Here is a 64,601-nt window from a genome sequence, read left to right on the forward strand (position 1 = left end):
TAAAAATCTCGTGGTTTTTAAAATAATTAATTATAGGCTCCAACAAGGCATTCTCATATACTTGAATTTTATAGGAAAATGCTGACTTTGTCTTGTAACAATAATTTTTGATGGTGATTTTTAATAAACCATAAAGTTGTTTTTACTTGATGGTAATCTAGAAACACCATTGTGTTTAAAAATAGCACACCTCATAATTAATGAACCATTTGTTAAGTTAGTATTGGTCATATGGACAGGTTTAGTGTTTTGTAGCTATATCATTCTAAGAGATCCTCTTTGATACATGGCAAATGGGTTCATGTCACTTACGGGTCAAACGAAGTTTATCATATCCCATGCATCATATACTACTTACCGGATGATAAGGGGAATTATCGCCTTTCATGCTGATAAGGGGAATTATCGCCTTTCATGCATGTTATGCTACTACGCGTAGGTATTAGTATGTTGTATGCATTTATGTTGGGAAATCGAAGGTGAATGAAGTTTCCGACGTTGAAAGGGTGAAAGTCATAATATGTGGGTTGGTTTTATGACCTTTTATGGTCTATTATTAGTGTACCCTCATTACACCCTTTAATTCTGTCTTCATGTTATGCATAATGAACTTTTGCTCAAAAGAGTAACATAAGGCACATGTATATCCCTGCTCCTCAATAATAATAAACATATGAAGAAAACACATAAAACCTTGACAGTACAACTATAACTTACTATGAGAAACCAAAACAAGTATAAACAAAACATATATTAAAGGAACCATGTCAAATACGGTTCTCAACGAGCTTTGTGACGTCATTTGCCGTTCCTTCTCCTCTCCAACTTATGGAAATTAGCCAATTTGATTTCTTAATCTACTATTTGATTTGTGTTGTTGATTATAGTTTGTTTGATGTTTATGTGTTAAATATTTCTACAAATCTGGGTAGTGTTGTCAATTCAGTTGACGAGTATTCTTAGAGACGCGAACAAAAGTTTATATTTTTAATTGAAGCATTCTTGAATAGAGATGAAGCAATGTCCAACCCAAAGTATAGATGTCAATGTAAGAATCCTTATGTATCTTTTGTACACTCATACTTGTAAACCTCAAATGTAGCGAAAATTAATTAATTTTATGTTGTTTTGCGCATTCTTATTTCAAGGAAATGATCAAGCCAAACACCTTCAGATATGACCATGATTCAACTTTTTGGGTAAAGGGTTACCCCGGTGAAATTTTATATCAACCAACAAATAAAACAAGGTGTGCTGTGACATCAACACACACTACTAGTCTTGGCATACCAAGGCTAGAATACAAGCATAAACAAACCAAAACCCAACAAACGTCACAACCAAGCCAAAACCATGATTCAACTTAAAACTATATTTTATATGTTTGAGGGTATGAAGTTGTCTTTTTTTTTTTTTTTTTTTTTTTGTTATGAGGGTATATTTTTTTTCTACTAGGATACGTTAATTTGTTACTTATGAAGAAACCAACTGATGTTTGTTATAGATATTTATATATATTTATAATGTAGCAATTTGTTGTTATATAGCATCTATATATCATTTGTTACTTTGTCTTTTTTTTACTTATATGATATGTTTCTTTGGTTCCCACATGGGCCTTTTTAAGATTATTAATGTGATGTAGAAACTATCTTTTGTTTTAAAATATTGTCTAGATAAACAGAAGTAAAATTAGATGGGCTAGAGTAGTTATTTTTGTTTTAAAGTGTATTGATATGTCCATATTTTTTAATTGATTGGTGTTCTGTCGACTATGGGCCTAGTAGCTAAATCACAGAAGGTTTTTTACAGGATCTCACAGGTAGTATCTTTTCAAAGATCTTTTTTTATTAATCATCTTTGTTAGTTCTTTGAAAGATGCACATTTGAAGGCATTTTGTTAAAAAGTGGCAAAATTGTGCTCTTCTTGCTATGGCATTTTGTTCACTTAATCCTTAGTGTTTTATACATTGTCTGGAAGATCTTTCATGCAATTGAAAGCTACCTTATAACCAATGTTAAGTGAAAACTTACACGAATCTACGTTTAGATGGGGTCAAATATCTAAGAATTGTTGGAGACAATGATGTGTTTTGCAGCACCATGCCCATGTATATGGCCGCAGCTTAAGTAGCGTGGGAAGGGGCGGCCGACCCCCCGAACTTTTCGATCAGTACTGGAGAATATATAGTTTTCGTATAGAAATTTTTGGGTATATACGTTTTCGACCCTGCGATTTTGTAGAAATTTTTAGGTTTGATAACTTTTGCCCCCCGATCGGAAATCTAAAGCTTCGCCACTACCCATGTAAACACTCACGTATGAATTATAAGCTTTTTAACATGTATTAGCCAAAAGGTGTAGGCATTTGACAATGACCCAAAATTCGACATTGGAATCAAAGTTACAAGCTGCAAACACGAGTGATCATATGCACGACCTCTTGACCGTTTGGTTTTGGCAATGAGAATTCAAGGTGAATTCAAATTTTAGATATTTTAGTTCTCTTTTCTTTATAGAACAAGAAAACACATACATCGAGTCAAGCTTCAATCAAGATAACTAGTCAAGCTTCAACCAACATAACTAACATTTCTTTTAATAATAGGTTTGGAAAAATTCAACATAGAAAACCATGATGATGAAAAGAAGTCTAAACACAACTCTTTTATGAAGCTTTGGCAGCTGATGACGGGGTAGCTCAAGACAAAATAAAATGACTAAAATACTTGAGTACTCAAAGGGTTAAAGGGTTCGAAGGTTGAAAAATCGATGAGGTGAAGTAAAGCAGTGTGAGAACAGTAAATAGTCACATCCTCGAAATCACTTCACCAACCCACCAGCCGCAAAAGCAATGCAGGTCTGCAGAGCACACTCTATTATCCAGGGGTCAAAAGGCTTTAACCCCCGAAAGGGTAAGCCCCGCACTGCAAGCAGGGTCACTAGTCAAATGCATTCCTCTTTGGGAGATGCCTTCTCCTATATATGCGACACTTCATTTACTTCCGGAGACATTCCAAGCCAGCCTTGATTTCCCGAAATCTCTGGCCATACATCATCAGTACTTACTTCTTGCAAGATACTTTCTTTCACTTCCAACACACACATTCTGTTTGCTCCTTCATCCAAATCTGAACATGTTTCAGAAGAGGACCCATAACAAACAACAAGAATAAACTAGTGAACCTCCTTCCACGTCTTGCAAACGTGGGGGGACCCCACGACCTGCGTTAGGCAAGGTTGAACCTTTCAACCCTTTTTCCTAACCAGCCTAGCTACTATCCTTGGTCTATTATTTGTTGCATCAACAAGTTGGCGCCCATCGTGGGGCTACGCCACTATTTTTCTCCGAAAGACCTAGTAGTGTAGCTCCATTCTCCTGAAATCGCCATGTCAGAAAGTGGATCTCCCGGAGAAGTGAATCAAGTTCCTAATACTTCTACTCCAGGTGCTAGTCAAGCCCATGCAACTACACCTGCTTCTTTCTCGACACCGGGCGGTACTCCTGAGTTCCTAACTTTCAGTACACCTACTCCGTCAAGATCAGGGGTCCCTTTCCCTAATGTTGGTGTCACTAGTGCCCCGTCGCATGTCGAACTTACCCCGGAAGAGGTCGCCAACAATTTTCTTGAGTTAAGGTCTCTCCTCAACCAGTATGTGAGCAAAGAAAGGGACAAGGGGGTGAGGATCCGTCTGGACTATGATGAACCTGAGCCAACATTGTCTCCTGGACCTCCTATTCCTCCTTTTATATCTAGGGATGAGGCAGGTCCCAGTAATCCCCCAAATCCTAACCCATACCTGTCGGCAAGGCCAAACCCTACAGCATACCCACTTTTCTCGTCTCAACCTGCCAAAGCGGTGCCTCACTAGGCCATGAGCTGACCCTTGACCAGCTCCTACAGTCCCTAGTAACAAGTCTGCCACCTTCAACGACAACTTCATGGGAACAAGCCTTGTCGGTACTCCCTTTAGCACGAAGCGCCGTTATGAGCACTCCCTTGGGAGTTAACTGTTCTGTTGCACCCGGAAGCCTTCAAGGCTTTAACCTCATGCCTCAGATGATGGCCAGCTTCCCGTGGCAACACTTCATTAATCAAGTGCTAGCCACTCAAGGGAACAACAATGGTAACAACAATATGGGTACAAGGGTTGAAGAAGAGGTTTGGCCAAGCCTTATAAACCAAGTAACCTTTCATGCTTTTCACAGCAGATAGCTGATTATGACTTCCAGACAAAAATCAAGATGCCAACCCACATCAGAACATATGATGGGACGGAAGATCCTGAAGACCATCTTCAGATCTTTACCGGTGCCGCAAGAATCGAGAAATGGTCAAACGCTGAATGTTGCTTGATGTTCATGCAAACCCTTGTGGGATCAGCAAGAATCTGGTTCAATGACTTACCTGCTCGAAGTGTTCGAAGCTTTGACGATCTCAGCAAGGGGTTCTTAGCCAATTTCTCCCAACAAAGGCAGTATATCAAAGATGCTACAGTGATCTTTCAGATCAAGCAAAGAGATGATGAAAGCCTTTGAGAGTTCATAGAGAGGTACAAGAAGGAAGGTATAACCTATGTGGGAGCAGATGAAAAAATGAGGGTGGCTGGTTTCATGAACGCCATTACATCCAAATACCTCACAAGGGATTTCAACAAATCTCTCCCCAAGACTTTGGAAGAAGCTCTTGAAAGGGCTGAAGCCCACATTCGAGGGGAGGAGGCAGTAGATATCAAAGAACAAAGAAAAAGAGGAAACAGCTGGCGAGGTAGCAGCCCAGCCAGAAAGAGAGGAAACTTTAACTCCTATGACAGACGCCAAAAGGGTTCAGACCATCGAAGGTCCGAAGGTCGCAACCCTCCTAGCAGAGAAAAGGGGATGAGTTTCACACCTCTCACCAAAACTCCTCAAGAGATCCTAGCAACAGAAGAAGTCAAGCAAAACTTTCGGCCTCCTAAGCCTCTCCCCAAAAGCAGAAAAAATGAGAACTCCACACAATATTGTGAATTCCATGAAGAAAAGGGCCACCACACCAATGATTGCTTCCAACTTAAGAAAAGAATTGAAGAAGCTGTCAAGTCCGGAGAACTTGCTCACTTGGTGAAAGGAGTAAGGGACAAAATGACTGAAGCAAAAGGCAAGGAAGTCAATATGGTAGATTTTGATGGAAGGGTTCCACAAAAGAGACCTCGGTTGGAAGCTTGGGAGCTTCAGTGTGTTTGTTTTCCCCCGACGGAGAAAGACCCTCTTTCAAATCCTCTCGTAGTAGAGGCAACGGTGGGAACATTACAAATAAGTAGGGCATACATAGACACTGGGGCAACTACTGAAATTATGTTCGATAAATTCTTCAACCGCTTGAGTAATGAAGAACGTTCAAGGCTTCAACCCTCTGGAACCTCCATAAAAGGTATTGCCGATATACCCCTTAAGCCTTTAGGGCAACTGACGCTTAATGTTCGTTTCAGCGAAGGTCAAAAAGAAAGAACTCAACCACTTACCTTTGTGGTTATCAATATTCCCTCAAACTATGATGTGATCATTGGGAGGCCAGGACAGTGTGTGTTTTACATGGCTGTGTCCATCGGCCATGGCACTTTCAAATTTCCCACCGAAAGTGGAATAGCAACCCTTCAACCTTCCCAGGAAGCCTACATGGTTGAAGGTGAAAATTCCAAAAGTGAAGAAGACAAGCAAAGGCTAATCATAAATCCTAAGTACCCTGAGCAAAGAATAAGGGTCAATCCAAGCCTCTCACAAGAAACCCTCTCATATCTCGAAAAGTTGATAACACACTACAGCGATGTCTTCGCCTGGTGTCCAGAGGATATGACAGGAATTCCTTGGAACATTTCCGAGCACGAATTAAGAATACCACCGGATGTCAAGCCCGTGGTTCAAAAGAAAAGAAGTTTGGCACCAGAAAGAAGTTTGGCTGCATGCCAGGAGGTTGAGAAGCTTGTGTCAGCCGGCATTCTCCGAGAGGTCAAGTACCAATCATGGGTTGCAAACCCAGTTATGGTCAAGAAGCCAGACAACTCTTGGAGGATGTGCATAGATTTCAAGGATCTCAATAAAGCTTGTCCCAATTATTGCTATCCATTACCAGAGATTGATCTCAAGGTTGACTCCCTTACCGGCTATCCTTTCAAATGCTTTCTAGATGCTTACAAAGGGTATCATCAAATACTCATGAAAGAAGAAGATGAGGAAAAGACGGCATTCCACACCGATAAGGGAATCTTTTGTTACCAAAAGATGCATTTTGGCCTCAAGAACGCCGGAGCAACCTACCAACGTCTAGTGGACAAAGCCTTTGCAAGCTAAATCGGTAAAAACATGGAAGCATATGTTGATGACTTGGTGATCAAAAGCAAGACGGAATATCAAATGCTCGATGACATCCAAGAAACTTTCAAGAACCTAAGAAAGGTTAACATGAAGCTCAACCCTGAAAAATGTTCATTTGGGTTTGAGGAAGGCAAGTTCTTGGGCCATATTGTTGGAAAACAAAGCATCAAGGCTAACCCAAATAAGGTGAAAGCTGTTCTTGAAGCCAAACCACCAAAGACCAAGAAGGAGGTTGAAAGCTTGAATGGGAAGCTTACTGCCTTGAAGCGTTTTACCTCAAAGTTAGCGGAAAGGTCCCTCCCCTTTTTCAAAACGCTCAAAGGTTGCACTGATAATGAGGATTTCAAATGGACTGAAGAGGCTGATGAAGCCTTTAACCAAATGAAGCAGCACCTAGCTTCCCTACCCGACATGGCAGCTCCAGAAACGGGCGAATTGATTTCAGTCTACCTCTTAGTTGTTGAAGAAGCAATAAGAGCGGTCCTCACCATTGAACGAGAAAAAATCCAGGTACCCGTTTATTTCTTCAGCAAAACCCTAAAATTGGTTGAAACCAAATATCCTCCCCTGGAAAAACTTGCCCTAGCCCTAATTCAAACAGCTAGAAGGCTTCGAAGGTATTTCCAAGCACACCCTATACAAGTGGTCACGGACCAACCTATCAGGAGTGTGCTTGAAAAACCAGAAAACTCAGGACGATTAGCCAAATGGGCCATAGAACTAGGTGAGCATAACATCACCTATATCCCTAGAAAGGCCATCAAGGCCCAAGTCTTGGTTGATTTCATTATAGAAGTCCCTATGCAAACCGTCTCTGAAGTGAACACTGCAACCTCTAAACCCTCTGACCTTTAAGCCTGGAAGCTCTTCACTGACGGGGCTTCGAGCATTGAAGGACAGGGGCTGGACTCATTTTGATTAACCCAGAAGAGTTAGAATTCACGTATGCTCTCCGTTTTGACTTTCAGACCACCAATAACGAGACTGAATACGAGGCACTGATCGCCGGTTTAAGGCTGGCCAAAGAAATGAAGGTCCAGAAGCTTGAAGTGTTCACTGATTCATTACTGGTCTCCAGTCAAGTAAACGATAGCTACGTTGCCAAAGAGCCCAACATGGGAAGATACAAAGAAAAATCCAAAGAATTAATGAACACCTTCCAAATGTGTACAATCAAGCAGATTCCAAGGTCCCTAAACAAGAAGGCAGATGCCTTAAGCAAGCTTGCTTCTCTTACTTTCGCTCACCTAACAAAGAAGGTGTTAGTAGAAGTGTTAAAAGCTCCATCAATTGATGAGTTGGAAATTCAAGACGTAGTCACTGATGAAGATCCAAATTGGATAACTCCAATCAAGAAGTTCCTTAAAAATGGTGAACTACCCAATGATCAAGTAGAAGCTGAAAGGGTTAAAATCAAGGCAAGGCAGTACATACTACAAGAAGAAACTCTTTACAAAAAGGGTTACCTTGCTCCCTTGCTAAGATGTGTTGGTCCTGAGCAAAGTCAGTATTTGATCAAAGAATTTTACGAAGGCATATGCGGAGCCCATTTTGGAGTGAGGTCGGTGGTTGCAAAACTCATGAACCTTGGGTATTTCTGGCCCTCAATGCATCGTGACACCGCCGAGCAATTAAGAAAATGTGATGCTTGTCAGATTCATGCACCAATCCCAAAAAGTCCTAAGCATGACCTTGTCCCAATAACCTCGGCATGGCCATTCCATAAATGGGGAATGGACATTGTTGGTCCATTTCCCCCAAGCAAAGGAGGAGTAAAATTCTTGTTGGTAGCAGTAGATTATTTTACAAAGTGGCCCGAGGTTAAACCACTTGCAAAGATTACAGGCAAACAGGTCATCGACTTTGTTTGGGAAAACATTATTTGCCGCTATGGATTGCCGGGGGTACTCGTCACCGATAATGGGAAGCAATTTGCTGAGAAGCCTTTCAGTAGTTGGTGTAAAGGGTACAGGATCAATCAAGTCTTCAACTCAGTGGCTTACCCGCAATCAAATGGTCAGGTCGAAAGGACAAATCGAAGCATAGTGGAAGGTATCAAAACAAGATTGGGAAGGTACGAAAGCAAATGGCTTGACGAATTGCCTAGTGTTCTATGTGCCATAAGAACAACTGAAAAAACAAGTCATAGGAGAACACCCTATAGCTTGGTATTCAGATCCGAGGCTGTGATCCCAGCCGAGGTAGGAGTTGTAACACAACGAGTTTTCAACATGGATCCCGAAACAAACCAAAAAGAGACCATGTTGAACTTACAAATCCTTGAAGAAGCGCGAGATCAAGCCGCAATCCAAGAAGCCAAGTACAAGCAACGAATGGAAGCCTATTACAACAAGAAAGTCAAGAATGACCGTTTCAAGCCAGGGGACCTGGTCCTTAGAAACAATGAAGCTAGTAAGAAAGAAAATCAGGGAAAGCTTGGCCCAAAATGGGAGGGTCCATACACCATCCTTGAAGCACACAAGGGTGGATCTTACAAGCTAGCTGACCCAGAAGGTAAAAGGCTTCCAAGGCACTGGAATGGAAAAACCTTGAAAAGGTTTCATGTGTAAACGGGAAAGATTGGTTTGTATTTTGCAATGTTGCATTTCAAGAGTTGAACTATGAAAACCTTTTGGAAAAAAAAATCTCTTGAATGAATGAAGTTGTTTTATCAAATTTGTCTTTCTATCCTAAGAACAGGTTGAGAACCTAGCAAGAAACTCCATGGCAAGGGCCATGTAAGGGGTTGAGCTCCCAGGCCACATCGCTCAATAGGTTTAAGGGTTGAATGGACCTATATAAGGGGTGAGTTCCTAGATCAATACAACTCCATGAGACTTATTAGCAATAACAAAAAGTCTCATAGACAGGTTTGGACAGCCTACACCAAATGTTCCTTAAGCCTTAAAATCAACAAACAGGCTTACAAAAACAAGAAAATAAATAGGATAGGTGCTATGCCTTCTTGTTAAAAATACCAAGGCTAAGTGATTGCAGCACTGAACCCTTTAAGGTATAAAAAACATAAGGACAACGCAAACTCAACAAAGACAAAGTCATAAAAATAATGTAGCCTGAACAAAAATCCTAAGAAACACAGACAAAATCAAACCAAAACACCATGAAGTCTTCAAGACTTCAAACCCTCGAGATAACAGCTCAAAACCTCAAAGGCTTTAATCTATAGATAGCCAAAAGGGTTAAAGGCTTAAAAGCTTACAACCAACTAAGCTGCCTTAACAAAATATGCACAGGTATAAGAACATAACACAAAAGAAAAAAAAAGTTAAGCATAATATCATAACCAAGAAAGCCCTGAAGGACTTTCAACCATTCAAAAGCAAGTTAAATCAAGCCCTAGTGACTTGAAAGTTAAAGATATTGTTCAAATGGCCACACAGGCCTAACACAATCAACAGGAACCTTAAGGGTTCCTGACGACGGGGGTAGCCCAAGGATAAACAAAATGATTAATATGCAAAGAGCTTAAAAGGTTGAAAGGTTCATCGGATGAAAAGCTGTAAAATGAGAAAATCGAGAAACAGTAATCAGTCATCAGTCATGTCTAGAAACTCGTCCCACCAACTCATGCTCACCAACTCACAAAGTCAGAGCAGGTCTGCACAAGCACACTCTATTAACCAGGGGTCCAAAGCCTTCAACCCCAAAAGGGGAAACCCTCCATTTGCAAACAGGTTTAGCTAGTATAGTTTATGCTATTTCAGGAGATGTCTTCCACTATAAGAAGACAGCTCATGTACACTTCTAAGACATTCCGAAAAGGCAGAGATTCCTTAATCTCTAGTCATTCAAAGAGTTCTTTGTCACTTCCAAGAAACTCTTCATTACTTCCATTCTATTTGCTTTCTTTTCTGGATTCGAGCTGGCCTCGGAGAAAGAACCTCAAAGCAAATAACAAGAACATACTAGTGAACCTCCTTCCACGTTTTGCAAACGTGGAGGGACCCCGCGACCTGCGTTAGGCAAAACTGAACCCTTCAGCCCTTTTGCCTAACCAGCTTAGCTACCATCCTTGGTCCCGTGTTTGTTGCATCAACAAGTTGGCGCCCACCGTGGGGCTACGCCGCTGTTTCTCCTCAAAAGAGACCTGGTACGTGTAGCTCCTTTCATTCAAAACCACCATGTCAGAAAGTGGATCCCCGGGAGTGGTAAACCAGATCCCTAACACCTCTACCCCGGGAAGTGGTCAAGCTCACACAACAATAACAACGCCTTTTTCAACTCCGGGGAGTACACCCGAGTTTCTTACCTTTAACACACCAACCCCATCCAGATCTGGAGCCCCGTCTCCCAACGTTGGTGTGTCAGACACTCCGGCACGTGTTGAACTTACCCCCGAGGGGGTCGCTAATAACTTCCTTGAGCTAAGATCACTTCTTAACCAACATGTGAACAGAGAAAGGGAAAAGGGGGTAAGGATTCGTCTAGATTACGACGAACCTGAGCCAACGTTGTCTCCTGGGCCACCTCTACCACCCTTCGTTACAAGAGGTGAGGCCGGTCCCAGCAACCCTTCAAACCTTCACCCTTATCTGTCCACTGTGACAAACCCCACTGTTCATCCTATTCTCTCTTCCCAACCAACTGTTAGTGGTACTCCTCTGGGACACGAGTTAACGCTCGACCAACTCCTACAATCCCCGGTGACCAGTTGTCCCACTTCTCTAACTACTACATGGGAGCAAGCCCTGTCCGTGCTCCCTTTAGCACGAAGTGCTGTTGCCAGCACCCCTCTTGGGGTAAGTTGCTCAGTTGGTCCGGGAAGTCTTCAAGGTTTCAATTTCATACCCAACATGATGTCTCAGATGATGGCCAACTTCCCCTGGCAACACTTTATCAATCAAGTGCTTGCCACCCAGGGAAACCATGGCAATAACAACAACGTAAGTACGAGACCTGAAGAAGACCTGGCTAAACCTTACAAGCCAAGTAACCTTTCATGCTTTTCTAGACAGATAGCTGATTATGATTTTCAGTCTAAAATCAAAATGCCAGCTCACATCAGAACGTATGATGGGACTGAAGATCCCGAAGATCATCTTCAGATCTTCACTGGAGCTGCTCGAATAGAAAAATGGACGAATGCTGAACGCTGTCTGATGTTCATGCAGACTCTTGTTGGGTCCGCTAGAATCTGGTTCAACGACCTACCTGCTCAAAGCATTCGAAGCTTCAACGATCTCAGCAGAGGTTTTCTGGCAAACTTCTCCCAACAAAGGAGGTACGTTAAAGACGCAACGGTGATCTTTCAGATAAAACAACGCGATGATGAAAGCCTACGGGCATTCATTGAACGATACAAGAAAGAAGGGCTAACCTATGTGGGGGCTGATGAGAAAATGAGGGTTGCCGGTTTTATGAACGCCATAACCTCCAAGTATCTCACACGAGATTTCAACAAATCTCTGCCCAAAACCTTGGAAGAAGCCCTTGAAAGAGCCGAGGCTCACATTCGGGGAGAGGAAGCTGTGGATATCAAAGAACAAAGAAAAAGGGGTCCTGGCTGGCGGAGCAGTAGCCCAGCCAGAAAGAGAGGAAACTTTAACTCTTACGACAGACGCTCAAAGGGTTCAGACCCTCGAAGGGTTGAAGGGCGAAACCCTTCAAGCAGAGATAAAGGAATGAGTTTCACTCCCCTCACCAAAACCCCTCAAGAAATCCTGGCAACGGAAGAAGTCAAGCAAAACTTTAGACCTCCCAGACCTCTTCCCAAGAGTCGAAAAAATGAGAACTCCACTCAGTTCTGTGAATTCCATGAAGAAAAGGGACATCACACCAATGACTGCTTCCAACTGAAAAAGAGAATTGAAGAGGCTGTTAAGTCAGGAGAACTCGCCCATTTGGTAAAAGGGGTTCGAGACAAGATGGCTGAAGGCAAAGGGAAGGAAGTAAACATGGTGTATTCTGATGAAAAGGCCCCTTACAAGAAGCGACGGTTGGAAGATTGGGAGCTTCAGTGTGTCTGCTTCCCCCCGACAAGGAAGGACCCACTTCCTGGTCCCCTTGTGGTTGAAGCCACCATAGGCACTTTACAAACGTGTAAAGCATACATAGACACGGGGGCAGCCACTGAAATTATGTTTGAGAAATTTTTCAACCAGTTAAGTGATGAGGAACGTTCAAGGCTTCAACCCTCCGGGACCTCCATAAAAGGTATCGCCGATGTAACCCTGAAGCCTTTGGGGCAAATAACCCTTGATGTTTGTCTTAAGGAGGGATCAAAGGAAAGAACCCGATCACTAACCTTCGTGGTTATCAACATCCCTTCCAACTATGACGTAATCATAGGGAGGCCCGGACAATGTGCATTCTACATGGCAGTGTCTGTTGGCCATGGCACTGTCAAATTTCCCACTGAAAGAGGAATTGCAACCCTTCAACCCTCTCAGGAAGCTTATCTAATCGAAGGGGAAAGTTCGAACGGTGAGAAAGACAAGCAAGGGTTAGTCATCAACCCTAAATACCCCGAGCAACGAATAAGGGTCAACCCCAACCTTTCTCAAGAGACCCTTTCATACCTTGAAAAACTGCTGAAACATCACAGCGATGTATTCGCCTGGTCTCCCGAAGATATGACTGGGATCCCTCGAAGCATTGCTGAACACGAGTTAAGGATACCACCCAATGTAAAGCCGGTGGTTCAAAAGAAAAGAAGCTTGGCACCCGAGAGAAGCCTGGCAGCTTGCCAGGAGGTCGAAAAACTTGTATCAGCTGGCATCCTCCGAGAGGTCAAGTACCAATCATGGATTGCAAATCCTGTTATGGTCAGAAAACCCGACAACTCTTGGAGAATGTGCATAGATTTTAAAGATCTTAACAAGGCTTGTCCCAAGGATTGCTACCCGCTCCCGGAAATCGATCTCAAGGTTGATTCTCTCACAGGGTATCCGTTTAAATGTTTTCTCGATGCATACAAAGGTTATCACCAAATCCTCATGAAGAAGGAGGATGAAGAAAAGACAGCCTTCCACACCGACAAGGGCATTTTTTGTTACCAAAAGATGCCTTTTGGCCTCAAGAATGCGGGTGCCACCTACCAACGACTCGTCGACAAGGCCTTTGAAAGCCAAATTGGTAGAAACATGGAGGCATATGTCGATGACCTGGTGATCAAAAGCAAAACGGAATACCAAATGCTTGACGATATCCAAGAAACCTTCAAAAACCTTAGAAAGATCAACATGAAGCTTAACCCGGAAAAATGCTCGTTTGGGTTTGATGAAGGAAAATTCCTGGGCCACATCGTTGGAAAGCAAAGTATCAAAGCCAACCCTAACAAGGTAAAGGCTGTCCTTGAAGCTAAACCACCAAGAACCAAGAAGGAGGTTGAAAGCTTGAACGGGAAGCTTGCAGCCTTGAAGCGTTTTACCTCAAAACTGGCCGAAAGATCTCTACCATTCTACAAAACGCTCAAGAACTGCTCAGATAAAAAAAGATTTCAGATGGACCGATGAAGCTGAAGAAGCTTTCAATCAAATGAAGCAGCACTTAGCTTCCCTACCTGATATCGCAGCACCAGAAACCGGGGAGCTCATATCGGTGTACCTTTCAGTTGCCGACGAAGCCATCAGTGCAGTTCTCACTATTGAAAGAGACAAGGCTCAGGTACCCGTTTATTTTTTCAGCAAGACTCTAAAACTAGCTGAAACAAAATATCCTCCCCTTGAAAAACTCGCTCTAGCCCTGGTCCAAACAGCCAGAAGGCTTAGAAGATACTTCCAAGCACATCCTATACAAGTGGTCACTGACCAACCTGTCAAGAATGTGCTTGAAAAACCTGAGAACTCATGAAGGTTGGCAAAATGGGCAGTGGAACTAGGTGAACATAACATCACCTACGTCCCACGAAAAGCCATCAAAGCCCAGGTCTTGGCTGATTTCCTAGTCGAAGTCCCAAGCCAAACAATTGAAGAAGTGAACACCACAACCGCCGAACCCTCCAACCCTGAAGCCTGGAAATTATTCACTGACGGGGCTTCAAGCGTTGAAGGGTCAGGAGCTGGTTTAGTCTTAATCAACCCTGAGGGGCTGGAATTCACATATGCTCTCCGTTTTAATTTTCAGACCACCAACAACGAGGCTGAATACGAAGCACTGATCGCCGGTCTACGGCTGGCCAAAGAAATGAAAGTCAAAAAGCTTGAAGTGTTCACTGATTCACTACTAGTATAAAGCCAAGTTAATGACAGCTATGTCGCCAAGGAGCCAAACATGAGAAAATACAAAGAAAATCTAAGGAGTTAATGAACACCTTCCAGGCATGCAACATCAAACAGATTCCGAGATCCCAAAACAAAAAGGCCGATGCCTTGAGCAAATTGGCATCTCTCACATTCGCCCACCTCACAAAAAAGGTGTTGGTTGAAGTGTTGAAGGCCCGGTCGATTGATGAATTGGAAGTACAAGATGTGGTCACCGAGGAAGATCCAAATTGGATGACTCCTATCAAAAATTCCTTCAAAACAATGAACTGCCTAATGATCAAACGGAAGCTGAAAGGGTAAAGATCAAAGCAAGACAATATGTGTTGCAAGGAGAAACTCTCTATAAAAAAGGTTACCTTGCACCATTGCTAAGGTGTGTAGGCCCTGAACAAAGCAAGTATTTGGTTAAGGAAGTGCATGAAGGAATATGCGGAGCTCATTTTGGAGCTAGGTCGGTGGTTGCAAAGCTCATGAACTTGGGATATTTCTGGCCTTCAATGCATCGTGACACCATCGAGCAACTGAAGAAATGTGATGCCTGTCAAATCCACTCCCCAATACCAAAAAGTCCCAAACATGACTTGGTCCCCATAACCTCAGCATGGCCATTCCATAAATGGGGAATGGACATTGTTGGACCATTCCCTCCAAGCAAAGGGGGAGTAAAATTCCTGTTGGTAGCAATTGACTACTTCAGCAAATGGCCAGAGGTCAAACCCCTTGCCAAGATCACAGGAAAGCAAATCATAGACTTTGTTTGGGAGAATATCATATGCCGCTATGGGCTGCCAGGGGTAATTGTCACCGATAATGGGAAACAATTCGCGGAGAAACCCTTCAGCCTTTGGTGCAAGGAGTACAGGATCAACCAAATCTTCAGCTCAGTGGCTTACCCGCAGTCAAACGGTCAGGTTGAAAGGACCAACAGAAGCATAGTGGAAGGCATCAAAACAAGATTGGGGAGATATGAAAGTAATTGGCTGGAAGAATTGCCTAGCGTTCTATGGGCAATCAGAACAACAGAAAAAGCAAGTCATAAAAAGACACCTTACAGCTTGGTATTTGGATCCGAAGCTGTAATCCCCGCTGAAATAGGAGTTGTAACCCAACGAATCGTCAACATGGATCCCGAGGTAAACACACAAGAGACCATGTTGAACTTACAACTCCTAGAGGAGGCCCGGGATCAAGCAGCAATACAAGAAGCCAAATACAAGCAAAGGATGGAAAGCTACTACAACAAGAAGGTCAAGAACGAACGATTCAGGCCAGGGGATCTAGTCCTCAGAAACAACGAAGCAAGCAAAAAAGAAAGTCAAGGGAAACTAGGCCCGAAATGGGAAGGTCCATACACCATCCTCGAAGCACACAAAGGAGGGTCCTATAAGCTGGGAGATCTAGAAGGCAAAAGGCTCCCAAGGCACTGGAACGGAAAAACCTTAAGAAAATTCTATGTTTAGAAAGTTTGGTTTGTAGCAAAACAAAAACCTTTTGTAAAAGCAGATGTTGCTTGAATGAATGAAGTTACTTTATCAAACTTGTCTTTCTATCCTAATATCAGGTTGAGAACCTAGCAAAAAACTCCATGGCAAGGGCCATGTAAGGGGATGAGCTCCCAGGCCATATCGCTCAATAGGTTCAATGGTTGAATGGACCTATATAAGGGGTGAGTTCCTAGATCAATACAACTCCATGAGACTTATCAAAGAAAAACAACAATGTCTCATAGACAGGTTTGAACAGCCTATACCAATCGTTCCTTAAGTCTAAAAAATGTACTCAATAAATAGACTTACGAAATCAAACAAATTACAACGAAATAAAGAAAAGGATAGATACTACGTCTTGATGATAAACACTAAGGTAAAGTGACTGCAGCACTGAACCCTTTAAAGTGTAAAAAACATAAAGACAAAGTAAACAAAGACAAGACAAGAAAATAAAAACAAGGGACAAAAGATAAACGAACTTATCAACTAAACATGCAAACCAAACCAAAAGCTACCCAAATTTCAAGCCAACAGAAAACAAGCTTGAAAGGTTAAAGGCTTCAACCCACTAACAACTACACAAAAAGCCTGAAGGGTTGAAACCTCACAAGGCAAACCAAGCAAATGGAGCAAACAAAAATAACACCAATAACAACCATCATGTCATAGTTAGGAAGGCCATAAAAGACCTTCAGAAGATAGTCAAAGCAAGCCCTAGTGACTTGCAAATAAAACTAGTGTTCAATGGCCATACAGGCCTAACCAACCACAGGAACCTTAAGGGTTCCCAAAAACCTAACATTGTTTAAAACATTACAGACATTAAAGTGTTTGCTAAGAAAGCTACGAATAAATATCAGTTAACAGAAGGCTTGGAACCTTCAGCCTTAGACTTCTTGGCTTTCTTAGTCTTCTTCATCTTAGCACCTTCTTCACAACCAACCGCAGAGGTCTCTAAACCAGCATCCTTTGAAGCCTCAGGCAAACTCGAGAGGGTATCATCACTATCCCCAGAGTATGACCTTTTCCTTGACAAGGAACCCAAAACCTCAGCACAAACTTTCTCATTCAACCCCTCGGGCTTCAATTCCTGTAAAACAGACAAAGGCTTACCAAAGCAAGATGATACCTCATGAATAAAGGGGTAAGTTAGCCTTTCCATCTGCTCAACAGAAGCCTTGAAGATATCAGAGGCCTCGGGGCGAAACATGGGTGACTTCTCCAAGGGTTGTCCAGACTCATGAAGTTTGTAGCCAGCAGTAAGGCCTTGATGCTTCCCCAAGTTCAAAAGCTTGGTGTAAACATCACCAAGGGCAGAGTTAAATTCCTTGGAATGCAAAAGATAAGTCACAACCTGCTGGAAACCATGCTCGATCAACCATTGATTGTCCGCAGTCACTTGACCAAATGAAGCTTTCAACCCTTCCTTTTCTTCACGAAAAGCCTGCTGCTGGACAGCTAAGGCCTCTCGATCAGCCTTCAACTTCAACAAGTTAGCTTCAAAGCTCTTCCTCAGGTCACCCATTTCAATATCATGCATCTTCTTCAAACCATCAACCTCCTTCTTCCACGCTGCTTCCTTCTCTGCAAACCCAGCTATTTCCTTCTTCATTGATGCTAGGGAGGATTTCATCTTATCCTTCTTCTTCGAGAAATCCTCATACTCCCGCATCCTTTGGCGAAACCGAGTAATCCCTTGGGGAAGCATGGCAGCAAGGTTACAGGTGGTTAAAACCATGCGAGATAACATAAAGTCATCGTCCATCTCAGCAATGGTTTCACGAACAGAGGGAGGAGCAAGATGACTAAGAGCATCCTCACAAACGACAGCATCCTTAAAGGTATCATCATTCTTCACTTGCCAAGCAGGCACATAAACACCTTCAGGGTCCAACCCTCCAGCGTCCCTGCTTGAAGATTCTTGAACAGGAATAACCTTCTTACCTCGAACCTTCTTGCCATGAACAACCAACTCCTTATCTTGTTCAACACCCGCTTCAACCTGATCCTCCAAAACCTCAATATCATCAGTCAAATCCACTGGCTCAGTGGAAATGGATTGAGGTCCAGCTTTCAGCAAACGACGAGAAGATCGGCGACTTGAAGACTTGGGGGCAGTAGACTTGGTAAAACCCTTAACATTGGCAACATTAACATAACCCGTGCCCTCAAACCTTTGCTCGGAAGTCCTAACAACAACATTCTCACCCGGAACAGACGGGGCATCCTCAAACACAACGTCGGACGTGTCGTCACTCTTGATGAAGTCCAAAGCAGACATAACTGGTAAAAACAAAACAAAAGAAAATAAGGCATAAGCAGAGTAAAATAAGAAAAGGCATAAGGGAAAAAATGCATACCAACGCCATTTCTCATTAACACCGGATCCCGATCGGCTTTTCCCCAAATATTACTAACCCCTAAAAGCACTAACAAATGTTCGGGAAAGGGACGAACCCTCGAAGGGCACCCCCGAATGGCTGAAAGAAAAGCATCGTTCAACTCTGACTCAGAAGGCTCCGGATCATTGAGAACAGCATCCGGACGCCTCCACACCATTTTGAAAGGAATGATAGAATCAGAAACCCAGAAAAATTGATCCTTCCAGGACCCAAGCGTTGTAACCATGGATGAAATAAGACAAGTATCAACCTTTGATGTCTCAAAGGTGAACCAATCACCATTTTTGGCTAAACGAAAAAATCTCCGAAAAAGCAACAAAGAAGGATCATACCCAAGAGCACGACACAACATTTCAAAGTGCAAAACCCTAGACATCCCCTTCGGATGAACTTGCCCAAAAGACACACGATAATATTCAAGCAAGTTCAAAACGAAAAACGAAAAAGGGTAATGAAGATTAGACCACTGAAAGTGACGACAATACAAAGCAATCAAACCAGGATTTGGTTTGTCAACAGAGACATCGCAAGAAGGGGCAGTTGGATTAAATTTCTTATCAATACCATATTCAAGACAAAACAGGTCTACTTCCTCTTGTGTCATTCGAGAGAATGACCTTGCTAAATCCTTAAGGGCACCCATGATTGAACAAAGTAAAAACGAAAATGGAGAAGAGAAACTAACCTGAGGAAGGAAACTGTGATTGATTGTAAGTAAAATGAAGAAATTTTACAACTTTAAAATAAATATGAGAGTAAAGTAGGGGTAATAAAGGTAAATAAATAATCCCTGCAAAACCGCCGCCTGACACATGTCAATCAAATCAACTGTCAAATCGTTTCAAATTCAAAATTCAAAAAAGTAACTGCCTCAAACCTTTCAAGCCTCCAAGCAACGAACCCTTGAAGCCTTCAAAAGACATGCATAAAAGTCAGAAGTCTTTGAGCATACTACCCCAAAAACCTCTGACTTGGGGGGCTGACGACGGGGGTAGCCCAAGGATAAACAAAATGATTAATATGCAAAGAGCTTAAAAGGTTGAAAGGTTCATCGGATGAAAAGCTGTAAAATGAGGAAATCGAGAAACAGTAATCAGTCATCAGTCATGTCTAGAAACTCGTCCCACCAACTCATGCTCACCAACTCACAAAGTCAGAGCAGGTCTGCACAAGCACACTCTATTAACCAGGGGTCCAAAGCCTTCAACCCCAAAAGGGGAAACCCTCCATTTGCAAACAGGTTTAGCTAGTATAGTTTATGCTATTTCAGGAGATGTCTTCCACTATAAGAAGACAGCTCATGTACACTTCTAAGACATTCCGAAAAGGCAGAGATTCCTTAATCTCTAGTCATTCAAAGAGTTCTTTGTCACTTCCAAGCAACTCTTCATTACTTCCATTCTATTTGCTTTCTTTTCTGGATTCGAGCTGGCCTCGGAGAAAGAACCTCAAAGCAAATAACAAGAACATACTAGTGAACCTCCTTCCACGTTTTGCAAACGTGGAGGGACCCCGCGACCTGCGTTAGGCAAAACTGAACCCTTCAGCCCTTTTGCCTAACCAGCTTAGCTACCATCCTTGGTCCCGTGTTTGTTGCATCAACAGTTCCTAAAAGCCTAATATTGTTTAAAGATAACATCACAAACCATAAAATTGTTTTTAAAGTGCTAAGAAAGCTACGAATATCCATTAAGCATCGGCAGAAGGCTTGGAGACCCCGGAACCTTTGCCCTTAGCTTTCTTTGCTTTCTTCAGCTTCTTTGCCTTTGCACCACCATCACCACCCACTACTAAAGCCTCCAAGCTTGCATCCTTCGAAGCATCGGGTTCGCCTGAAGGGGTTTCATCACTGTCCCCAGAATAGGACCTCTTCCTCGAAACAGAATCCAAGACTTCAGAACATACTTTTTCATTAAGGCCTTCGGGTTTCAAATCCTGCAAAACAGTCAGAGGCTTACCAAAACAAGCAGAAACTTGATGGATATAAGGATAAGTCAGCATCTCCATCTGTTCAACGGAACCCTTGAAAACATTAGAAGCCTCAGGACGAAATTAGGGAGACTTCTCCAAAGGTTGTCCAGACTCATGAAGCTTGTACCCGGCAATGAGGCCCTGATGTTTCCCCAAGTTAAGTAATTTTGTGTAAACTTCGCCAAGTGCGGAATTAAACTCCTTGGAGTGGAGAAGGTAGGTAACAACCTGTTGAAAACCTTGCTCAATCAACCACTGATTATCACTGGTGGTTCGAGCAACTGCAGCCTTCAAACCTTCCCTCTCCGCATCAAAAGCCCTCTGTTGAACAAACAAAGCTTCCCTGTTTGCCTTCAGCTTCTCTCGATCAGCCTCAAAGCTCTTCTTAAAATCACTCATCTCAATCTCATGCTGCTTAGACAAATCATCAACCTTCTTCGACCATGCTTCTTCCTTCTCAGCAAAACAAGTTATCTCCTTCTTCATCGCGGCAATCGAAGCTTTCATTTTATCCTTTTTCTTGGAAGCTTCTTCATATTCTTGTATCCCTTTAGCAAAACGAGTAACACCTTCAGCCAAAAAGGCAGAAAGGTTGCAAGAACTGAGCATCATCCTAGAAATAAGATGATCAGCTTCCATCTCAGATATGGCGCTTCGAACGCCGGGAGGAGCAAAATGAGCAAGAGCTTCAGCACAAACAACGGGATCTTTAAAATTATCACCAGCCTTAACCCCCCAGTTGGGCACATAAATGTCTTGACCCTCTGAACCTTCGAAGCTCTCAACGCTTTTGACCGACGAACCTTGAATAGCAGGAGTGGCACCTTTCTTGATCAATTTCTTCTTCTTGCTCGAAACAATCAACTCCTTCTCCTTACCCTTGTCAACATCCATAGCTTGATCCGTTGATACCTCAATATCATCACTAACATCAATAGGCTCTGAACCAGAAGGCTGCTCAACACCTTTCAGATGGCGTTGAGAGCGACGAGTGGAACCTTTGGAAGCAGTTGCCTTGGTAAAGCCTTTGACATTCGAAACATTCACATATCCGGAACCCTCAAACCTATAATCAGAACCCTTACAACCACATTCTCACCGGGAGTAGCAGCAACATCATTAAAGCCAACATCAGAGGTATCATCACTTTTAATGAAATCAAGAGCAGACATAACTGCAACACAAATAAAAAAGCACATAAGCAAACAACGAAAAAAGGAGTAAAAAGAGCAAGCAAAGAATAAACGCATACCCTTCCCATCTCTAATAAGCACCGGATCCCGGTTGGCCTTTTCCCACAGTTTACTTATACCCAACAACACCAACAAATGCTCAGGAAAGGGGCGAAGCCTCGAAGGGCACTCTCTAAGAGTTTCTAAAAAACGAGTGTTTATGTCAGAAGCAACAGGTTCCGGTTCATTCAGAACGGCATCTGGGTGTCTCCAAACAAGTTTGAAAGGAACAATCTCCTGCGACACCCAGAAAAACCGGTCCTTCCAGACCCCAAGTGTAGAAACCATGGAGGAAATTAAACAAGTATCAACTTGACTGGTCTCAAAGGTGAACCAATCACCATTCTTAGCAAGCCGGAAGAAGCGACGGAAAGACAACAGAGATGGGTCATACCCGGTGGGCCGACACAAAATTTCAAAATGTAAAACCCTAGCCATACCTAGGGGTGAATCTGACCAAAAGATACTCGGTAATACTCCAGAATATTCAAAACAAAGTTGGAAAAAGGGTAGCAAAGATTGGAGAACTCAAAATGTCGACAATATAAGGCAATCATACCAGAAGGATATTCATTGATAGATTTATCACAGGCCGGGGCAACCGGTCTATACTTCGTCCCTATACCCCATTCCATACAAAACAAATCGACTTCCTCTTGGGTCAGTCGAGAAAAGGATTTTGCCATATCCTTACAAGCACCCATGATATGAACAAATTAACAAGAAAATAAGCAAAGCAAACTGACCTGATATGAAAAAAGGGGAAAAACTTGAGAGAAAAGGGAGCAAGTGATAATCTTCTAATACAAATATGTAAACAAATGAGATAAAAGATAATTATTAAAGGGCGGAATTAATAACCGCCGCCTGAGAAACTGCCACGGGTCTTGTCAACTGTCTCGTCAAAAGTTTGAAATTCAAAAACACCAACCATTTCCAACCTTCAAACCTTTGAACCTATGAAGCCCTTGGACAGTAAAATACACGTATAAAAGTCAGACGTCTTTGAAGCAATTCCCCCAAAACCTCTGACTTGGGGAGCTGATGACGGGGGTAGCTCAAGACAAAATAAAATGACTAAAATACTTGAGTACTCAAAGGGTTAAAGGGTTCGAAGGTTGAAAAATCGATGAGGTGAAGTAAAGCAGTGTGAGAACAGTAAATAGTCACATCCTCGAAATCACTTCACCAACCCACCAGCCGCAAAAGCAATGCAGGTCTGCAGAGCACACTCTATTATCCAGGGGTCAAAAGGCTTTAACCCCCGAAAGGGTAAGCCCCTCACTGCAAGCAGGGTCACTAGTCAAATGCATTCCTCTTTGGGAGATACCTTCTCCTATATATGCGACAATTCATTTACTTCCGGAGACATTCCAGGCCAGCCTTGATTTCCCGAAATCTCTGGCCATACATCATCAGTACTTGCTTCTTGCAAGATACTTTCTTTCACTTCCAACACACACATTCTGTTTGCTCCTTCATCCAAATCTGAACACGTTTCAGAAGAGGACCTATAGCAAACAACAAGAACAAACTAGTGAACCTCCTTCCACGTCTTGCAAACGTGGGGGGACCCCACGACCTGCGTTAGGCAAGGTTGAACCTTTCAACCCTTTTGCCTAACCAGCCTAGCTACTATCCTTGGTCTATTATTTATTGCATCAACAGCAGCCATTGTTGCGGTTTGTTGTTAAAATAGTGATAGCGGAGTCCTTTTTATCAGAAGATTTGCCCAAAGTAAACGCTTTTTATAGTTGTGAATAAAATTCAGTGTTGAGCGTTGATGTTATAATTATGTAATTACTATCACTTGGTGTAGGCATTGTGCTATGATGGCACAAAGCAACAGTAAAGCTGTTGCAAGAAACAATAGATAAGAACAAAGTTGAACTTGTAATATAAAAAAATGAATGCATTCAATGCAGTTATAAGTAGGGCTGTAAACGAATCGAACGTTCAGCGAACAGTTTGTGAAACGTTCGGCGGGAAGTTCGTTTATGTTCGTTCGATAAGCTTAATGAACGAACACGAACAAATGTCTCATTCGTTCATCTGCGTTCGTGAACGTTCGGTAATATGTTCGTTTATGTTCGTTCGTGTTTGGTCTTTTATGTTTATTTTTCTAAAAGTTTTTTAGTGTTTTATTAATTTTTTACTTTCTCCCATAAGTATTATGTCCCTCTCTTTTTGTTTACCTTTCCCACCTTTTTTTTACTTTCCCGCCTAATTCCTACACTTCAGTACACTAATTATATTAAAAAATTAGTAAAAACTAATAACCCATGTGGCCTTAACGGTGTCTTTTTTTAATTTTCAAAATTAATGTTCATTTGTGTCTGTTTGCGTTCGTGGTTAGTGTTCACGAATTGTTCGCGAACAAACAAAATTCCTTAACGAACGAACACGAACACAAACTTCTATTCGTCATGTGTTCGCGAACAGTTCACGAACATCCAAATTTCCTTAACGAACGAACACGAACATAGCCTTGTTCGTGTTCGTTCGGTTCGTTTACAGCCCTAGCTATAAGAATAAAGATAGTGAATGAGATGTAGTGATGTTTTTATTAAACTTTTTAAATTTTGTAGATAAGGTGATAAATGGTGGATTGAATGTGAATGCTCTAAGGCACCGGGCCAACAATGGTGGAAATTTTTACCCGTCGGTTAGGTTATGTTTGAACCCCAATGGGTTAATTTGGATAGAATAAGAAAATAACTAATATATAATGGAACACATGGGTTATTCAAAATGGACAAAATATGCATATTTTGATGCAGTTATGTAGTCAAATTAGTTTTTTCCTCGTCTGCGTTGCGGGGCAATAAGCCGAATATTTCTCTCTCATAATATGTATGTCTGTGTTTCGGTTACTTGTACATACTACTCATAACACGATCCCAAAATAAATTACATCGAGTCAACCAATTAAAACAAAAACACTACCATACTTTTACTAAAAAAAAACTAAAACAATGGAAAGACTATAATTTTAAACTGAGAGCAAAATTGTAATTTTTCAGGACAAATGAGCATGTACCAGGCATGCCTGGACGAATAAAAATTACACCTATGCCCGCCTGCGTTGCAGGGCGTTAAATCAAATATTTCTTAGTTTCATAACATACTACTTATAACACGATCTAAAAAAATACATCGAGACAAACAATTAAACGAAAACAGTACCATAGTTTTGCTAAAAAAATAAAACAATAACAGGTCTGTAATTTTGAGCTGGAGGTAAAATACTAATTTGCCAGGACCAATGAGCGAGTGTTAGACAACTGCTTGACACAATAAAAGTTACATTGAGTCAACCAAGCAAAATAAAACAGTACTATAGTTTTGTAAAAAAAAAGGTAAAACGATGGCAAGATCATAATTTTTAACTGGGGGAGAAATCGTAATTTTTGAAATGAGAGCAAAATCATAATTTTGAACAAAGGGCAAAATCGTAAAAATATGTTGAACTGGAGGCGAAATCATAATTTTAAACTGAGGGCAAAATCATAATTTTGAGCTATGGGGGAAAACATAATTTTATTTTGAATTGTGGGCAAAAACGTAATTTTGAGTTAGGGGCAAAATCGTAATTTTGAGCTAGGGGCAAAAACATATTTTTATTTTGAAGGGGCATCAAAAGCGTAATTTTAGACGGAGGGTGAAACCGTAAATTTAAACTGGGAGTAGAATTAGAAATGAGTTTTTAAACTGAGGGCAAAAGCGTAAATTTTAAGCCAGGGCAAAAAGATAATTTTATGTTAAATTAGGGGCAAAAACGTGATTCTAAACAAATGACGAAACCGTAATTTTAAGCTGAAAATAAAATTAAATTAAAAATGGATTGGTCCAATAGGGGAAATGTCAGGCCAGCTGTCTGGCACTATTCTCCTAACTTAGAAATGTATATGTAGTAAATTAGCACATTACTTGCTCAAAAGTCGTTGTGGATCCCACTTGATAGAGATACATACGTTTTAAAAGTGAGGTTTCAGGTTTAAATTCGTGCAAGAAAATAATTTGGATTATTGGCAGAGCTGGACCTATAGTATAAATAACTTAGGCTTGGGCCTAAAGCCTCTAAAAAATTAGGACCTCCACTTAAAAGAAAATTAATATGCTAACTATTAATAGCAGTGCAAATTATTGTTTTAGATTTGTTTGATTCCCTATACAAGCAAACCACTTTGTGTTATAGCTGTGTTAGATTTTTGCTTAGTTCCAAACACGGATGAAGGAATATCGTTTATAATAATCAAAGAAGGAAAAAAGACGCCAAATTTTCATTTCGCCTTATGCCTTCAAAAAAAATTGGAACGACTCCGATTATTGACGCAAAGTACATACGAGTAACCTTTGTCGATTAAAACAAACTTACTCAAAATGGACAAACATGTTTTTCAAGTCAACCAAGCGGACCCAACCCGTTTCACATGTACCAAAAAGATTATTTTTAATCCAAGCACGTATAAACCCGCCCATTTTACTACCACTACTAAAATTGGACAAATAACTTTGTTCGTAGCCTTAGCTTTAGATGTTCTTTTATAAATTCTCGAACCTCTGACAGACATAACATCCATGCATGTGTTCTTTCTCTACTCCCCTTAGCCATAAAGTCATCTTTTCCCTTTTTCTTATTTTTTATTTTCCGACATTGAACCTCACCGTTTCATGGGGTGCTAAGTGGTGTCCTCCCTCCCTAATACCTAATACATAGTTCCGTCTATTGACCCTAGAGCTTCAACCATAGCATAGCAGTACGCGAGTACCACTACTGAAATTTGACAAATGACTTTGCTCAATGGATGCAAAAACTTTGTTCGTAGCCTTAGCTTTAGTGGTAGTACCATTTTACTACCACTACTAAAATTGGACAAATAACTTTGTTCGTAGCCTTAGCTTTAGATGTTCTTTTATAAATTCTCGAACCTCTGACAGACATAACATCCATGCATGTGTTCTTTCTCTACTCCCCTTAGCCATAAAGTCATCTTTTCCCTTTTTCTTATTTTTTATTTTCCGACATTGAACCTCACCGTTTCATGGGGTGCTAAGTGGTGTCCTCCCTCCCTAATACCTAATACATAGTTCCGTCTATTGACCCTAGAGCTTCAACCATAGCATAGCAGTACGCGAGTACCACTACTGAAATTTGACAAATGACTTTGCTCAATGGATGCAAAAATCCTGACTAATCTACGATTAGTCACCGATTAATCACTAATCAAAGGTTTTATCGATCAATGGCCGATTATTCGCTAAGCGGTCAATGGCGGTCATATTGTGGACAAATTTGGGCCAAACGTCGGCCAAATTTCGACCAAACTTTAAAAATTCCTTTCAATTACTTAAATAATGGGTCAATGAGGGGTTAAAACATGCATACTTTAATTAAAAACTATATATAAATATGTGTGTGTATATAACTAAAAGTTACATATAAAAATCTCAATCCAATTAATCCATATTAATCCCGATTAATCGCTAGTCGGTACACTACCACTCAACTAGCGCCTAACGATTCTTACAACACTGCTTTGTATATAGTATCGTATTTATGGGGGAGATCCGAAGGATACACTAGCATAATGTGGTCCATTTGTGGTGTTCATTACAATGTTCATAGAGTTACATGTTTATAGTTAATTATTTAAATATATTTTATTGTGTTCTCATATTAATGCAAAGAGAAAAAATACTTATGTTGTCATATTGACATTATAATGCTCCACCACCAAACGAGTATAAAAGTAGTTTTGAAGGATTGAAATAAAATATAATCTATACTATATTATAATGCATGAGGAAAGGGCATTTTAAGATACCTAAAAAATAAGAACTTTTTCCCCCTTTATTTATAGAAAGACCCCTAAAATGATGGTACTTTGGTCTTTTAAACACTATTTATTTTTTAGCCCCTAAACTTATTACACTTAAATCCTTAAGCTTTTAACAAAATTATAGATAATTAGTTACAATTCATCCCTCCACAACAAGCTTATAATTTTTTTACTTATTCATGGCATATCTTATAAACTATATTGTTTAAAAAAAATCCAAAGATAGCATGACGACCTACACATTTTTGTCGACGTTTCAGTAGTTGTCTTGTTCAATGTCGACGCACGGATTAAAAGGTACAAGTTGATAATGCTTTAGTGTACAAGTGATTAAACAACTTTTTAGTAGTTTATTCAAATATAACAATAATTCCTAATTTAAAGGGTGAGAAAGCACACCAACCCAAAGCTTGTTGAAATATGAAGCGAAGCGGCAACAATTTTAGGCGGCCCATATCTTTTCAGTTCAAATTTCGAATTCCAACACTCATCCCCAAATACCATTATCCCGCTTATTCCCTTCATTTGCGTAGGCCAGGAAGAACCAGAGAGAGAGGGAGACGGGAATGGGAGTCTTGAGAGAAGAGTTCCGGCGACAACAAGATGTAACGAGGTTGAACAATGACGGTAATAACTCCAGTTCCTTCCTTCCCTTCTCTCTATATCTCTGTGCTTCCTCTCTCTTTCTAGGGTTCGATTTGACGACAATGACTATGATTAATCATCACAGAAGTCCTGAACCCGGATGTATTCATTGGATTTCACCCGGATGTATTCATTGGATTTCACTTACGTTTGTGTGTGTGTTTAAGATGGATTTTCGTTTTTTTTAGGTCGTATGCATCTTCCATCATAAAATCTTTCAGGATCTGGTAAAGTAAATCTCGAATCACTTTTACCGATGGAAAATTCACTCCAAACATAGGTTCTGTGTAGATTTACTTGAAATTGTGGAATAAAAGTGAATTTGGATCGGTTGTTTGCAGGAGAAAAGTGAGGAGAAAGTTGTGGTTGTCAATTATTCGTGGCTATTCTTGAATGATTACGACCTGCAGGTTGATTTGAAGCATTTGATGCTGGTTTTAGCAAAGCTCTTCCTATGGGTATACTTTATTTACATTTTTTGTATATTATATGGTTTCGGGTCTTTATACCTTTTTAGGGTTTTTTGACAAAATTGTGGGTTTTACTTGATTTTCAGAGATAAAGATTGAAGCTTTGGTGTCCGGGTGTTCTTCAGATTAGTTAAACGGGGTTCAGATTAATCGGATTGGGTCCATATTATAATGGATTCCTTTTTTATTGAAGGACAATTATTTTCCAATTTTCATGTTTTGTGATGCAGAATATGTCTTGTAATATATGTATTATATTAAGATGAAGGCAAGGGAGACGAAGTGGTTTGAATCGCCTCCGACTGAGCTCAGTCGCTGCAACTCACCTCTGGATCGTGCTCTCTCTACTGTTTGCAAATTAACAGAGGTGAATCTGTTTCGTTGTTTAATGAGTAAGAGTAGGATGTAATTCATTGGATATGAATCTGTTTCGTTGTTTGGATATGAAGTTGTTTCGTTGTTTAAAAATAGATAAAGTCATAAATTAGATCATTTACTATTAGTTAACTATATAGCAGTAAAAAACGCGCCAGAGTGTAGACGCAAGTGTATGCTCTCGGGGCGAGGCGAGGCACAACTTAAGTGCCTCAAACACACTCAGGTGCTGAAAATGCTTTGCACCAGCCTGACTGGCCCATTTATATTTGTAACGTGCAGTTGTTCTATGTGGGCGGAAGGTTTGTCATTGCAAGTGATTGTGTTTGGGTGCTTTATCTACAGAAACGGCTTGAAAGTGCAGTCGTGGCACTATCCCTAAACATTGTTAATGTAAGGAAACACATAATTTTCAATTAAAATTTCACCCTCCCTATACACATCAAATTTCTGTTTATTTATTCTATTTACACGAAGCTTTACAACCTAAGGGATTAAGGGATGGAAGAACCAGAGGAGCGCCAAAGGTAGCGACGCAGCCTGATCCATTACTGGATCATGTAAATTGAATCGTTAATATGGATGTCTGAGTTAGATTTTGAGGTTTAGTGATTTTCCCTTTCTTTCGATGGCTGAGCATAGAGGTATAAATATATGGATTAATGTGTCTAATAGGGGTTGGCTTTACACTTTGGGTCAAAATAGAAAGAAAACAGCTGGCTTATGTTTCAACGGCTTTGCTTTGCATTGTGGAATTGGTTTATTCGAGGGGTTGGCTTTACACTTTGGGTCGAGAGTGTTTTCTTAGTTTGATGTATGTATCATCATCGGTGGGGTTTAATTCAAGTACAACCTTTGTTTATGAGTTGAATTTTGACTTGAGGTCAAACTAAAGTTGTCGTATCATTGGTCATTTATAATTTTTTTTATTCTGGGTTCTTCCATGCACTATCCAGCTAAGCAATTTTTTTTCTCTTAAGAGTCTTTGGTGCACCTGAAGTTGTCGTATCATTGGTCCTTTATAAATATTTTTTTAATCTGGGTTTGTGTTATCCATGTTGGTTGTTGATTGATTGTTTTCACTCTTCAAACTCGTAGCTATTATTGTTCTATGCTGGCTGTGAAAGCATTTGCAGTTATTTGTTTCAGTTGGTTGCATTTTGGAGGCATTAGAGGGGCGTCAAGTTTCGAGTCTGAGAACGAAATTCGTACATGTTCTTTTCTTTGCTTCTTTATGTAAAATTTGGTTAGTGAAATGAAAAAAAAAAGATACAATAATAAAGGTACATTAGTCCATAAATGCCTGGAAGAAATACATGAGCTCTCATTCATGTGGGTGAAATATAGGTTTAAACATAATTGTGCTATAGTTAAAATGAGTTTAGAATAGTATTACATAACAATTAGTTTAGTGCAATTGTATAGAAACGAAACTAATAGAATCGAACCACAAAAACCATCAATCTAACAAATAAATTGAATCGATTAACCGAAAACTAAAACTGATTGGTTAATAAAATAGACTAGCCATTGATTTATTGATTTCGGCTTTAGTTGAGGAAATAACTAAAACGACCGAACCATGTAAACCACAGCTAAAATGGACTAATCAATGACTTCGCTTGTGACGTATATCCACCAGAATGATGGTAAAATAAATATTATACGAATAAGAAAACTACCATAAATGAATACTGCAATGCAGTGTGTCGCCCCCGCTGCATCGCGCGGGCATCCTACTAGTATTTATATATAAAATTAAGAGATAACTTATATTTCGATAACTCTTTTCATTTTCGACCAAATAGACCTATTTTACAGTAATCTAATCCTCTTTCTAAATCTACACTATTGGCTACTTTGAACTCAAACTATCATTTTACAAATCTGAATACCGCTAAGTTAAAGAGCGCTTTGATAAATAAACATCTTTTATTGCATATTTTAATTTTTTACATTCGAAAAACAAAGTTCATTCAAACAACAACCCCAACACCATTACCCATAACAAAAAGGCAAGGGGCAGCAAACAAACACCACAAAACCAATTATATCATGGCAAATTAACACCACTTATTGAATGGACTTTATTACTAAACCACAGAACTCCGAGAGATTTCACATCATCAATAATATCTTCAATCTTTACTCTTTGGCTAAATCTTGTTATTCCTTACCTTCCAAAGTCTTCAACATGCCACAATAATAATCCCGTGAATGACCTCGATCTTTTTCACATGTACTAATCCTCAACGGCTCGTGAATCTCTATCAAATCTTTAAAAAAGAAAACAATAAATTGGGGGTATCTTGCACCATAAATTTGTTGGATATATTAAATATAGTTTATTATTTCTTATCTACTACTTCTAATAAAACAAAACCATCTTAGGTCACATGGCATATACTTAGGCTACTTGATACCACGTGGCATCTGAAGGTTTCTTTTTTTTTTTTTTTTTTCATTTGAGCGGCAATACGTGATGGGACGCGGGATCCATAATTCTTTGGGTCGGATTTTGGATCATATATAATTGTTCTCAAAACCTAAATGTCTCATTCTTCTCCTTCACGCCGCTTTGTGATACTCATACGCTCAATCTCTTCATCTTCTTTGAATTCATCCTCATTGCTAGATCTTCTTCTTCAATCCCCTGTCCCATAAACCCTTCTCCCAATGGTTCCTACAGATGCATACACCGACCAAGCATAAATTCTATTAATCTTCAAATAGAATCAGCGGCGTTAGGGTTTTGTTGAAGAAAATACAAATTGTATTTATTTTGTTGATTCAAGCATAAATACGGATTCCTCAAGAGCTGGTTGGATTAGTCCCGTGAGTTCATCTCTCTTGCTTCTTATTTGATTGCAAAAACTAGGGTTAGGGTTTTGATTTTTGTTGATTTAAGCACTTGCCATTTTTTTGTTCAATTTGTGTGGTTTCAGTAGACAAGAAAACCTGAAACAAACGGGGAATTAGGGGTTTCAGAGATAACTATAAGGAAATTTGGTTTCTGGTAAGAAATTGGTATTAGCTATAGATAGTAGCTTACATTTGAACAATTTAAGTTCTGATGTGTAACAATTTTTTGGCCATTTCACATTTGTTTTGCCAAACATTGATTTAAGAATGATGTGTTTGTGGTTTTATGTTTCATGAATACTCAACTTGCATCATACTCCAGGAATATGATTTCTGGTTGATGACAGTTTGGGCATATTTGCATTTAGTTTAGATGCCACATAACTTGAATCTAAAGTTGTGAATTTTCAATTGCAATTCTTTAATAAAACTTGCTATATATTCCTCTATGATTAAGTTTTCGTGTTAATGAATTATGAATGATATATCCATTCCCATTATTATCATCAAACAAATAGGTTGATATTTGTTCATTTACATATACGGGATTTCATCTTTTTTAATGTTCTTGAAGGAATTTATTTCATTTTTGTTTTTAAATTACGAATCTTACATCTAGACTTCCACAACAGCATGGCCCACAAAAATTGGAACATGTGCATTTGATGACAAGAGTTCCGGTTCCAGTGGTTATAAATTAGAACTCATGTATACTATGCACCCTTGCTCTTTTGTAGCTTGCTAACTTTTTTAGTTTCCTACCAGAGATTTACATGTCCTAGAAAGGTTCTTTAATTGGCTAAGAAGTCGTCATGTTTGTATTAGCGTTAATACTTTGAGACGTTATTAACTTTTATGAATTATGGTGTAGGACGACAGGACTTATTGGTTGGTTGGCTTCAATGCAACCTTGGCCCCTGTTCACGCCCGAGAACTTGGATCAAAACCGGATTTGTTTCAGTCCAATGGCGAAAATACTCGGTCAGTATGCCATCATTTTCTTGTGAACTTATGCAAATATGTTGTTTTATCACTTTGTAAACGTGTTTTGAACTTTACCATTTGAATCGTTTTGTTCATGTTCAGATATGTTGCAACTGATCTGACTGCTGATATGATTGTAAGCGTTGGAGACGTTAAATTTTACGGCCACAAGGTTTGCTACTTTCAACTCACTAATTGAATTAAAATCAAGGTATGTTAGGTTGTAGAGTTGTTTTTGGTCACTGCTTTTTAGGGTTGGTTAATTATATCCATTTTTTTTCTAGCGTATAATGTGGTTCATATCGAAGGAAGAAATCTGAAATGTGAAATCTACAGAGGGAAGCTAGCTTAATGGTTTTGTTTGAATCCAGGAAGTATGATATGAAACTGCAGGTGTTGGGGGGGGGGGGGGTACAGTCAATTTGTGATCTCTATTCTCATTGTTAGATTAATTAGAGTTTAAGGTTTCTCTTGATAAAATATGGGAAGAAAGTTTCTCGAAGAATGATGTGTTTTGCAACACTATTAAAGCAACATTTGAGTATCTAATCAATCTACGTCAGGTACCGTTTTTGTTATGATTTAGGAACTAAAATTTACAATTAAATGTGTTAGTGTAACTAACAGAGTACTATTATATGTTATCTTCAGAACCGCCCTGCTGAACTGATTGCAAAGTATTTATTTGGGTTTATGTTTTGAAGAACATGGTTCTTGCTGAACGGTTGTTGACAAGAAAGTCTACTTACAATCTTGATATGCTTATTCGAGAGAGGTTGGTCTACTATTAACATATCCAAATTTTAACATTTTTACTCCTATTTTTAGGTTTTGTTATTTATAAATTTTTATATTTATATAGGGTCTGGCATTAGATATCCAAAGTTCATTGATGCATTAAGAGATTTGGATGACCATCTGACAATGGTGCACCTGTTTGCTGTCTTACCTGCCGTTGAAAGAGAAAATATCCAAGCAGAAAGAATCCACGACTATAGAGGGTATGTGTTGTGTCTTTCTTTGATGCTTTTGACTTCACAATTTTGGACTTGGCAATTGATTTAGGGCATTAAAATTAGTCGATCACTAAAAGCTGAGTAAATTATCATGTACTCTGATCTACTAATGGAAACCACGTATAGCATGTGTTATTTGTAGTAGATTTCGTAGATTCGGCATACTTATGGTTGTGGGTTTGATGAAATTGGCGAAAGGGTCAACATTGAATTTCAATTTGAATTGATAAAGACAGTTTTTTCATGCAGACTAAGTGTTTGCCAAAATGTCTCTAACAAAACTTACTCATTTCTACAAGAACAAAAATAACAAAGGTTTTAAAGTGAACTTTTACCACTTTTTAGTTTAAATATTAAGGATTTTGGAGTGCACAGCTTTATATTAGTCGAATAAGTTTGACTTGGTTTGAGTTGTTACCCTTCTAATTGTTTAACGAAGTGATATTAGATGTATAATAATTTATTTAATGTGTTGTCTTTTATGGTGATGGTCGGATGGATTCTCCAGTAGTAAGGCCACTCGGTGTGGGGCTCGGCTTGGTCCGTCCTGGACCGTCGCCGGGCCTCAACGCCATCCCGGGTGGTCTGTCATCGTCCAATTCGTCGAGGCTGGGACGCTGGAGACGGTCACAAAAGGACAAAAAATTCATCCGTTTGACAACGGCTATTATTTAAAAACAAAATTCAATTTTCATTTAATATTATCTAGCGTGCAAATTGTTTAATACTCAAATAAATTAATAAATTTACATATAAATACACCCAAAACACCCCATTTTTTACCCACATCAACCAATTCTCTCTCACAACTTTATACAATCTTTTACTTTTTATACAATTCTTCTACTTTTTATAAAACTCTCTACTTTTTCCATGGATCCATACAACACGAACAAATGTTAAAAAAACTAGATGAATTTAAAAAAATAAATAAATTAACTATGTGGGGTAGGGTCATCACCCATTTCCTTGGTTCCATCCTTGGAGGGGCATTCTCCAAGGACTATGACGTGGCGCTGAGGTGGAGGGTCATCCTCTAAGGACTACCCTCTCCCATACCGAATAAGCTAAGAACTTATTTCCAAATGTTTTATAGCTACATGCATCAACATAAGATGGCCATGTATCTCAAGTTTTCAATAAGGTTAGTAAATATCTCACACAACGTGTTGAAAAGAAAAAAAGAACATTTTCTTTGTATTTTTAAGATTATATATTAAATTTTTTATTTTACATCCTGCCAAGTAATTTTTTCTTGAACTGTTAGATATAAAACGAGTTCATTGTTGTTGCAGATTCAGAAGTCGCAACTCGGCTGTAAACAATTTGTATGATGTGGTGGTAAGAATCAAGAACTCTTTCATGATGACATCATCTACCTTTTTACCTTTCACAAACTTTAGTTTTGGGCTCCTTAATTTCTTTTGTATAAATAACACTATTACAGGGAAGAAATGAACAGTTCAAAAGTCACCCAAAAGTGTAATCTTATAGTAATGTTGACACGCTTAGCTATTAACAATAACTTCAAATTCTGGGGAAAAGTGTTTGAATGTGACCCGTTTGGCCTTTGACAATTATAGAGGCTGTCTATAATTTACAAAAAACTTCATATTGAGACATATGTAGCTCGTGACAAAAATATTGACCCATAACAACAAATGATCATGGCAAAAGAAACATAGTAACAATTATAGAGTTGTTTTAATAATTTTTTTGTGTACCTCCTCCAAGGGTGAAGTGGCAGGTCGTATATTGTTTGCAAAGCGAGCTCGGTTGCAGCTTATGTACTATTGCTTAGACTTTCTATCATTTGTTGGTAATAGGTCTTTTGTTGGTAATAACTAACATTGTCGCATGCATTTTGCTTCAGCAGGTTGCGTTTTGAATGTTGCTAACGGGTCAAACAGTGGATCCAATTTTGTTCAGATTGTAGCTTCATATCGTGCATTTCACTCGCCGCCGATCCTCATGGGCTCATTCCCTTTCTAGATCTGAATGGACCACCACAGCCCCTCTGTTTCTTTTACCGCGGTACACGACTCAACAGTTGCCCAAGATCTAACGAAACAGTCACATTTGGCCGTCGATTCTTCTCCAACGGAAGTCCAATGTCGTTGCCACTAAACACCAACACTACCAAAGGTTGTAGGGAGTGGAAGTATAGGGTGATTAGAGAAGATTGATATAACGTTAGTTGGCCGCAGACCAGAGAAGACTTGATGGAGCTTAACCAAAGCTAATGGAACAGAAGTTGTAGAGAACAGGATGAAGTGATAAAAACAAGATTCTTTCATTTAGTCTAGAAATGATTTGTTATTTAGTTTTTTGTTATGTATTTTTTTATGGTAGTCTAATATGTCTCAATAGTTCCTTTCTACTGATAGTTTCTTTATAAATTAAATATATAAATGGTTTGCCTTTTGAAAAAAAAGTAATTAGCTTTCTTGGTAACCAACACTTCACTGCCAGTTTTCACTTCAACATGAGTCCTTTAGAGAATTGATTCAATAACTGAAGTAGGTTCCTAGGTGTTTTTATAGTGTTCTCTTTAAAACCGTTGTTTTTTGTTTTCTTTTAGTCTACCTTTCTACTTGCAAAATTTACTTCGATTAAGCTTACTTGCAGACTTATTTCATGTTAATTTCACATTTCAAATTATCGCACACAAAAAACCAGTGCATGCTTTACCAAAGTGAAAATCTATTGTTTCTACATCTAACACCCCCTAAACCAAATACTGCTCTAATCAAGTTTGTGAATGTTTTGATGCGCAGGTTTGATACGCGGAATATGTTATGTCATTTAGATCACATCAAATACCCGAATACAAATCAGACTTTTGCTTGTTTTTTTCTTTAAAGTCAACATTGGGGGTTGTATTTCGTTAGTGATACAGTATTCAGTTTGTGTTTTCATCTATGTTTGATATCGGTAAAATTTCATATGACATCTCTTTGATACACTTATAATTAATGTAAGTTAAATTTTCCCAACCCTTGAAAGCATATATCATTTTGGCATTCCATTACTCATATTATTGTTTCATTTTATTTTAGTTTTTACAATATTTTTTATTATGTCACTAATATATTTTACAATAGGTTTAGTGTATAGTTTGATGGCATGATATTATTCAAGCCGAACATACTTCATTATGTGATGATTGTTTTATCAAGTGGTCAAAAACGAATGCGGGGTTATTGCTTACGAGGCTCTAGCAAGGAGAAGTATTAGAGAAATAGCATTTTTATTGATATTATATCATTTACTTATCTTTTCCGTTTTATTTATATCGATACTATGTTTGATGTTTTGTATTTACTTTATCAACTTCAAGCTTCAATAATAACCATTGCCATTAGCATACTTTCGTTATGACCATAATACACGTATAATAAATTCACGCGTACAGTTTCTTTATGATCAATAACATAATTTTTTTTCTAAAAGTAACAAACATATCATTTTTCAACACCGTGAAATAAGGTGAAGGGTAGCTGGGGAATTGGAGAACAAAACAGATAATCCACACTTAATTAATTCTTTTGATATCCGTTTGTGTAGATCAGTTACTGATTTTGTCAATAGATAAACCTTTAATAGATTTATAATAATCGAAAATCGTTAATGGATTTTTGCCTTTTGAAAACATGTCTTTTTATTTTATTTAATGACATAGTTTGAACCTTGGGCTATAGAACCCGTAATCGCTTATTTCAACATCTGTCATCTTACTTGGTACATGGTTTGATTCGAAACTCAACAAACTTTAGATGCCTTACCATATTTTTAGTTTAATTTTTTAAAGTTAGATTGAATCTAACTTCGTTTGATACATTACGTACCCGCGGGTAGAGAGATGGATTTCCTTACTTGAACGTTTATTTCTTTCAAATGATTATTTCCAACAATTTTAAGTTATATATTTGTGTGCTAAGCCACCCGTGAAACTTGCGGGGTCTTAGACTAGTGTATAAGAAAGAACCTCATGTTTTTTTTTTTAATACCAGAATAATGCCTTGTACAGTTGTACGTTCTAAAACTTTGACTTTACAACTCATAATAAATCAATGACATAGTTCTACCAAGTAGGACTCTAAACATTCCACCACGCTTATAAATACATACTCAAACCACCACTAATCTCAAAACCTACAAAGACAAACTCCAACTAATATCAAGAGAGCGAAACCGGGCGACCTGAGATTCAACACAACGATGACAAGACTGAAGTCAACGGTCGTCGTGTTGGCGGTCATGATGGCTGCATCTTTCCAACTACAACCCACGGTAGCAAAAACTAGGCATATCGTCGGAGACGCCCTGGGCTGGACTATTCCGCCTAATGGCGCTGCCACTTATGCCACTTGGGCTTCCCGACAATCCTTCACCGTTGGCGATACACTCTTTTTTAACTTCACCACTGGATTCCATACTGTGGCCGAAGTTTCCCAGTCGGCCACAGCGGACCCATGCACCTCCACCAACACCCTCTCACTCAACCCCACCGGCCCCGCCACCATCACATTGACGCGCCCTGGCACCCACTACTATATCTGCACTATTATAGGCCATTGCCAAATCGGTCAGAAATTAACTATCAAGGTCTCTCCCTCTACCGCCACTGCTCCTGAATCAACTGCACTATCTCCATCATCAACCATCGCTACTCCTCCATCTGCCTATAACCTATCTCCTGCTAGCAGCCCCATACCACTACCATGGAGTGCATCTCCTCTAGCTTTTGCCCCTGTGGTGCCCGTCACTTTGTTGGCCGTTACTTTGGCTTTCTTTTACTAGATTATATCTTTTAGTGCATGTACTTCTTTTCTTCTTAATATGCTTATACATGTCTTTTACTAGATTATATCTGTTAATGTGATGTGCTTATGAATATGTGACTTTTTTGCTTATTTGTGTTGTTTGTATGGTCAATAAATAAAGTTCACATGTGTTTGTATTTTAATATTTTGATCCATGTGTTTCTTTTGATCGTAAGAGTTTGGTAATAACTTTTGTTTATTATATGTATGATCGTATGTTAATGAGATGTATTTGTGAATATGTGACTTTTTTGTTTATTTGTGTTTACTGTGTTGTTTGTATGGTCATTAAATAAAGTTCACATGTGTTTATATTTTAATATTTTGATCCATGTGTTTTTTTATTGAATGAATTAGGTAATTTTTTATTTACAGTATACTATGAAAAACAGTTAGAAATATATATTCTTTGTATTTTAAATTTATAACTTTCATCTCCCTTGTCTTACAGTGGCGCGTCTAAGAAAATTTCAAAGGTATCCTAATTTTTTTTAGACTGGATATATATTTGTTAAAGGGTATACGATATGAAGAAGAAAAAGAAGTTTTTGCACTAATTTTGCACTTCGCCAACAAAATTGATCGGTAACCCGGCTACCCCTAACTACATGCTAACCTTGATTGACGATTCGGGCTTGCATTCCCCCTGAAATGAATCTTCAGGTCTTTGTTTGCATAGTTCCCAACCTCCTCTGATTTGCTATACCGCAATCTTCACGAATAATTACCAACTTGAAATAACACAATGTAACTTACCCATTTTAACTTTAACCACAACTGCGTTCGGTTTTAGCACATTCCCCTGCTTGATCCTCTGATCTTTGAAAACTCAACCGACAATTGACAGTAACTTCGAATCACTACACCGGTAAACTTTAAGTCTATGAATACCCACGAAAATCTGAAATCCCGTTTTCCATAATCACCTTTAAGCACACTCCTAAATGATTGATCAGTGTAAACGTTAATCTCCACAATCAACAAATCTTCATCGGATAACAAATCATCTGGTAACACATTCAGATCTCAGAAACATTCTTCCATAATCAGATTCACATTCTTCATCTTCAGTCACGATAACAGATGTATAGTCTTCTCCGTTAGTCAGGCAACAACTTAGTCGACAAACATCGTCATTCCCCGGCTGTTAGTCCAGAAAACAATTCACCTGTTCGAAGATTAACCATTCTGACACTTTAGACTATCACAAAGTTGTGATATCTTTTAAGTATCGACAATACTAATGCATCTTCTGACGCTAATCCTGCTAACCGGCTTGACGAAGACCCGAGACTCAAACCCTTAGACATCAATCTGACCATGATCTGTAGAATCTGAACTTCCTATGATCATGAACTAACGAATCCAGATTTTATGCATCCCCGAACAATCTGAAGTCGGAACCATCTGAATACTGTTGCACGTCTGAATTTCAAAAATGCCGGAATTTCAATATAGTCTAATGAAATTTTTATTCCCCCTAATTTTTGCAAATTCTGACCTCTCTAAAACTTATCACTGAATTCCTCCTCAAACTTGGCAATTCAGTCCTCTATATTCACAGAAAAACTCAACTATGTGAAAAATATGTCATTTTGGTCCACAAAAGTGTGTTTTTCATCATTGCGGATTTTTCTATTTGATCCACATCATCTTAACCTCCTAGATCACTTTCATCACTAAAAATCACATGCGGCGTGCTAAACCAATCATTCAATACCCTTTGTCAGATGGTTCAAGATCGCATTCTTGCCTTTGTAGGTAGATGATAATTACACGCTAAGTTGCAATTTGGCTTACTACCTACAGAATGTGACATGCAATCGGACCTATGACCAACAAAATCTAACCTTGATTCTAATTTTTTAAAGAATACAATGACCTATTAAAAACTACAAGTTGCAGTTAACCTAATGAGAGACCTACTTTGATCCCTAAACAATAGTTGGATCACGAACCCTTGGAGATCAATGCCCGTTATTATTTGACCATGTTGCAGCTCAAAAATGGCAAGACCAGGTTCAGTGGATCAGTTTTGACCCATTTATGCCTATAAAAATTGCATAAAAATAGCAAAGTAATCAGAATAAAGACCCATTTGTGCTTGTAACTAAAAATTACAGAGTAATAAGAGTGAAGACCCATCTATGCTTGTAAATAAAACTTGCAGAGTAATCAGAATGAAGAACATATAAATAAAAATTGCATAGTAATAAATAAAAGTATATTAATTATTGATCAAGGTCTTGCATTATAAGAAAAAAAATTAATTATTCATTTCTCATATTAAAACTTTATCATGTGTGTTGTTTTTGGTTCACAAGAGTGACTAGGTTCTTGATTGGCACACAAATGGAAACGCGGAATATCATTCAATCCCAAACAATCAGCTTATCTCGACAGAAAAGGAAACAGAGTTGTACACGTTAATCCCTTTGGGCGGCCATAGTTTTAAAAAAAGATTCACGTTGTGTGTGTATATGTGTTATTAATCCTAGTTTGAAACAGATAAAAAGTAAATGGTAAAGTGGTTGGTTGCTTGTTTCTTCTATGGTGAGACCCGGGTTCGAGTCTCGCAGTACCCCCGTTTTGTTTCCTTTTTAGATTTGTTAATTTCCAGAATTTACAATATGCCCCCTTAACTACACTAACTGTGTTTAACTAAGTTATAATTTAAATTACTACAAACTAACCTTAAATCTAACTAGTTTATGAGAAAAATGCCCAGATAGTCTCTGTGGTTTGCTTGCTTTTTACTTTTAGTCCCTAACTTTCTAAAATTACACATATAGTCCCTAACTTTCGAAATTTCGTTCCCGGATAGTCCCTGACGTGGATAGGGGTTAGTTTTTTATCTTAAGTGGGTGTGAAATGACTATAATGCCCATACTAATACAAATGTTTTAATTATTTAATATTAAAAGAAAATTTAAATGGGGTCCACCATCATCTTCTTCATCAGTTCACCCCAACTCACCCCAAACCTTATCCCACCATCCTTATCTTCTTTACCCAACCCACCCTACCCCCAATCTTACCCCATCGGCCATCATCAAACCGCCATCGAATGCAAAACGGTAATTGACAACACCAGAAGCAACAATGAACAGATCGAGCAACAATGATGCATGAATCTGACAATGAGACTCGCTTCTCATTCGTCTTGAATGTTGCACAACACCAGAAGCAAGCTCTGTTTCTTTCTCTCTCTGTTGCCGGAAAAACGAACCGATGAACTCTGTGTCTTTCTCTCTCTGCCGGAAAAACGAGCCGACACTGTTACAGTTTTTGTGAATTGTTGTATTTTGAAATTTAGGATTTTTAATGTAGAGATGAAATGTTGTTACAGTATGAGGATTTTTGTTTGGTGAATTTAAGAGATTATGTGGTGGTGGTGGTGGAGGTGGTGGCGGCGGCGGACCCACTCTGAAGCACAAATTCCCTCCAGCACTCCTCTCCCTGCATTTCGAACAGCAGACCCACTCTGAAGCACATCAAACCCACCTCTGCTTTTAGTTAAGTTATTCATATGCTACTGTTTGATAATGAGATATTTTGCCGTAAACTTTGTATAAATTTGAATTGATTATCATTAAAATGTTGATGCTGCTATTTGTTTTGAAATAAGTTATAAACCTTTGTTCCGGATTGATTTTGAATTTCTCATGAAATTGTTTACAGTTAGAATTTGTTTTTTTTTATTAAGAAGATTGACAGTTAGCTGCACATGCGAAATGGATATGATATGGAGAATTTATTAATATTGTGGATTTTTCTGGTTTGTTATGCTTTTGGTTAAGTTATTTGCACTACTGTTTGGTACCCAAACTGCAGTAAACCACTCTGATGTGCTTCAGGGAATTTGTAAAGTTCGAGAGGGTGAGAGGGGAATCAGAGAGAAGGGTGGTGGTGGTGGTGGGTCCTGCATAAATCTTTAAATATTAATTATATATATTTATTTAATAATTATTTAATATATTTTGGTTTTATACTGAAGGGTACTTTAGTAATATCACACCTACTTAACACTAAAAACTAACCCCCATCCACGCCAGGGACCATTCGAGAACGAATTTGCAAAAGTTAAGGACTATAGCTGTAATTTTAGAAAGTTAGGGACTAAAGGTGAAATCTAGGCAAATCACATGGACTATCCAAGCACTTTTCTCCTAGTTTATATTAGAAGTTTTGAAATGCAAATGATTAATAAATTAATTAATTAACTAGAATAAATCAATAACTTATTGATAATTAAATTACAAGTAAAACGTTTCAACAGTATTTTAATTCGCGAAAAATTTTCGAGGTTCAAAGTTTGAAATTCGAATTTTAAAACATGTCGTATTTTAGGAGCCCATTTTGACGGATGTTACACCACCAAAGGGTTTGTCCATAGTTTCACGGGTTCTATCATTCCCCAGTAGGTACTTCCAAATAATGTCGAAAGTAGGAATGGGTTGTTAAACCTATAGTGCTCATCCCCCAGTGGGTTCTTTCTAAAATAAAATCGGAAGCGGGATCAGGTTGTTACACATGTAGCGCTATAATATACAATCGATCAGCTAGTCTAATGTTAATGATTGTTCCCATATCACAGATAATGCACCAACAAGTTTTGTACATTGTAAGCATGTTGTCTTATGTATATTGTTATATATATAAACCATATATTATAGTATTTCGTAAACTTGGAAAAGTGATAGTAGGCACGTATGAATCACCCCAAAACATTTAGAAAGCATAAAAGAGGGGATCTATGTACTCACAGGTTTGCGTAGATGTCTTGTCCAGACGTGTATGCAAAGTTCAAGTGTGTGTCCTAATGTATCGGATTGCTATACGTTAGTGTATATCGTGACATAATCGGAAAAATGGATAGAATGAGGTTTATTAACCAAACGAGTGAAGGATCTCGTGTAATATGGTTTGTTAAACGTTACATTCTGATTTGGAAGTGTCTAAAGGTGTTTTGACCCGTTACGACTAGTTAAAGTGGTTTGTACCACTTTAACGGGTCGTATGCGTAACTACGGGTCCGGATGGTTAAATAAGTCCTATGATGAGTCTAACATGTCAAAACAAGTTTGTTTGTATTATATGATCAGTCTTGAAGCAAGAATATGGGTCATATTCGTTTTAAAACCATTTTTGTGCCAAAAGAGCATTTTCGACATTTTTAAAGTATATATAGTTTACTCATCATTTGACTAACCAAACGACATGACCATAAGGTATAACCTCAGAGGGTAATTCCCTATATTATTATGGTCATATAAATGGGCTTGGTCGGATCCAAAGATTGACCAAACGAGTCAAATTCGAAAGTCAAAGCAGAAGTCAAACCGCTTGACTTTCGACTAAGGAATAAGCACTAAACTAGAAATGACGAGCTAGACATGTTAGAACACGTCTAATAATGTTTATAAAACTGATTTGGTGTCAAAACTTTAAGTTTTAGTACCCGAAAACTCTTTTGTCGTAAAATTTCATATTTATGCATTTTTTATTTTTATTTCGTAAAAGTTTGACTCATCATTTCACCTACTAAACGTGATGATCAGAGGGTGTAATCACAAGGGATTAACACTTTCATTATTACGATCACGTTACAAAGTTCAATTTGAACTTTGACTTGACCAAAATGGTCAGAACCGAAAGTCAAAAAAAAGTCAATTTGTTTGACTTTTGGCTCATAACTAACCAAAATAATGAAAAAGACTAAAGGAGAACACTTACTTGGGTTCAAGGAAGATTATAACTTCAGTTGGAGGCCTCTTTATGATCAGAAGCAAGCTCCAATAGAAGATTTAAGAGAAACAATGAAGGTGCAAGTTGAAATGAGGGGAATGCACCTCTATTTATACTTGCAAAATGTTAACAAGATCATGCCAAGTGTTGGAAACGATCTCTAGATGTTAACACATGTCTAATGAGGTGTTTAAACCAGAGAAAAGGTGGCATATTCGGTGCTAGGTGGCAAACAATGAGGACAAATGGCAGAACTTGGTGAACAAGCAAAATTCTGCAACTGGGCACCCCTTACAGACGTATGGCTTTAGGTCTTACGGTCCATAAGGCGTTCTGATAAATAAGTTTCTATTTTTGGCAATTTTGGCCCTCGGACTTGTATTTTCACTTATTTGCCATTTTTAACCCTTCTAACTTGTTATATAAGCTATATGAAGGGTATAAAGGCATATGTAACTTGGAGTTTGTTCCAAATATGTTGTGAATATCATTTTGCCCGATTGTACGATTACGTATTTCGTAAATAAAATATAAAATTTATTAAATACGAAAATGACCGCAAGTATACAGCGGTTGAAATTTTGCAAAATGTTACAGTCTCCCATCCGTTAGGAAATTTCGTCCAGACATTTATCTGTAGGAGACTCTTTTTCATAAGGTTGGAATGATTGATAAATATGTTGTGGCTTTAGATTCCAAATATGCGGAGCATCATTTGGTATTGGGATTGGAGATCAATGTATTAGCGTTGATTACCAAAATATCTCAAGGTACAATAACCTCTCACTAGTTGTTGAGAAGGTGTTTGACCTTTAGAGCTTATGAATGTGGATTGTGTTGCTAAGTTCATGGCAAAAATGATTTTGTATGGCATTTTGTCATACTATACCAATTTGTGTTAAGCAATTGTCTTGCATGGAATCTAGGGTTCTATCTATTTGGATAGAATGACCGAGCAAGGATTCCCATGTAAAGTATAACTCTATCATTCCCCAGTGGATACTTCCTCAAATAATGCAGGAAGTGGGAATGATGGATTGATAACGAGATTATTCATTTCCTAGTGGATACTTACTCAAATGATATCGGAAGTGGACATGAAGGGTTGATAAAGAGATTATTCATTTCCTAATGGATGCTTCCTCAAATGATATCAGAAGTGGAAATGAAGGATTGATAAAGAGATTATTCATTTCCCAGTGGATACTTCCTCAAATGATATCAGAAGTGGAAATGAAGGATTGATAAAGACATTATTCATTTCCCAATGGATACTTCCTCAAATGATATCGGAAGTGGAAATGAAGGATTGATAGAGAGGTTATTCATTTCCCAGTGGATACTTCCTCAAATGATATCAGAAGTGGAAATGAAGGATTGATAAAGAGATTTATTCATTTCCAGTGGATACTTCCTCAAGCAATATCGAAAGTGGAAATAAAGGATTGATAAAGAGATTATTCATTTCCCAGTGGATACTTCCACAAGCAATATCGAAAGTGGAAATGAAGGATTGATAAATGGATTATTCATTTCCCAGTGGATACTTCTTCAAACAATATCGGAAGTGGAAATGAAAATAAATGGTTTTGGATTCTTTGCTTAATATATACAAAGAGCAGATAATACATATGGGTCTTAAGATATCATAAAACCTTCAAGTGATTTGAATAACGTTATGATGGATAATACAATAAGAACACTTATATATAGGAAGTACCAGCGGCATATCCACCATGTTCTTATTGTATTATACCCGTCCAGTTATCTAATCACTTTAGATTTTATGTCATCATACCTAACAGAACTTACTATGACTTCCATGCATCGAATTTCATAATTATGTATGCACCCATAATTACTTAATTCGTTGCATAGTCCGCATAGCTCATCTTGCCAAGTGGGGGAGAACAATCAGGATCAAAGAAAATGCTTAAAACAATAATTGGAGCAATGTGTGTTTCACGTGTTTCACACTAGCCATATTGACAACACATGTTTCGCTGATAGACGAGTTCATAGGTTTGATAGAGAATTGTGTGGCCGCACTAAGTGCGATCACAAATGGGAGAAATTACGAGATTAGTTCAATTTTGTAAAGAACCAGAACCCGTAAATGGTATATAGATGCATATTACACATATATGCGTATTCACATTAGTTTGTAAATGATATAAAAATATTAATATCATTATAAAATAACTGAAATGAGTATTCGAGTCTTGAATGGCAAAAAAATGTAAAGTTCTATTTGTTTATAACTGTATCGTTATTGGCACGGGGCTCATTAACCTCGATGTTAAATACACGTCCATGAGCAGGGTTGGCATTTGCAACCCTAGGGAAATTGTGTTTGAGGTGATTAGGATCACCACAATTAAAGCAGGTTCCACGAGGGTAGTAAGGGCGAAAAGGTAACACATGAGGAGGCGGTGCGATGGGTTGAGTAGGATTTGCAACAACTTGGTTTTGTGTAGCAGCGGAACGACAAACGTTAGCCGTATGACCAAAATGTCCACAATTCGAGCATTTTCGACAAAGGACACTGGCATGATGGTGAAGGTTACATTGATTGCACAAAGGTGCACTTCCATTATATGGTTTCCTAGCAGGAGGTTGAGCTGGTTGATTGAGAGTAGCCTGATCTGTTTGAGCAACAACAGCGAAGTTTCTTGAAACCTTAATTACGCTTCCTTGAATTGCTAGAGGGTTCAGCTTTTGTTTCCTTTGGTTTCTCTTGAATAGCCTTGAAAGATTGTTTCTTGTCACCTTTACGAGAAAGTTTGCCTTTCTTTACTTGGGAGTCGGTTAGGGTAGCGGCTAGTTTGATAGCCTCCCTAACGGTAGCTGGCTTACTACCGGTGACTATGTCTTGAACCGGATCAGGTAAACCATCAGTGTATTCCTTAATGGCCTTATCCAAAGGCGTGACCATGGTGGGACATAGTAAGCTTAACTCCTCGTATCGATCGGTATACACACGATTTTCCCCGCTATCTTGCTTAAAATAGTGGAATTCGTTCTCGAGTGCCCTTATCTCATTGCGTGGGCAGGACTCTTTCATCATAAGAGTTCTAAGTTCCTCCCAAGATAGTGCCATGGCTACCTCCGCACCTCGATCTCTCATAATTCCATTCAACCACATGAGTGCTCTCTTTTGGAAAACACTCAAAGCAAATTCTACCTTACGGTCATTGGAACACTGACAATGGCGAAATGTGCTCTCAATGCTTTCAAACCATTGTAGGAGCCAAGTAGCTCCCTCAGACCCATAGAACTTGTTTGGTTTAGCCAAGTTGAACTGTTTGTAGTCACAAGGCGTGGGAACATTGTTGTTATTATTGTTATTGTTTGCCTGATTGAGTTGGGTCACAAGGTTTAGAAGTATTATCACCATTTGTTGGGCGATTAGAGCCGCCATCTCAGCATCTTGGGTATTGTTGCGACGAGGAGGCATTCTAAAAGAGAAAGGAATCACGAGGGAAGACGAGTGAGATCGATATGGGATTGTTAAAAGAAACGTTAAAATATCAACAAAGCATAAGGAGTGTAATCATTTACTCATTGCTCAAAATGAATAAGCGACACATTGACTAATCAAAGTAAATGGGTCTTTATAATGTATCGTGAATACATGCTTTAGCCTAAGTGGACATTCACCCTAAAAGTTCACAGGTAAGAGTGACTGGTCCAATTATGTGGATTTGTACAAACACTCTAGCCGTAGACAGAAAACTCAGGGTACGGGCATCCACCCTTCCAGAGTGCACGTGTTCACACCCAAACTTTTAACGAGATTTAAAAAAAATCAAGGCTTAAAAGCCTAAGAATAAATCATCTAGAATAAATCATCTAGAATAAATCATCTAAGGATAGATGATGATTTATTGTATACCTTTGGAGATTTGACTTTTATGAGTGGATTATGACTTTGAATTGTTTGGTAATCACCTAAGGATAGGTGATGGTTTTGTATATTCGTTGCACTAAGAATCTAGACGCGAGTTACCTCACGTTTGGGTCCTAGGAAGGTTATAGTCTAGGTCAAAAGCATTACTAATAATCTAATTCTCTATAACCATGGCTCTGATACCAATTTGTAAAACCCCGGCCGCGTAATAACAACCCGTGGCGGAATCGTCGAGGAGTCACGTTACAAATTGCTCATAACACATGGTACTAAAAAGTTTCATTGTATTAATAACATTGTTTTACAACACAAAGAATACAAGTAAATGTTTTCAGATTTAGAAGCAATCTAAGGCCCGAGTGTGTTCCTATATGTAGCATACTAGAAATGTCAAAACCTGAAACATATGTGAAAATAACATCAACAACGAATGATGGCGAGTATCATAGGTTTTGTGGTCAAGTTCATGGTTTTGAGTTTGTATTGCAATACCTTGCCGACTACGAGAGTCGATGGGTGAAAATTTTGTAACAAATTTTGTATTAAATGTGTTTGGTATTGCAACATGATTTGCCAACTATAAAAGTTGGTATATTTAAAAGAAAACATTGTAGCCATGAGACTCGGAAAAATGTTTCTTTGTGAAAACAGATAATTAACCCAAAATGTTTTCTTGTAACTTGTATGGTTTATATATGTATATATATATATATATATACATACTTGAAAGCCCATTGCCATGTTTAGTATAAAACAATCGTCATATTTAAAACCAAATTGTCATGTATGTGTAAACCATTCGTCATGGATGTGTAAACCATTCGTCGTGTATAGTCGGTCAAACCACCAAAGGGTTTGTCCATAGTTTCACGGATTCTATCATTCCTAGTGGGTACTTCAAAATGATATCAAAAGTGGGAATCGGTTGTTAAACGTATATCACTCATCCCCTAGTGGGTTCTTCCTATAATAAAATCGAAAGCGGGATCGGGTTGTTACACCTATAGCGCTATAATATACTACTGATCGGCTAGTCTAATGTTAATGAAAGTTCTCATATCACAGATAATGCACCAACAAGTTTTGTACAACGTAAGCATGTCGTCTTATGTATATTGTTATATATATAAACCATACATTATAGTATTTCGTAAACTTGGAAAATTGATAGTAGGCACATATGAATCACCCAAAACATTTAGAAAGCGTAAAAGAGGGGATCTATGTACTCACAGGTTTGCGTAGATGTCTTGTCCAGACGTGTATGCAAAGCTCAAGTGTATGTCCTAATGTATCAGATTGTTATACGTTAGTGTATATCGTGACTTAAGCGGAAGAACATATAGAATGAGGTTTATTAACCAAACGAGTGAAGGATCTCATGTAATATGTGTAACAACTCTCATCGAAACTAGTAATTTATTATTTTATTTGTGCAAAAGGAAACCCTAATTGAAACCCCCAAGTAATCCTGCATAAACCCTAAAATTTTCAAAACAATCAGAATCAGGATCAGGGCCCCTAAAACTCAAGGGGGTTAAACCCAAATTGATAATTATCTTCAGAATACGTTGTCTAAATCGAATTTTCATCGTACGTCGACTCACCAGGCCTATACAAGTGACAAGGCTACCCTACCCTACTTTGGATTGCCCCGCGACACGCGACAGGGACGGGTGAACCTGTCGCGACACGCGGGAGGCTCCAATTTCGGGTATAAATCAGGGGGTGTGGGACTTGAACTGTTTGCTTGTTTCGACGTAAAAATTCGAAATATACGTTGAGTTATACACTGTTTACTATAAAACACACACGATCACGAAACGCTGCCGCGACAAACAGGGTAATAACTCGATCGCTGCTACGATTAAATATCCGATCGATTGAAACTATCCAATGGATGTTTAAGTGCTGCCCGCATTAGGGTTATACTTTGTCATTCGTCGTGATTCTGACAGGATGTTTGGGTGTCGCCCAAATTCGGGCTATACTTTGTCATTCGTTGCGAATCCGCTGGATATTTAAGTATTGCACTTTGTCATTCGTTGTGAAGGTGTTCATCTCGTGAGTTATCGTAAATGCTGTATTAGTTACTAACCTAGTTTTCGTGTGCATTGTTATTTGAATTAGGTTAACCAGGATAATCAGTAGGATAAAACTCTGTCCGTCAAACTTGCAATGTGAGTCATTCTCTTTTTATCAAATTATTTCCAAAACCCTATTTATTTCAAAGTTATAATTACAGGGATTAAGTCTTTGTAATCACCAAATTACAGCCGGTATGTGGGGTTTTGTATACATTAATTGATAAACGTCACCACTGGACAAATGGGTTAGCCAAGGGGTGATATGACCATAGTCACAGACACCATTGGGCACAGGCTACCGATGGTTGGTCGAGTGACAAATACTGTGGGTAGTTGGTTGATAAACAGAAACATTGTAATCGCTCTTAATACTGTATATTATAACAATGTGTCATTTTTATTAAAATGAATGATTCACTCAGTATTTCTCGCTGACAAAACCTTTTTCAAACATGTTTCAGGTGATCTGTTGTAATCCAGGAAAAGTGCCGTGAAGCACTACAAGCTTAAAGGAGTGGCTCAATATAAATAAATAAAGAAACATGTTTTGGAAAATAAAGATTTCCCAGTGAAATCACTTTATTGTAAATTACAGGGTTTTATCCCTAAATTATGTAATAAAGTAAACGGGCATATTTTTTATTAAAAGATCCTGTATTAAAGACTTCCGCTGTCACCTAAATTAAATACCACGGTGTTCCTATTCCGCGGCTCTTGACCGGGTCAAACCGGGGCTAGGGCTGTGACAATATGGTTTGTTAAACCTTACATTCTGATTTGGAAGTGTCTAAAGGTGTTTTGACCCGTTACGACTTGTTAAAGTGGTTTATGCCACTTTAACAGGTCGTATGCGTAACTACGGGTTCGGAAGGTTAAATAAGTCCTACGATGAGTCTAACATGTCAAAACAAGTTTGTTTGTATTATATGATCAGTCTTGAAGCAAGAACGTGGGTTATATATGTTTTAAAACCATTTTGTGCCAAAAGGTCATTTTCGACATTTTTAAAGTATATATAGTTGACTCATCATTTGACTAACCAAACGACATGACCATAAGGTATAACCTCAGAGGGTTATTTCCTTATATTATTGTGGTCATATAAATAGGCTTGGTTGGATCCTAAGATTGACCAAACGGGTCAGATGCGAAAGTCAAAGTAGAAGTCAAACTGCTCGACTTTCAACTAATGAATAAGCAGTAAACTAGAAATGACGAGCTAGACATGTTAGAACATGTCTAATAATGTTTATAAAACTGATTTGGTGTCAAAACTTTAAGTTTTAGTACCCGAAAACTCTTTTATCGTAAAATGCATAGTTATGCATTTTACTTTTATTTCATAAAAGTTTGACTTGTTATTTCACCAACTAAACATGATGATCAGAGGGTGTAATCACAAGGGATTAACACCTTCATTATTACGATCACGTTACAAAGTTCAATTTGAACTTTGACTTAACCAAAATGGTCAGAACTGAAAGTCAAAGCAAAAGTCAAATTGCTTGACTTTTGGCTGATAACTAGCCAAAATAATGAAAAAGACTAAAGGAGAATGCTTACTTGTGTTCAAGGAAGATTATAACTTCAGTAGGAGGCCTCTTTATGATCAGAAGCAAGCTCTAATAGAAGATTAGAGAGAAAGAATGAAGGTGCAAGTTGAAATGAGGTGAATGCACCTCTATTTATACTTGCAAAATGTTAACAAGATCATGCCAAGTGTTGGCAACGATCTCTAGATGTTAACACATGTCTAATGAGGTGTTTGAACCAGAGAAAAAATGGCAAATTCGGTGCTAGGTGGCAAACAATGAGGACAGATGGCAGAACTTGGTAAACAAGCAAAATTATGCAACTGTGCACCCCTTACGAACCGTATGAATTTAGGTCTTACGGTCCGTAAGGCCTTCTGATAAATAAGTTTCTATCTTTGGCAATATTGGCCCCTGGACTTGTATTTTCACTTGTTTGCCATTTTTAACCATTCTAACTTGTTATTTAAGCTATATGAAGGGTATAAAGACATATGTAACTTGGATTTTGTTCCAAATATGTTGTGAATATCATTTCGCTCGATTGTACGATTACGTATGTCGTAAATAAAATATAAAATTTTATTAAATACGAAAACGGCCGCAAGTGTACAACGGTTGAAATTTTGCAAAATGTTACATAGGGCCTGGGGTTTACCCTGAGGGCACTCTGACGCTCAAGTTAGTATCATGTAGCAATGGAAATTATATATGTAAGCACTAGATAAGTTGTGATTTAGAGAGAGGGAGAAGGAAGGGAGGAAATACAACCTGCCTCTTTGGAGGTGAAACGTTTTCCTTTTATAAGAGGATGTTTGGACCATAACCCTATTTGGTTGGCCTAAGAGTAGGCTCATCATAACTAGACCCAGTGGAAACTACCAAGTATATAGGGCCTTTGGTCATTTGCTTAAGCACTTCGGAGGGTTGGCCCATGCTTGGGCCCAATTGTACAATCCATAATATCGGGCTCAATACAGTAAACTCCTTATTGTGTGCTTTGACCATTCTTATTTTTTAAGAGAGTGTAAATGGGCTCAGGTTCGGTTATCATTCTAAGGGAGTGAGCCCACACGGAACCCTCATCGTCACTGACTTTAATTTTTCATGTTTGTTATAGATGTTAATTTTAACCACAAAAATGCCTTTTACCCCAAACAAGTTATGTGGAAGACAATGGACATTGAACTGATATTGATTTTGGAGGAATGTTCATTCACTAAGATATATATATCTAGAGTTTGTTAAAAATTAGTTTTGATACCTCAAAATAGGTTAACTATTATTCTAGGAAAATCAAACATGATGGTTGATCATTGGGCTTTGTACATTTAGGATATTAAAATGTGGGTATGATTGACATGTATGTTCATTATGGTTACAATGTACCAGACTGGATTACAAATGAGAAATTAGATTATGAATTTCGGATTACAAGTGAAAATATTAACTCTATTGGTAAGGATAATGTAGCAGATTTTGTTGATTGACATACCAAGGCTTGGAAGAACATATCTCAAAATTATGTGATGATGGTTTTATATGTGAGTTTGATGAAAATATTGGTAATTGTGTGATAATCATAACTTGGAAGAATTTGAACATAATCCTAATATGATAGTGAGTAAGAGTGTTCACGGTTCAGTTTTGAGGTAAGTACAAAAGTCACTCGCTTTTACCGATTAACAGACGAGGTAAGTACAAAAGTCGATCGCTTTTACCACTTTGATCAAAGGTTCAAATAGGAGATTATAAATTTAAAATTAAAATAGACGAGGAACGAGTAGGTGTGCGAATGAGATGCAGATAAAAATGCTAGGGGAGAAGTTCGATGAAGATAAGGATGACAATGGGGCTGGTTTAAGACGTTTTTAGGTAATCCCAACCCTAAACCCAATTAGATAAGCTTGTCCCAAGCCTGTCCCAAAACCTGATAGGTTTCTATCGGGTAATTACCCATTAGGTATCGGGTATTCTCGTGGGTTTCGGGTAAACCCGTTAGTTTTTATAAAAAAAACATAGTTGTTGGACTACTCGACCCAAAACCCGTCGGCTATCTATTAGGTAATTATTAATCAATTACATTTAGCATTGTCACTATAAAACTTCATCAAATAACTACAATGTAGATAAATAAAATACTAAAATGTATATATAGAAAATAATATATGCATAAATAACAAAAAATAGTGTATGTTAATAATTGATGTATCATATGTCTCCACAATTAAAAATTAAAAGAAATTATATCATGTATACATTCGGGTAAACGGGGTACATTTTACCAGGTAAATGAGGATATTTCTAAATTACAAACCCGTCCCAAATCCACGAAAAAATAAAAAACTAATCTCAAACCCGGCCCATACCCGATTAATCAAACCCATCCCAATTCGCAAATGTGTTGAGTTTTGGGTTTACCCATCAGGTTTAGATTTGATTGATATCCTTAGATGAATATGGTCCAAGGGTCCAAGAGAAATGGCAAGATAAAACCAATGTCAAGAGTCAACAAAAACGTATCACTTTTCTATTGTGTGCTTCATGGATTAGGAATGAGAAATTTTCCAAATCATAACATCGATCTCATTTCACATCATACATGGATAGTGGCTGATCTAAACTTCTAAATAAGGGGGGCCGAAAGTCACGGGACCAAGAAATTTTTTTCTAATCACTAAGTTTCGGATTTTATATTCGGGTTAGGTCAAACAATGAAAACTATAAATATCTAGTTTTTCTTCAGTCATTCAAGTTATCGTTTTTACAAGAAAACGACAATTTTTATAGCAAACAAATACTTAAAATATTTATGAAGATGCGAGAGAAATGATCAGTGCTGGAAAAAAGAATTACAACTCAGCCCCTGACGACCTTTAAGATCTTTAAATTCATCAATCACGACCGTTGAATCAATTTTTTTTAGAAATTTCTCTTTTTATGTAAATCACCAAGTTATTCACAAGAAAGTCATCTGGCATCTTATTGCAAACACGATTCTTGAATGTTTTCATTGTTGAAAATCTCCTCTGTTGTTGCAGTAGAAACTAAAAGTGTAAAGATTAACAAAACCACTCTATCAGCCAAATAATACGTCTCACGTTACTGAGTTACCGTAAGTCTTTTTTATAGATCAACAATAGTTGATGCATGTCACACCCCGATATTTCCATGTATTACCGGTGGGCCCGGTGGGGAGTATCGTGACGTAGTTGATATCATCATAGTCAAACAACACAAATTTAAATGCACAGCGGAAGCAAAAGATAGATTTATTTCAACTGAATAAATTGTAATATTAAGTATCACAAAATAGTTGAAACAGATCCACAGGCGGATCGAAAGAAAAAGGAAATTGTTCAACAGACTTTAACATCTAGAGCTTGCGAGACTTGATTATTGATGCCTGGTGTAGCCAGCCTATTACGTATAGTACCTGCACTTAGCCTTTTTGGAAAGTACGTCAGTTTACACTGGTAAATACAACTTAACTGACTCATTTTGAAAAGAGTTTGAAAATTGATTTGAATGCACTTAGGCAAAAATATCTTTTATAACTTGGGACAATTATTTAAAAATAATCTTGTATACAGTTTTACTTATTTGTCGTCCATTAGGGCCGGTTTGTAGGGCCGGACAACATTAACTGACACGCCACATGTATAATGCCCGCAAGGTTGATTCCTTTAAGTGGATTACCAGTTTTTACATAATGCAACTGTCAGGTGTACGCCTACACCCCGTGCTTAGGTCGTGACCATTTCTTTGAATGATGCCAAGGATATCCGGGACATGGTCATTTAACCCCCAAAGGCCATACACCAAATAATACAGATTAAAACAGGTTATGTAAATACATCAATCACAATCCGATTTAAATGACTACATACCCGACCAAGCGGTAATATTATAATACCGTATCCCAAGCCCGTATAGGGAAAATAAGTTAAGAGTATTTACCTGAACAATGTATAAATCAAAAACAGCAAGTGCACGTAGCTTTTACTGGGCTCCTAATCTGGAACGAAGGTTTTTAATAACCTATTAGAATCCAAAGGGGTCTTTAATTAAGCCTAGACTTAGACCGCTTAGTTTTCAAAAGGAAGATACGGTTCAAACGCATGATAAAGCGAAGACCGGTTTAGCATGTGGCTTTGACCCGACAAGCTTGGATACTTGTTTAATATGGGTAAACTAAACACATTCTGGATTTTGAGACAAAAAGGATAAGGTTTGACCCGTTTTGGCTAATTTATGCAAACTAGTTACATAAACCGAACCAAACGCGAATAATGCGTAATGGGTAACCATAAGAGTCATATACAAATTTCCAAAGTTAATACGCCTTAAATATGTTATGACATCAGTAAGATATCTTCTATTATGCCCAAAATGATTTTAAACTCAAACTATGCCTCGTAAGGGCATTTTGGTCATTTTAAAGGTTATAAAAGATTTTAAATATCAAACTGAGTTACAGGTCTGATATAATCAGTAAAAATATTTAATTTAATAAATTATAACAGTAGGGTATTACATATATGTGAATTTTATCATTTATAACCAAAATATGCACCGTAGGGGCATTTTGGTAATTTCACATAAGCTAAAAAGGTCAAAACTGAAAATCTGAGTTTAAAACTTTTGCTTACTGTTAGAATATAAAAATTTGCTAAAAATATTAGTAGGTACAAGTCTTATATATTTAAAATGGTTGTAATATATACTATGCGCTTAAAACGCGTAAAAAGGTAGTTTTAAGCGATTTCCTGGTTTTATAAGAAAAGCTAATATTTTTATTATTCAAGAAGGCTTAAAATATTCTATTTATCATATTGGATTAGTAGAAAAAGGTTTGGTATCAAAAGGATTTGTAAAACTCATTTTATAGCCCAAAAGGGCAAAACCGACAACTACCGAATTAAGCTTAGAACCCTATGTTATGCTCAGCCTAAAAATAAATAAAAATCTTCAAAAATCCCAAAATATTATTTTATATCAGTGGGTAAAAAGTGTGGTATCAAAATTTGGGTTTAGATAGGCTATATGCTAATTACGCCGTTTAATTAATAAAAAGCTTTTCATTTACGCTAATGAGCATAACTCCTAATCTAGACCTCAAACTGATGTCAAATTTTAGGGACAAGTTTATAAATCAGTAATGAAGGTTTCTACTCTTTTACTTTTTCAAAAATCACGTTTTAAGGTGAAAAGGGCATAATAGTCAACATTTAAGCATTTAACGGAAACATGCATATGAATCGGATAACTAATGAACCAAGTTGTATAATCTCAGAGGGTTATACTAACATGTAACCTGGTCCTAATGAAGCTCTAAGGCAATTCTAAACTATGCTCTATTGGGTCAGAACTGAAAGTCAAAGTAAAAGTCTACTTTTGCGACTTTCGGTTCGGAACCGAGCTTAAACTAAAAATTGTCGGGGTGAACATGTTTAGATATGTTCTTACATTAATTACCAAGTTATATTAATGATAAAATAGGTTACATGGCTTCTACATTGCTAATTATGCATTAATTTAAAAATAAGCTTTCTGTTAACTTTTTAAGATTAGCTTTGACCCGACAATTGACCTAGTTAGAGTGGGAATCAGAGGGTGCCCTTTTAAAGGTTTATTGCCCACCTAATTACCAACTCATAGGTACTTTCAATTTGAAATTTGACTAGACAAATTGTGAATAATCACGAAGTCAAACCTTAATTACGATGGTTTGACTTTAGGCTAATAAACTAGGCAAAACTGAATTAAGAAAGGTTAATGACACTTACCAAGGTCCTAAGCATGACTAATGATTACTAGGAAGGGGTCTTGAGCTCCAGGAACCTCTAGAAAAAGAGTTGTGAAGTTTTCAAGTGAATGTGCTCAAGGTTGCAACCAAGAACTTCTTATATCAGACTTTAGATTGAAAAAGATCATGCCAAACAAGTCTATGGGATGATTCCTGATCATTCCAAGTGTCCCTAGGCCCTTTAAAACCATCAAACAAGCCCCTAGAATCGAAAACAAGCTCCATAAGTCGGTTAAACCTGCTGAACAGGCAGCTGTGATGATTTTCAGCATCTGGGCACCTTAGGCGGCCCACGTAAGGACCCTTAAAGGTCTTACGCCGCCCGTATGAGGGTCATGTCCGGTCAACAAAGTTTCAACAATTGCAATTTAGGTCCCTGGTCCTTCCAAAGGTGGTTTTAACCTCCATTTTTGCACTTTTAACCCTCAAACTTGATTTTTAAGGACCTTAAGACTTAACCCAACTTTGTTAAATCCTTGGTTAACCTTATGTTCACCCGAAAAGCCTTAGATTTCAACGTTGACGCTTTTAACCCCTCGTATACGAATATTATCATAACTTTCTCATACTTTATCGAAACCTTGTGAAATTTTTACCACGCATTCTAGTGAGTATAATTTATCGTTATAAAGCTTTGGGTTGCTAAAAGGTCACTCAGAGGTATACTTTAAACATGTTGACACATTTAACCCCTGTAGTTTGTAATCTCTCACTTTCTTCCACAATTAGCTTCGTATGATCCATGATTCATTCGTTTAAGGGTATAAACGTCATGTAGGGTTATTGAAAGATATATTTATCCATTGTTGACATTTTGAATCCATTTACACGCGTAAATTCTTCGTTTGTCAACTTTAGTCCTTCTAAATTTATTCTTTGCACGTTTAAATCCATGACACGTGTCAAGATAATATTGGACATGAATTTTCGAGGTGTTACATCCTCACCCCCTTAAAAGAAATCTTGACCTCAAGATTTACTGAAATAAATGAGGGTACTTTTCTTTCATTGTGCACTCTACCTCCCACGTATACTCGGGACCTCTACGGGCATCCCATTTGACATTTACAATAGGCACATGCTTCCTTCGAAGCTTCTTCACCTGTCGATCCTCAATCGACAAAGGTTTCTCCACAAATTTCAAGCTCTCATCTATGTGCACATCTGTATGTGGTATGACTAGCGATTCATCTGCTAGACATTTCTTCAGATTGCAGATGTGGAATACATTGTGAATACCACTGAGCTCTTCAGGTAAGTTTAATTTATAAGCCACTGTTCCTACACATTCGATGATCTCGAATGGTCCTATATACCTTAGGCTTAACTTACCTTTCTTACCAAATCGCATCACCCCCTTCCAGGGTGATACTTTAAGCAAGACTTTATCACCAACCTCAAACTTTAGAGGTTTTCGCCTTTTATCAGCATAACTTTTCTGCCTATCCCTGGCAGCTTTCAGGCGGTCATGAATCTGGACAATCTTGTCTGTCATTTCAAGGACTACATCTGGTCCTGATAACTGGGCTTCTCCTACCTCTGCCTAACAAATAGGCGTTCTGCACTTCCTACCATACAATGCCTCAAAAGGCGCAGCCTGAATGCTTGTATGGTAGCTATTGTTATAGGAGAACTCGATCAATGGTAGGTGGTTATCCCAACTACCACCTAAGTCAATCACACATGCACGAAGCATGTCTTCCAAAGTTTAAATGGTACGCTCACTCTGCCCGTCCGTCTGAGGATGGTAAGCCGTACTAAAATTCAAGCGCGTGCCCAAAGACTGTTGGAAACTTTTCCAAAAATGTGATGTGTATCTAGTATCCCTGTCAGAGATAATAGATACTGGTACGCCATGAAGAGATACAATCTTATCTACGTACAATTGGGCTAACATGTCGGAGCTATAAGTCTCCTTAATAGGTAGGAAATGTGCTGACTTAGTCAGTCTATCTACTATCACCCATATAGTATCCTTCCCTTTCTTTGTCTTTGGCAACTTGGTGATGAAATCCATTGTCACCATCTCCCACTTCCAGGTGGGAAGTTCAGGCTGTTGTAACAAACCTGACGGCTTCTGATGTTCAGCCTTGACTTGAGCGCACGTCAAACATTTAGCTACATAGGCAGCTATAGACTTCTTCAAGCCTATCCACCAATAATTCGCCTTCAGATGCTGGTACATCTTATCAGCTCCAGGATGAACGGAATATTTAGAACTGTGGGCTTCCTGGAGGATAACATCCCGAAGTCCACCATAAACTAGAACCCATATTCGTCTATTTAACCTTAGGATTCCGTCCTTGCCATAGGATAACTGCTCCTCAGTTACTCCTAGCTTTTCATCATGATAGTTAGCTTCCAATACAGCTTCCTTCTGCGCAGCTAACAACCTTTCATTCAAACTATTCTTTATCTCAATGCTCTTGGCATTGATTCTTATAGGCTTCACTCTTTCCTTCCTGCTTAAGGCATCGGCGACTACATTTGCTTGCCTGGATGATATCTTATCTCACAGTCATAATCATTCAAAGTTTCCATCCAACGTCGCTGCCTCATGTTTAAATCCTTCTGATTAAACAAATGTTGAAGGCTCTTGTGATCATAATAGATCACACACTTGGTTCCATACAAATAATGCCTCCACAGTTTTAGTGCGAATACAACGGCACCCAACTCTAAGTCATGGGTGGTGTAATTCTTCTCGTGCACCTTTAACTGACGTGAAGCATAGGCAATGACCTTGCCTTTCTGCATAAGCACACATTCCATCCCGGTGTGTGATGCATCACAATATACCACAAACTCATCGATCCCATCAGGCAACGTCAATACCGGAGTGTTGCTCAACTTCTGCTTCAGAATATCGAAAGATTCTTGCTGCTTAGGCCCCCGGTCAAACTTGCTATTCTTGCGTGTCAGCAAAGTCAGGGGTGCTGCAATTCTTGAGAAGTTTTCAATAAATCGCCTGTAGTATCCTGCTAGTCCTAGAAAGCTGCGAATCTCCGTAGGCGTCTTTGGCTCCTGCCAATTCATGACAGCTTCAACCTTAGCGGGATCTACTTGGATACCACACTCACTAACAACATGCCCAAGAAATTGGACTTCACGAAGCCAGAATTCACACTTCGAAAATTTGGCATAGAGCTTTTCTTGTTGAAACAGTCTAAGAATGCAACGGAGATGCTTCTCATGGTCAGCTTGACTCTTCGAGTAGATGAGGATGTCATCGATGAAGTGATGTAGCGCGTGATACGGAAACGAAGATCAAACACGTTGATTCAAAGAATACCCGTGTGTTCTTCCCCAACCCCCAAGATTCCACCCAAAAGGCACGGAATTTGAAGTGAAAAATTGATTGTCTCAAAATTCAAGTCTGATCTTTTCATTAGCTTTAGCAACATATAAATAGAGACTGAAATTCGAAAATGGGCCTAAAACACACTTGGGCCAAAAACTAGAACAAAATAAAAGTCCAAAAAACCCACTAAAAACACAAAACATAAAATAACTCATGGAAATAAGCGTTTTTTGGCCCGGACGACGACCCAAACCGCAGTAGGCCATTTACAGCAAGATGGAGCTCGTTCTCACGTTCGTTTCGCCTGGTCGCACGCCCAAAACGGACCCCCGTAGCCCAAGTTAGAGCCATTTTAGTGAAGCCCCTTTTGTTACACGATCTTGGGCCTCCAAATACAAAATAGCCCGCTCCTCCACACTTGGGCCCGCATCATGAAGACGATGACAAATTTATCTAGATAGGGCTTGCATACGCGATTCATGAGATCCATGAATGCGGCAAGTGCATTAGTGAGCCCAAAAGGCATCACTAAGAACTCATAATGACCATAGCGAGTCCTAAACGCAGTCTTGTGTACATCTTCATCTTTAACCTTCAACTGATGATAACCTGACCTCAAGTCGATCTTTGAGAAGTAATTTGCCCCTTGTAGCTGATCGAACAGATCGTCGATCCTGGGAAATGGATACCTATTCTTGATAGTGACCTTATTAAGCTCATGGTAATCGATACATAAACGCATCGATCCATCCTTCTTCTTGACAAACAAGATTGGCGCTCCCCATGGAGACGAACTAGGTCTAATGAATCCTTTAGCTAGCAAATCATCTAGTTGTGTCCTCAACTCCTTCATTTCTGTTGATGCCAACTTATAAGGCGCTCTCGCAACAGGTGCTGCTCCGGGGATGATGTCAATTCTAAATTCTACTTGCCTATCTGGTGGTAAACCAGGTAGTTCTTCAGGGAAAACTTCTGGGTACTCAGAAATGACGGGAATATCTTCAACCTTAGGCTTTTGCTCATCAATAGTTACTTGTGCCATATAAATGACACAACCATTCTTCAAACATCTAGATGCCTTGAGCATAGACACTTGCTCAGGCAGTCCATATTGGGTATCTCCCTGGATGGTAAGTGGCTCACCAAACGGAGTCTTGATCACCACTTGCTTCTTATTGCAGACGATCTGGGCTTGGTTATGCGATAACCAGTCTATGCCTAAAACTACGTCAAAACCAGCTAATTTCAAAGGAAGTAAGGACAATGGAAAAGAGTGGTTCCTAATGGATATAACACATCCATCTAACACGGTTGATGCGGTTTCTATGGTTCCATCGGCTAATTCAACCTCATACTTCACACTTAAGGTTTTTAACAGGCATTTTCAACAATTCACAAAACTTATTGTCTACGAATGACTTATCAGCACCAGAATCAAAAAGTACTCTTACATAAACATCATTTATGAGGAAGGTACCTGTGATCACATTGCCGTTTAATTAATAAAAAGCTTTTCATTTACGCTAATGAGCATAACTCCTAATCTAGACCTCAAACTAATGCCAAGTTTTAGGGACAAGTTTATAAATCAGTAATGAAGGTTTCTACTCTTTTACTTTTTCAAAAATCACGTTTTAAGGTGAAAAGGGCATAATAGTCAACATTTAAGCATTTAACGGAAACATGCATATGAATCGGATAACTAATGAACCAAGTTGTATAATCTCAAAGGGTTATACTAACATGTAACCTGGTCCTAATAAAGCTCTAAGACATTTCTAAACTATGCTCTAATGGGTCAGAACTGAAAGTCAAAGTAAAAGTCTACTTTTGCGACTTTCGATTCCTAACCGAGCTTAAACTGAAAATTGTCGGGGTGAACATGTTTAGATATGTTCTTATATTAATTACCAAGTTATATTAATTATAAAATAGGTTGCATGGCTTCTACATTGCTAATTATGCATTAATTTAAAAATAAGCTTTCTGTTGACTTTTTAAGATTAGCTTTGACTCGATAATTGACCTAGTTAGAGTGGGAATTAGAGAGTGCCCTTTTAAGTGTTTATTGCCCACATAATTACCAACTCATAGGTACTTTCATTTTGAAATTTGACTGGACAAATTGTGAATAATCACGAAGTCAAACCTTAATTATGACAGTTTGACTTTAGGCTAATAAACTAGGTAAAACTGAATTAAGAAAGGTTAATGACACTTACCAAGGTCCTAAGCACGACTAATGATCACTAGGAAGGGGTCTTTAGCTCCAGGAACCTCCAGAAAAAAAGTTGTGAAGTTTTCAAGTGAATGTGCTCAAGGTTGCAACCAAGAACTTCTTATATAGGACTTTAGATTGAACAAGATCATGCCAAACAAGTCTATGGGATGATTCCTGATCATTCCAAGTGTCCCTAGGCCCTTTAAAACCATTAAACAATCCCCTAGAATCGAAAACAAGCTCCATAAGTCGGTTAAACCTACTGAACAGGCAGCTGTGATGATTTTCAGCATCTGGGCACTTTAGGCGGCCCGCGTAAGGACCCTTAAAGGTCTTACGTGGCCGGTATGAGGGTCATGCCCGGTCAACAAAGTTTCAACAATTGCAATTTAGGTCCCTGGTCCTTCCAAAGGTGGTTTTAACCTCCATTTTTGCACTTTTAACCCTCAAACTTGATTTTTAAGGACCTTAAGACTTAACCCAACTTTGTTAAATCCTTGGTTAACCTTATGTTCACCCGAAAAGCCTTAGATTTCAACGTTGACGCTTTTAACCCCTCGTATACGAATATTATCATAACTTTCTCATACTTTATCGAAACCTTGTGAAATTTTTACCACGCATTCTAGTGAGTATAATTTATCGTTATAAAGCTTCGGGTTCGCTAAAAGGTCACTCAGAGGTATACTTTAAACATGTTGACACATTTAACCCCTGTAGTTTGTAATCTCTCACTTTCTTCCACAATTAGCTTCGTATGATCCATGATTCATTCGTTTAAGGGTATAAACGTCGTGTAGGGTTATTGAAAGATATATTTATCCATTGTTGACATTTTGAATCCTTTTACACGCGTAAGTTCTTCGTTTGTCAACTTTAGTCCTTCTAAATTTATTCTTTGCACGTTTAAAGTCCATGACACGTGTCAAGATAATATTGGACATGAATTTTCGAGGTGTTACAATGCACCACCTAGCTTGGGATTATTTGTCATTTTAATATTAAAAATCTCCAATTGACTTCATAATCGATTTCTTTCTTGCTCCTTAAAGTCTTTAGGATAATACTTCTTAACAAGAAGACATATATGATCAATATTAATCACTTTAGGATGTTCTTTGAGAACTAAACTAGAACTAAGACTTAATAACTACATCGCGTGCTCAATGAATCTGCTATTCAACTCATGTAATTGTTTGTCAAATGTGAATGTAAACAAATCTACTCACTAATAATGTTCAAAAGTAACATGATTATCTTTTTTACGAGGCTAATACCAAGTAGAAGAATACATAGCATT

At 38.4% G+C, this 64,601-nt stretch overlaps 1 protein-coding gene and 1 long non-coding RNA gene across 9 annotated transcripts; both read left to right on the forward strand.

Annotated features, from left to right (window-relative positions):
- The first annotated feature begins 31,505 nt into the window (after positions 1-31,505).
- LOC110877282 lies at positions 31,506-36,249 on the forward strand. 8 transcript variants are annotated; one of them, XR_002556900.2, is made up of 9 exons: positions 31,524-31,840; positions 31,951-32,021; positions 32,739-32,848; positions 32,954-33,062; positions 33,136-33,414; positions 33,503-33,626; positions 33,714-33,852; positions 35,163-35,208; positions 35,741-36,249. It is a non-coding gene; the product is annotated as an uncharacterized LOC110877282 (long non-coding RNA). The 8 variants fall into 8 exon arrangements; XR_004866780.1 differs by having other exon boundaries at positions 35,744-36,249; XR_004866781.1 differs by having other exon boundaries at positions 31,506-31,840; positions 32,954-33,414; positions 35,163-35,654; positions 35,744-36,249.
- Positions 36,250-38,006: 1,757 nt separating this feature from the next.
- Positions 38,007-38,838, forward strand: LOC110877280 (mavicyanin). Its single transcript, XM_022125434.2, has one exon. The coding sequence runs from the start codon at positions 38,089-38,091 to the stop codon at positions 38,668-38,670; it is 582 nt and encodes a 193-aa protein (XP_021981126.1). The 5' UTR covers positions 38,007-38,088; the 3' UTR covers positions 38,671-38,838.
- Positions 38,839-64,601: the final 25,763 nt, after the last annotated feature.

This window comes from Helianthus annuus, chromosome 9 (assembly GCF_002127325.2).
Source record: "Helianthus annuus cultivar XRQ/B chromosome 9, HanXRQr2.0-SUNRISE, whole genome shotgun sequence".
Taxonomy (NCBI): Eukaryota; Viridiplantae; Streptophyta; class Magnoliopsida; order Asterales; family Asteraceae; genus Helianthus; species Helianthus annuus.

Excerpts from the sequence above, each read along its gene's own strand:
- LOC110877280 (XM_022125434.2), top strand. The coding sequence starts at position 38,089 with ATGACAAGACTGAAGTCAACGGTCGTCGTGTTGGCGGTCATGATGGCT.